General features: G+C 34.1%; 10 protein-coding genes, 1 long non-coding RNA gene and 2 pseudogenes across 23 annotated transcripts in view; 5 read left to right on the top strand and 8 right to left on the bottom strand.

Moving 5' to 3' along the window:
* The first annotated feature begins 5,599 nt into the window (after positions 1–5,599).
* On the top strand, positions 5,600–8,413 carry LOC146925167 (uncharacterized). Its single transcript, XM_085710145.1, has 5 exons — positions 5,600–5,692; positions 5,963–6,018; positions 6,133–6,332; positions 6,449–6,783; positions 8,151–8,413. The coding sequence occupies exons 2-5, from the start codon at positions 5,973–5,975 to the stop codon at positions 8,182–8,184; spliced, it is 615 nt and encodes a 204-aa protein (XP_085566271.1). The 5' UTR covers positions 5,600–5,692; positions 5,963–5,972; the 3' UTR covers positions 8,185–8,413.
* A 1,081-nt stretch (positions 8,414–9,494) lies between these two features.
* LOC146925168 (uncharacterized) lies at positions 9,495–10,239 on the top strand. The gene is made up of 2 exons (XR_015011021.1): positions 9,495–9,630; positions 10,021–10,239. It is a non-coding gene; the product is annotated as an uncharacterized LOC146925168 (long non-coding RNA).
* A 2,511-nt stretch (positions 10,240–12,750) lies between these two features.
* On the bottom strand, positions 12,751–16,656 carry LOC146925169 (uncharacterized; annotated as a pseudogene). The gene is made up of 2 exons (XR_015010432.1): positions 15,120–16,656; positions 12,751–13,454 (listed from the first exon to the last, which is right to left on the bottom strand). The product of XR_015010432.1 is annotated as an uncharacterized LOC146925169 (transcript).
* Positions 16,657–17,361: 705 nt separating this feature from the next.
* Positions 17,362–22,426, bottom strand: LOC146925170 (uncharacterized). Of its 4 annotated transcripts, XM_085710142.1 has the most exons (4): positions 20,401–22,426; positions 19,419–19,490; positions 18,385–18,788; positions 17,362–17,815 (listed from the first exon to the last, which is right to left on the bottom strand). In XM_085710142.1, the coding sequence occupies exons 1-3, from the start codon at positions 22,010–22,012 to the stop codon at positions 18,421–18,423; spliced, it is 2,052 nt and encodes a 683-aa protein (XP_085566268.1). In that variant the 5' UTR covers positions 22,013–22,426; the 3' UTR covers positions 17,362–17,815; positions 18,385–18,420. The 4 variants fall into 4 exon arrangements, with proteins under 4 accessions (XP_085566268.1, XP_085566269.1, XP_085566267.1 ...); XM_085710143.1 differs by lacking the exon at positions 17,362–17,815 and having other exon boundaries at positions 18,174–18,788; positions 19,419–19,487; XM_085710141.1 differs by lacking the exon at positions 17,362–17,815 and having other exon boundaries at positions 18,174–18,788.
* Positions 22,427–23,662: 1,236 nt separating this feature from the next.
* Positions 23,663–30,318, bottom strand: LOC146925171 (uncharacterized). Its single transcript, XM_085710148.1, has 2 exons — positions 25,909–30,318; positions 23,663–24,289 (listed from the first exon to the last, which is right to left on the bottom strand). Exons 1-2 carry the CDS (start codon positions 26,945–26,947, stop codon positions 23,958–23,960), a joined length of 1,371 nt encoding a protein of 456 aa, XP_085566274.1. The 5' UTR covers positions 26,948–30,318; the 3' UTR covers positions 23,663–23,957.
* Positions 27,552–30,317, bottom strand: LOC146925172 (uncharacterized; annotated as a pseudogene). Its single transcript, XR_015010434.1, has 2 exons — positions 29,129–30,317; positions 27,552–27,685 (listed from the first exon to the last, which is right to left on the bottom strand). The product of XR_015010434.1 is annotated as an uncharacterized LOC146925172 (transcript).
* Positions 30,319–32,854: 2,536 nt separating the features above from the next.
* Positions 32,855–36,386, bottom strand: LOC146925173 (uncharacterized). Its single transcript, XM_085710147.1, has 2 exons — positions 35,033–36,386; positions 32,855–33,424 (listed from the first exon to the last, which is right to left on the bottom strand). The coding sequence occupies exons 1-2, from the start codon at positions 36,081–36,083 to the stop codon at positions 33,072–33,074; spliced, it is 1,404 nt and encodes a 467-aa protein (XP_085566273.1). The 5' UTR covers positions 36,084–36,386; the 3' UTR covers positions 32,855–33,071.
* A 3,808-nt stretch (positions 36,387–40,194) lies between these two features.
* On the bottom strand, positions 40,195–41,309 carry LOC146925174 (uncharacterized). The gene is made up of 3 exons (XM_085711936.1): positions 41,306–41,309; positions 40,583–41,088; positions 40,195–40,500 (listed from the first exon to the last, which is right to left on the bottom strand). Exons 1-3 carry the CDS (start codon positions 41,307–41,309, stop codon positions 40,195–40,197), a joined length of 816 nt encoding a protein of 271 aa, XP_085568062.1.
* A 2,264-nt stretch (positions 41,310–43,573) lies between these two features.
* On the top strand, positions 43,574–49,836 carry LOC146925175 (uncharacterized). 7 transcript variants are annotated; one of them, XM_085710152.1, is made up of 6 exons: positions 43,574–43,932; positions 45,578–45,702; positions 47,922–48,096; positions 48,214–48,336; positions 48,760–48,978; positions 49,196–49,836. In XM_085710152.1, exons 3-6 carry the CDS (start codon positions 47,947–47,949, stop codon positions 49,643–49,645), a joined length of 942 nt encoding a protein of 313 aa, XP_085566278.1. In that variant the 5' UTR covers positions 43,574–43,932; positions 45,578–45,702; positions 47,922–47,946; the 3' UTR covers positions 49,646–49,836. The 7 variants fall into 7 exon arrangements, with proteins under 7 accessions (XP_085566278.1, XP_085566276.1, XP_085566277.1 ...); XM_085710150.1 differs by having other exon boundaries at positions 47,927–48,096; XM_085710151.1 differs by having other exon boundaries at positions 43,574–43,928.
* Positions 49,837–51,386: 1,550 nt separating this feature from the next.
* On the bottom strand, positions 51,387–52,977 carry LOC146925176 (uncharacterized). The gene is made up of 4 exons (XM_085711937.1): positions 52,638–52,977; positions 51,989–52,516; positions 51,774–51,923; positions 51,387–51,655 (listed from the first exon to the last, which is right to left on the bottom strand). Exons 1-4 carry the CDS (start codon positions 52,975–52,977, stop codon positions 51,387–51,389), a joined length of 1,287 nt encoding a protein of 428 aa, XP_085568063.1.
* A 6,323-nt stretch (positions 52,978–59,300) lies between these two features.
* On the top strand, positions 59,301–61,762 carry LOC146925177 (2-alkenal reductase (NADP(+)-dependent)-like). The gene is made up of 5 exons (XM_085710160.1): positions 59,301–59,617; positions 60,270–60,447; positions 60,537–60,703; positions 60,804–60,886; positions 61,240–61,762. The coding sequence occupies exons 1-5, from the start codon at positions 59,387–59,389 to the stop codon at positions 61,616–61,618; spliced, it is 1,038 nt and encodes a 345-aa protein (XP_085566286.1). The 5' UTR covers positions 59,301–59,386; the 3' UTR covers positions 61,619–61,762.
* A 586-nt stretch (positions 61,763–62,348) lies between these two features.
* LOC146925178 (meiotic recombination protein SPO11-1-like) lies at positions 62,349–66,207 on the top strand. The gene is made up of 15 exons (XM_085710163.1): positions 62,349–62,561; positions 62,646–62,745; positions 62,839–62,912; positions 63,017–63,118; positions 63,733–63,806; positions 63,990–64,006; positions 64,520–64,589; positions 64,670–64,706; positions 64,831–64,878; positions 64,985–65,043; positions 65,116–65,147; positions 65,274–65,379; positions 65,549–65,669; positions 65,760–65,823; positions 65,914–66,207. Exons 1-15 carry the CDS (start codon positions 62,447–62,449, stop codon positions 66,038–66,040), a joined length of 1,146 nt encoding a protein of 381 aa, XP_085566289.1. The 5' UTR covers positions 62,349–62,446; the 3' UTR covers positions 66,041–66,207.
* A 670-nt stretch (positions 66,208–66,877) lies between these two features.
* LOC146925179 (uncharacterized) overlaps positions 66,878–68,214 on the bottom strand; it is a 2,903-nt gene continuing 1,566 nt past the window's right edge. Inside the window, exons 1-4 of one of the 2 annotated variants that reach the window (XM_085710157.1) lie at positions 68,152–68,214; positions 67,552–67,658; positions 67,415–67,473; positions 66,878–67,375 (exon numbers count right to left, since the gene is read on the bottom strand). The exon at positions 68,152–68,214 is cut by the window's right edge and continues 1,519 nt beyond it. In XM_085710157.1, coding sequence (XP_085566283.1) covers positions 67,243–67,375; positions 67,415–67,473; positions 67,552–67,658; positions 68,152–68,214 — 362 coding nt within the window. In that variant the 3' untranslated portion in view covers positions 66,878–67,242. Of the gene's footprint in view, positions 67,474–67,551; positions 67,659–68,151 lie in introns of both variants that reach the window. The other variant, XM_085710156.1, reaches the window with a different exon arrangement.

A 68,214-nucleotide genomic window follows, 5' to 3' on the forward strand; every position in this document is an offset into this window, starting at 1 on the left:
CACCTTCTGATCAGCCAGTTCAGAAAAATTGATTTTATAGACATTGTCAACTCTCTTTCCCTTGAACACAATGGATTTGTCTTTCTTGTTGATTACTGTACAGTTGGGTTTTTCAAAAAGCACATCATAACCATTATCACAAAATTGACTAATGCTCAAAAGGTTATGTTCAAGACCATCTACCAACCATACATTATTAATTGAGGTAGAGGAATTACCAATAGTTCCTGTACCTATGATCTTGCCTGACTGGTTGCCCCCAAATTTCACATTTCCTCCCTCTTTCATTGTTAGGCTGAGAAACATGGACTTGTCTCCTGTCATGTGTCTTGAGCAACCGCTGTCTAGGTACCATGATCTTTGCTTTGGCACTGCTCTTAGACATACCTGCATCATTGACATTTTTAGATTTAGGTACCCATTGTTTTATGGGTCCTGGAAGGTTAGTACTTAAGGCTTTACTCTTCACTTCTTGTACCTTGTGCTGTGAGTTGGGTTGCTTCTGATTAACCATCACCTTAGGTTTTGGTACTTCAGAAGCAGTAACTATCTTCTTCTGAAACTTAGACTTCAGAACCCCAGATTTTGGTTTCACCAGACTCTGAGGAATAGGTTCTGATCTTTTCAGGATCCTGACCTTTGAAGTCTTGGAATCAGATTTGATCATAGCCTTTGACATAGAGTTCTTTGGCGTTGAAGTAATCTTAGCCTTAGGACTAGAAGCTTCAGGTTCTGATTGAACAACAGTTTCCAACTCAGCCCCTTCTGGTACAAAGAATGTTTTCAGACCTTCCTTGATGCATTCACAACAAGATTTTAGATTGGTTTTCTCAAGTTTCACTTCTGGAAAACCAATTCCTCTGCCATTGTTCTTGTAAATGCTATAAATCATAGAAGCTACTCTGCTTCTGTCAATGCCAGATATAATAAAATCTTCAAGAGCAATTTCATGGTTACTTAAAGGTTTTTCATTACACTTTTCTTGTAGCTTCTGACATAAGAACCTGAGCTGATCTTCATATGTTTTACACATGAAGTCAAAGCCCCTAAGTCCTTGTTCAGAAGCTTTCAGATCCAATAGAGTTGATTTTTGCTGTTGTACCAAATCAGCATATTTTTCTTTTAAATCCTTCAACTCATTGGTTCTTACTTCAAAATGTGTAAGAAGTTCTTTAAGTGACTCAACAAGTTCATCTCTGGGAATTTTGGAATATACCTCGTTTTCATCTTCTGAGTCTGAATCTGATCCAGCTTCTGAAGTTGCTGTTGCTATCAACCCAACAGCTACCTTTGCATCTTCATCAGCTTCCTCTTTATCAGATCCAGATTCACTACCCAAATCATCCCAGATTGCCATTAAACTCTGCTTAATCTGCTTCTTGAGTTTGCTTGGTTTAAATGTAGACCTCTTTGACTTGTCCTTTGACTTTTCTCTTTGAAGATCAGGGCATTCAGCAATGAAGTGTCCAGGCTTCTTACAGTTGAAGCATCCCTTCTGATCTTCTTTCTTTGAGCTTCTGGAGTTACCCCTTCTGGAGAGAAACTTTCTGTTCTTCTTGGCCAGATATTGAAGTCTGTTTGAGAGCATGGCCATTTCAGCAGCATCTGGTTCAGAATCTGAACTTGACTGTTCTTCCTCTTCAGATTCAACTACTTTGAGAGCTTTTGATGACTTGCCTTTGGATGGAAGAGCTATTGATTTACTCTTCTTAGTAGACTCATGTTCATTAAGACTTAACTCATGAACTTTGAGAGAACTAACAAGATCTTCGACACTTAAAGTGTTTAAATCTTTAGCTTCCTCAATGGCAGTCACTTTTGGTCTCCATCTGGCAGGTAAGCTTCTGAGTATCTTGCTTACATGATCAGAAGCAACATAGCTCTTCTTTAGAATCTGTAGCCCAGAAACTAAGGTTTGAAACCTTGAGTACATCTCCTCAATAGTTTCATCATCCTTCATCTTGAATAACTCATACTGATGTACAAGCAGGAGAGCCTTTGCTTCTTTGACCTTCTTGCTCCCTTCATAATTTGAACAGAGAGAAGCAAACATAGCTTTAGCAGTGGATTTGTCACTCATCTTCATATACTCTGCTTTGGGTATGGCAGTGACAAGGGCTCCTCTGATAATATGATGCTTCTTGTAAAGTTTCCTCAGTTCTGGAGTATGTTTCTTTCTATCCACAGCAGCTCCTTCTTCATCAAGGACTAAATCACCAACACCATCTTCCAGAATATCCCATAATTCTTCATCCAGGCTCATGATGTAACTGTAAAAGTTGGTCTTCCACCAAGAGAACTCTTCAGCATCTCCATTGAACTTTGGAACTTTTCCAACACTGGTTTTCTTACTATCACTATAATCATGTGAGACATGTTTATAGCTAGTATCACTAGAACCAGTAGGAGGAGGAGTAGACATGTTTTTCTCAGATCTTTGACTGTTGCACGGTTAAGTGTTACACAACAGACCAAGGCTCTAGATACCAATTGAAGGTGAGAAAAACACAAGAAGGGGGGTTGAATTGTGTTTTGAAAAATTCTTCGTTTCTCCTAAAAACTGAACACACTGATCAGAAGCTAGGTGAGACAGCTTCTGAAGTGATAATCAGAATCTAAATGCAGCGGAATAAAACAGAGAGAGAGAGAAGAAGAACGACACAAAGCAATTATACTGGTTCCTTCCACAATCCGGAAGTAGTCCAGTCCCCCTTGCACTTCCAAGGAGATTTCACTATGAGTAATATCTGATTACAAATGCTCAAGCACACAAGCAAGAGACTTCCTTTGCTCAAGCACACAAGCTAGAGACTTCCTTTGCTCAAGAACACAATCAAGAGACTTCCTGCTCAAGCACAACTGCAAGAGACTTCCTAACTAAACAAAATTACACAGAAAATTGTTTAAGGTTGAACACTTGATATACAATCAGAGGTGCTCACAATACAAATCAGATACAGACTCAATGAACTTAAGAATTTCTAAGATATGACTTTGAGACACAGAAATTCTAAGTGAATGCAGAACAATTTCAGCAGAGGTTTGGTACTTGTGAAAATCTTGTGAGTCTATCGTTTAGCGTTCTTGCATTACCAATTCTCTAGGTCTTCACTCCTTTATATAGAGGTGTGAAAGAGACGTTATGAAATTGCCAGCACTCCAAAGAGTCGTTGTTGAAGCTTGATCTTTCACCAATGATCTTTTGCCTGATTTGGTTGTTGTCCTATGAAGAACCAATTTGAAATCCATTCCTTATCCAAAGGAACATCTATGCAGGCGAAGCTGTATTCTGGAGCTGTTTTCTTGTCTTGTAGCGTGGACACAAAACAGAGTAGTGGAGAACGTGGTTGTACAATTCGTACAAAGTACAATGTCAACGCTTTCGTCCAAAATGCAAGCACAAGCCTTCAAACACCTTTGAAATGACCGTTGCAAAATTCCACTAATCCTTTGTTTGTGTTTTCGAATCCAATGGACAGCTTTTGCATTGATAATTCTTCAATTCTTGAATCTTTTGCAAATCCAGTTGAGATTCAGCTTCTGGTGAAATAGCTTCTGATGATGCAGCTTCTGATGATATGACTTCTGCAGCTTCTGATGACGCAGCTTCTGATGATGTGGCTTCTGGACCTCTTGTCTTCAGAAGCACTATTCTTCAGGAGTGGCTTACTTCAGGAGCGCTATTTCTTCAGGAGCAGCTTGACTTCAGGAGCGCTTTGCCTTCAGAATCATCTAAGCTTCATTTTCTTTTGCTCTTTATTTGCTCATTCAGAACCAATGATGATGTGACTTTATAATTATGGTCCTGTACACTTGAACAAATATTAGCTAGTCCAATTTACAATTTTTAATACCTTGTTATCATCAAAACTTTTTAAGGTTCATTGTTAAGCACATTTTGTTCCAACATAGATGACCTAGATAGAGCAACTTACGGTACCCCCTTACCACTAAAGCAACTAAATTCAGGTTGATAAGATACTACTAATATAGTATATAAGGAAAATATAGTATATAAGGAAACTTTGGGGGATGCCATGGCACCTGCCTACCCCCCCCCCCCCCCCCCCCCCCCCCCCCCCCAAAGAGATCCGCCATTGCCTCCAAACTCGCAAACAAAACCTAAGGAGAAAAAAGAAAGATATGTTTTCAATCAAACTACAATTTTGCCCTGATACAAAAAAAAAAGTACACTATGATAGAAATTCGTTAAATTATTATCATGGGTTTGGCGCAAATGGTTGGTATATAGTACTTCTTCAGTCATATTTATAAAAAAACAAGTGAGTCAACAAAAGTTAATGTATCAGATCTAAATTTTATACCATGTACATCAACTTTTGTTGACTCATTTTTCTCTTATAAACATAATCGAAGGAAGTATATATGCATTTAAATGTATTAAATCAAATTTGTATTCATCAAAACAAAAACAAAGGATTTAAACGATGAGATGTAATTCCATAACGGAGTTAAACAAATTCACAAAGAGGACACCAAAATCAAAATATATTATGAATTGTTCCCGGTTGTTACACCTTAGCAATTTAGTTGTGATGATCTTTAACGTGGAATCTTAGGTTCGAATCCGGATCATCTTGTTTTTTCACCTCTCTGTGTGTGTTTATTTGAACATGTGTTGGTCACTAGATTAACAAACTAATAATAATATTAAAAAAAAACTATATTAAATATTGTATAAATAACTCATAAAAAAAATTAAAGAACGAAGAAAAGTTGCTCTACTTCGTAAAAAAAATTAGTTGCTCTACAATATTTTTAATAATCCTCTCTAAATTTAAAATTGGTGTGTGAACTGTGTTTTATATATAAAATCATTCTTTTTTTAAGGTAAAAACATTGTTATTGTGAAAGAAAAAAATAGTTAAAAACAGACTCTTCGTTAAAAGTAAAACATGAAATCCACACAAAAGAAAGAATATAATTTTTAATCAACCAAGCTGAACTTGATCATTCTCATCATCGTGTTCTTATGGAGTATTTGGTGCTCCCGAATGTTTGATTTAGAGAATTTCATATCAAGCATTTTGTGTTAAAAATTGGTGTCCAAATTCCTTCCCATGTCAACCAACCATGTTCACTCGGTCTTCAATGATCCATGCAACAATTCAAACTTTGGTACTATTCCTAATTCTATACAAAATTTAGTAATCAAATGGAATCCTTTAATTTGTATATTTAGCATATATTTCAAACTATATAAAGTAACATCATTGTGTGACTACACTATTTATCAATATCAAAGTCTCATTTTACTTCGTAAATAAAATATCGATTACGTTACGAAGAGCTTGAAATACACGATTGAGATATATTGTTAAACTTAAGGTACATTTGTTTTAAATTATGAATTTCTTTATTATTCATCAGGGCATAAATTCAAGTTAAACCCAAATGAGACACAATTTTTGAGATTAAAACGTGATATTTTCCCTTATGCATTTCCTCATCATCTTATGAAACAACAATTTTAAATACAACCTCAAGGGTAAAATGGTAAAATGGCATACCCTAGATCCAACGGGACTATTTAAATACAACCTCATCGCGTTTTGTTTTGTTTTGTTTTGTTTTCAGAGTTGATTTTCTCCCTCGTTCTCTATCCCTCTGCTCCCTCGTTCGTTGTTCACCGTCCCGCGGTTTGGTTCCTGTCGTCTTGATTTGCTCAAAGGTATTTATTTTCATTCACTCTTTTTTCCATTCATAATTCTCTTGCCTGTTCTGTGAATTGGGGCTTAGGGTTTGTAACCTTTTTGAGTCTTGTCATGTAATTGAACAAACCTTCAATCACACTAAATATTGTTATCGTTAAATTTGTCTAATTTCTTTCTATTTATCGGCTTTTAAGAACTTTGTTTGTTGTTCTTTCATATATATTAGTTGTGATGTGTAACTAACTAACTATTTAACCTAAGTTACAATTGGTTTTTCTTATTCTCAGACGTCACAAAATGCCACGTGATCCTTCGTCTTCTGCTGCTGCTGATACTCTCGCTGGTGATCCTTATTCCTTTAACATATGTTCCATAATATTATTATATATAATTTATTTAGTTTAAGAGTACAAATTTATTAATTATACTAAATATTCTTTCTCTACTTTTCTATCAGATACCAGTCCAAACAGAAAGAGGGGATGCAAAATGCCCATGGTGACCTATTTTAAGGATCTCCCTTGTAAGCCTCTTTCCCATCTTTCCGAGGAGGAGAAAACTTACATTGAGGAATCGCTTGTTTGTGCTGCTGATCTTGAAGAAGAGTTGCCGCCTGCTAGAAAAGGGAATCTTAAACCTCCTCTACATGTAATAGATGTACGTACTTGAAATTTCATATCCCTCGACTAACTTTTTCCTTTTATGATCGATGTTCGTTCATTTTGCAATCGTAAACCTTTTTTCTTCTTTTTTGGTTTGGTAACCCTCAACAGGTTTTTGATGCCAAACGTTTGATCGACGATCCTCCTGAACATTATTGCGGACTTACACCTGTTCGGAATTTAAAAAAGGATCCTTCCATGTTTCGCAACCTAACCAAATCTGCCACTTTGGCAATAGCGAATTTCAATTCAATGAAAAAGACAAACTACCGATTTGTCAAGATTGAGATGGCTGTTTGGGAACTAGTTAATGGAGTCCTTTACCATATCACCTTTCTAGCTAGGAATGCTGATGAGAAGAAAAATGAAACTTTTGAAGCCACAGTGTTTACTAATAGATGGATGAGGAAGGTTCGGAAAGTCGGAATCAAAAGTAGCGATGTTTGGTAATTCTCTCTTCTCTTTTTTTTTTTTTTTTCTTTCCTTTCAGTCTTTCTTATTTTGCAATTTATTTTAATCTTAATCTCTATATTGTTTGTCATTTTTCCAATATGCTTCTCTGCATCTGAAATTATTTGATACATAGCAATGTAGCAATGGTTTCCGCACCCCCTATGTTTGTCAATTTACCGTGTTTACCGTTTTGGATGCAATTAAGATATTTCATAACAGCATGCCAGTGTGATGCCCCCCCCCCCCCCCCCCCCCCCCCCCCCCCTTCTTCTCTAATTTGCCTACCTTGCAATTTTAGCTTTGCTTTTTGCTCAATTGTTTCCTTTCCGTTCCCATTATTTTATGATCTTTTCATTTGTTCCTATCCAATTTGGGTTTTATTTAAAAACAATGTCAGCACATTCTTGTTCTTTTCGTAAACCAGTTCTTGAATTTCCTTTGTAGCGTGTTTGTATATATTAAAAACGGGAAAAGTTAACATCTCTCCTTTCATGGGGCTGTTAGCCGTATTCCCTTTTTTTCTCTCTTGAAAAACTAGATCCTTGTCTATATATAAAGAAATAAACTTAACAGAGTACATATTAGTCGTTTTGATCAAAGTAATTATTTTACGGCCACATAATTTATGCATTTAACAATTCAACCCTCGTTTTATTCTTTCTTCAACCTGTGCTCCACCTTCCTCACCGGCCACTGAACATTTTGGCGGCAATATTAGAGTCGCCGGAATCTTCTATCGACTCATAACACCCAATCCTTCCATGTTTCAACTCTTAGCCTCGTCTCCATTCCACTCGGTGGTGGTAGTAGAATTGCCCTGCCTGTGTCCTTCCCCCATCCGCAAACAGGGGACCGTTGAATTGTTGTAGTTAAGCTGTTGGGAAATGAATGGTGATCTGCGTGAACAGGGCTGGAGGAACCTTTGTCCGGATAGGGGTTGTGGGGTGTGGTAGACCTGCTGGACAATGACTTTTGTCTCTTACTAATCTTGTCAGCAATGGGTGATGGGCTCTGGATGCTTAGGTTGTGGATATATAATTCTTTGTTCTAGAAGGAATAATATGTAGTTTATCATTTAGCCCTGAACTACTATACATTTCATGTTAATAGCAATTGAATTTTTTGTCCAACGAAAAAGGGGATAAGGCTAACCTCCCATGCAGTGGGGGTGTTAGCTAACCCCTAACAAAAATATTATTTGCTTTTCTTCTATTGCATTTTTTTTTCCTTCCAGTTATGTAAATTCAGTCTATATAACCTTTACCTTGATTCTTGAGAGCCTTCTATATGATTTAGCGTACATGCTCATTTGGTTCTTGTTTACATAATTACGGGTCTTTTGTTTGCTTGTTTTGTTCAGGTACGTTGGCACTCACTGCGAGCTGCTAGATTAGGTTTTGGATCTCATGCAATCTGATCCTCTTATCTTTTATCTTATCCGTTATTATGCTATGGCAAGCCACACCTACGTTCGTTTGTTAAATCATTTAAGGAAGTTCTGCTAGCTGCCCATATTGGACATCCTATGCCTTTGTAATGTTTTTGTTGTGCCAAGTAATTTGTGATAACTTTGGTTGATTTCTTAATGCTTGTAATTTAAATGTTCACCGGAGAATAGTATGTGTGTCTATACATAGACGTACTGCTATAGACGTACCAATATGTTTTGGGTGTTTTTATGAGGAAGTCCCCAACATATTTTGATTCCTTCGTGTAGGAAAACTTCATATCAACTAGGGAAATTGAATTTCCAAAATAATCTTTTATCAATGAGGTTCTTTTAGACAGCCCTTTTCATACAATTATTAGATGACCAAATCTGTAATTCAATATTACCTATGTTGATACCTTGTTAAAAAAATAAATATAGCTTTGTAGTATTATTTGCAATTATAGTATTTAACTTTTTTCGCTACATGGGGTGCTAAAAACGATTGAGAAAAATACTTCTTCAAGGACAACATTATGTAGTTGTTGTTGTCGGGGTTTTGGAATTTCCGCTTCTCCACATAACCACTAGATTAATTGACCTGATTTTTTTTAGAACGATCAAACCAATTTTGTTACTGTCCCTTGTTAGCCAAGATTCTATTTTCCAAGCTGATGCAGGTTTCGTGCTATCATGACATGTTAAATGCAGGTTTCGTGTTCATTCTTCTATTCTGCATTGTATTCACACTAAAACCTGTATGATATTGGTAGTGGTTCTAGAAAGAAGTTATGGTGTATAATAATACATTTACGCCAGTTTCAAAAGTAAAGAAAATAGTTAAATATGAAAAACAATGTTTCGTGTACATCATTTTAACACCATTCCATAGACATTATGTTGAAATGTATTGGCATGAATTGAAACGATGGCTTACTATTTGCATTGAAATGAAACTTTTTCTATCATTTCTTTTATCAACCAAAGAAGTAGTGTGATAATTATGTAATTAAAATACTACACAAATAACATTGATATTGGAATTAATGAAACCGGTCAAACTAGCCGACTCAATAACTTCAAATGCTTACACCTAAAATCTATGCATGTGTAAAATGTTGCGAAAGCAATAATTTAAGTTGCATATGATACAGAAGTAAAGCATCGCCTAAACTCTCAACTGGTATACATACCTGACAATAGCGAATTTCAATTCAATGAAAAAGACAAACTACCGATTTGTCAAGATTGAGATGGCTGTTTGGGAACTAGTTAATGGAGTCCTTTACCATATCACCTTTCTAGCTAGGAATGCTGATGAGAAGAAAAATGAAACTTTTGAAGCCACAGTGTTTACTAATAGATGGATGAGGAAGGTTCGGAGAGTCGGAATCAAAAGTAGCGATGTTTGGTAATTCTCTTCTCTCTTTTTTTTTTTTTTTTTTCCTTTCAGTCTTTCTTATTTTGCAATTTATTTTAATCTTAATCTCTATATTGTTTGTCATTTTTCCAATATGTTTCTCTGCATCTGAAATTATTTCATGTTAACAGCAATTGGGTTTTTTGTCCAACGAAAAAGGGGATAAGGCTAACCTCCCATGCAGTGGGGGTGTTAGCTAACCCCTAACAAAAATATTATTTGCTTTTCTTCTATTGCATTTTTTTTTCCTTCCAGTTATGTAAATTCAGTCTATATAACCTTTACCTTGATTCTTGAGAGCCTTCTATATGATTTAGAGTACATGCTCATTTGGTTCTTGTTTACATAATTACGGGTCTTTTGTTTGCTTGTTTTGTTCAGGTACGTTGGCACTCACTGCGAGCTGCTAGATTAGGTTTTGGATCTCATGCAATCCGATCCTCTTATCTTCCATCTTATCCGTTATTATGCTATGGCAAGCTGCACCTGCGTTCGTTTGTTAAATCATTTAGGAAGTTCTGCTAGCTGCCCATATTGGACATATTATGCCTTTGTAATGTTTTTGTTGTGCCAAGTAATTTGTGATAATTTGGTTGATTTATAAAATAATCTTTTATTTATGAGGTTCTTTTAGACAACCCTTTTCATACAATTATTAATTGACCAAATCTATAATTCAATATTTTATATATATATATATATATATATATATGTGTGTGTGTGTGTGTGTTGTAGCCTCTTAATTTTTCATGAATATCCGTATGCATTTGATACCTTATTAAAAAAAGTTAATAAATACTCCAATAGCTTGTAGTATTACTTGCAATTATAGTATTTAACTTTTTTCGCTACATGGGGTGCTAAAAAAACGATTGAGAAAAATACTGATACGGAGGGAGAGCCTATATAATATTATTCCTTCAAGGAGGAATCCTGGAAACTCTTTCCTGAACTTCTTCAAGGACAACCTTATGTAGTTGTCGGGGTTTTGGACTTTCCACTTCTCCACATAACCACTAGATTAATTGACCTAATTTTTTTTAGAAAGATCAAACCAATTTTGTTATTGTCCCTTGTTAGCCAAGATTCTATTTTCCAAGCTGATGCAGGTTTTGTGCTATCATGACATGTTAAATGCAGGTTTCGTGTTCATTCTTCTATTCTGCATTGTATTCACACTAAAACCTGTATGATATTGGTAGTGGTTCTAGATAGAAGTTATGGTGTATAATAATACATTTACGCCAGTATCAAAAGTAAAGAAAATAGTTAAATATGAAAAACAATGTTTCGTGTACATCATTTTAACACCATTCCATAGACATTATGTTGAAATGTATTGGCATGAATTGAAACGATGGCTTACTATTTGCATTGAAATGAAACTTTTTCTATCATTTCTTTTATCAACCAAAGAAGTAGTGTGATAATTATGTAATTAAAATACTGCACAAATAACATTGATATTGGAATTAATGAAACCGGTCAAACTAGCCGACTCAATAACATCAAATGCTTACACCTAAAATCTATGCATGTGTAAAATGTTGCGAAAGCTATAATTGAAGTTTCATGTGTAAAAAATTGTTGTTAGCCCGTGCGTTGCACAGGTGGAAATACTAGTATGATACAGAAGTAAAGCATCACCTAAACTCTAAACTGGTATACATACCTACCTGACACTATTACATTAAGATGACATGCCACTAACAATCAATGAAATGTCATACCGTATGACTCATAAATGGAAGTCCCCAGATCAATTGGATCGCTGTTAGGGGAGAATTTCCTGTGAATATTGTTGTAATCAAGGTTATGAGTAACCGGAGGGGTAACCTTGGCGCAACTGGTAAAGTTGTAGTCATGTGACTGGAAGGTCACAGGTTCAAGTTCTGGAAACAACCTTTGTGTAAAAACAGGGTAAGGCTGCGTACAATACACCAAATGGTAGGACCCCTTACCAGACCCTGCGTATGCGGGAGCTTTAGTGCACCGGGTTGCCCAAGGTTTTTGAGTAACCCTGATATACCAACTGTCAGCTGAAGTTGAATATTGTGATATTTACTTCTGCCAGCCTTTGCAATTGCTTCCAATACACTGAAACATGTGATTGTTATACCAGATCTTTCTCTACTATCAATTATACTGCTTAGAGAGTTATGAAATATCCCTACATCAGCTAGCTTTAGAACTTTTGAAGTACGATTAGTCATCAACCTTTGTTGTTCAATGAATGCAACCACATCACCTTTGTCTTGCAAACACTGCAACATGAGAAGCTTGTCTTTAAGACTGAAACTTCCCATCACAATGGCTTTATCCACTTTAACTAATCTACCTTTGTCATTCAAATCTTGAAGTTCTTTTCCTTCAACATGTCCGTGTACCGGCACTTCTATTCCCAGTTCACAAGCTGTTTTTTTTCACAGCCATGATGTCATCCTCCGACTGTCCGACACCAATTTGATCTGTATTCCTATATTATGCAGATTTTTCAAAGCTAATTTTGTCGATTCTTGACACTTGTATTTGAGACCTACCAGTGCTAACAAGGTCAATTCTTCTTGCTCGACTTCTTGCACTTGTGTTTGTCTATAAGCAAATGCAATTGGCTTAAGGTCACTATCCTCCATCTCTTGAATCATCTGCCCAAATTTGTTTTTCTTATATTCTTTATTCACCTTTGAAATTCTTTGTTTAAAGATATTTTACCCTACCTTCCCACAAAACCATCATTAATAGTGTCAAATGCTTAATTAATAAAAGTTTGAACAATATATGTCTCAAGTTGAGAAGCTTCAGAAAGCTAGTTATCCTTAACATAAAAACAGTTTGTACTAATAAGTGGGAAACAATCCCAATAGCCATATAATGGCTAGTTCAACATAGGAACACTATTTAAGCACTAAAGTGAAGCTGCAAAACTTTTTTTTTTTTTTGGGGGGGGCGGGGGGACTACATGGTCCCAAAATAGATTCCTGAAAAAGAGAAATATAATGAAGAAACATCATAGTTTCTATAAGTGATACCACATAAATTTTATCAATTAACCATAGAACATAAACCACAGTTAAGTAATGAACAATCGAACATAAACTTATAAGACATAGAAACAGAGTGATTCATCACTTAACATGTTAACTATTGATTTTATAAACTAGTACAATTCTATAAATCAACACAAAAGCATGAAAACCATTCTCATGAGACTGGATTAGTTGTTACAGAATATTCATCAATTGCGTCAGAGCGAACCAATTATCATTTCTACTCAATCATGCTTTATAGAATAAACTCGATTTTTCAATGCTAGATTACGGTCTCGGCTCAACAAGAGCAATGATATCATCAACCCACATTTCCATCAAACCCAAAACTTTTGGTCCTAATTCACCATTCAATTTTTTCCTAGCACATTAAATTCATTGATGATACCGCGGACCTCTTGTAAGATTATCAATTGAAATATAGCGGTTTAATTAATCCTGGACTGTTCGACTATAATTTTTTCTTTTTTGCAAGTGATACTGCGGACCTTCTTGTACGATTATCAAGAAACGATGAATCATCAGAGGAAGAAGTGGAGGTTTCACTGTCGCTGAAAGAAAAATTTCTTTTGACCGTGTCAACCGCATTTGCAAACTTGGTTTTTTGTTGAACTACTAGTGATGAACTTGGACTTGGATCCTCATTCTTCACGACAAGCCCATAAATAACCTTCTTTTCATGTACTCTTTCAGACATACACCAATCATCATCATCATCGTCAAGGTGCATGATCTCAATATCCTTTTTCACTTTCATTGTTACCATACCTAGCATAAAAGATAAATGTTTAAGCTACATAACATAACATTTACCAACCATGACAATATTCAAGCATAAACTTAGAAAATAAGGAATGGTAGATTCTTTATTCAAATGAAAATATAACTAGCTGTCTCAGCATTTCAAGGAAAATCCAACCACGGGCTCTTCAACTAATTGATTATATATGATTTCATCAGATTAAATAAAACATGTGATCATGTTTGCCTAATAAAAACTATGATGAGTTTTCTTACCTGCTTTTGTTCATTTTTCATATTTTTTCCTGGAAAGAAAACTTGGTCAAGGGACGAGGAAGAAATAGTAGAAAAGATGATATGATGTTTTTGAAGAGAAGAAATCAAAAGAAAACCTACAAATTGACACTTTATGATATTTCTTAAAAATATCAATATATTTTAAAATATAGACTAAGCCCTCCAAAAAAAAAGCTCCCAGAACATTCCTTGACTCTTTAAGTCCCCTTTTCGCTAAGGCTCTTGTTGGTTTAGCTTCATCAAGCGAGAACATTCCCAATGAAAATCGTTTAAGGCAATGTGAAGTAAAAAACAGTACTAAATATATTCTATGTAAGAATTAAGATTCAAAGCATAGACCTATAAATGGTTGCTAAAGAACAAAAAGAACAGAAATAAAAAAAAGAGCTACCATGTACTAACATATCCTGGAGAAAAGGTCCAAAAGAGTGCATATTTCTTTTATCAACAAGTGAAAAATCATTCACACCCTTTATTCTCTAATTTTTCTCCCTTAAATAACTATTCTAATTCCACTATGCTTTCAGGAGGCTACTGAATAACTAACCTCCAATAGACCCTGCAATCACAACCGTTTTCCTGGGCTTTCTTGTGTATACCATCCAACATTTTTCACATGTCTACTATATAGTAAATACTAATACTTTCACAGAAATAAACTCCTAAAGAGAAAAAAAGGATAATCATCCACAACATCTGTTTCTAAGTTCTAAGTAACCTCCCCTGCATAACCACTCTCGTTCAGTACTCTTTCTCGACACTACTAAATAACTAACTCCCTCCCACTAGACCCTGCCATAACAACCACTTTCTTCGGCCTTCTTGCTCAAACCATCCAGCCCTTGAACCATACTGTCGACACAATTGGTCTCCAATCTATTCTTTAGCATCATCTCTCCTATTCTAGTTACTAAAATTTCAGGTTCCTGAAGCACAGACCCTATCCTCGAGGCCGAAATTAGGGTTACAACTCATGAATATATCTTCCCAAGTAGCTTCGTCAACAGGTCTGTTCTAAGAATGAGCCAATACATGTCAAATCAATTCATTATGGCAGAAAAACTCAGATTCTGTCTTGAGATAACCATAATATCCCAGTGCTATTTGAATTTTTGTTAGTTATGGCGTACTCTAACCGCGCAAATTATGATGACTAATTATAGGTATTTCAATGTGGTCCAGTTCAATCACTAGTAGCCTCACCAGCTCAAAGAAACTATAACACATTTCCTACTCTTTGGCTTTAATAAAACAGGAAAATCACGGTTCCATGTCTTTATAAAGTAGCAATCTGACACATATTAAACTCAATATTTCTAAAGTAGCATTCAAAAATTGCATATCTTTATTATAATAAGAGAGATGCATGCATAATTTCCATATCAGATGACGCACCTTGAGCGTCCTTGCTCCCTTCGCTCTGTGGCTGAGTACTGCCAGAAACTCCAAGAGTTTGATGAACATCTTCATTTGTTTGCAAAGGAGCAGCCTCCTCAACAATGTCAGTTCTGAACTCATCGTCGCAAACATCCTCATTCTCTTCAAAATTAGTATCATCCTCCAACCTTGAAACTCTTCCGGTCTGTCCTCTGAAATTTTTGTGAAAAGATCCAAGTAATATCTCAACCGTCCGCTTATCGTTTTCTTTCCTCAGCACTTATAGTTTCCAAATTCTTCTTCATTGTTTCCTTCAATTCACCAGTTTTAAACTTAAGGTCAGCCAAATCATTTTTATCACCCTCCAGAACATGAACCTTGCTTCGAAGCTTATCATGAGCACTGCTATTATCTAACAATTTTTTCTTCAACTTCAAAATGTCATGCTCTAATTTACCAATCATCTCTCTTAGCACAACAAGCTCATTATTATCCTCCACCGTCTTTTCATTTAATTTCCTCAACTCCAAAACTTCAGACTCTAGTTCACCATTCTTTCTTCTTAACACATCAATTTCATTGTTACCATCAGCCAATTTTCTGTTTTCTTTCCTCAACTCACTTATAGATGCCAAATACTTTGTCACAGATTCCTTCAATTCACTGTTTTCACTCTTAATTTGAGCCAAATAATTGTTTTCATCCACTAATACAACAACCTTCCTTTGAAGCTCATCAAGAGCATTTCTATCATCGAACCATTTTTTCTTCAACTCCAAAATTTCATGTTTTAACACATCAAGTTCATTCCTACCATCAACACATTTCTCCTTTAAAGTTTCAACTTCTAGCTTCAATTCACTGTTCTTCTTTTGTAACTCTTCAATTGTTTTTGGATCAGCTAATCCAACTTCCTTGATTTCCTTTAACAAAGCTTCATAACTTTCATGTATTATCTTTTCTTTCTCAACAATTTCCTCTCTTTTCCTAAACTCAGACTCAGAATGTAACCTTAAGAGTCTCTCCGTGTGAAACTTCTCTCTGAGTCTCATATCCCTCCTCTCCAAAACAGCTTCAACGATATCAAAAGTGTCCCATTGACATGTTCCACGCAATACCATAACAAGATCATGAATAGATTTATCTTCAAGATTGTTGTTAGAGTTGGTCGGTGATGACCCAAGTTCGATTTTGGGTTGAATGTTCATGATATGGTGGAAAAAGTGCAAACTTTAGAAGTAAAAAATGAGTTAAAGTGCTTCTTCAAAAAAAAAAAAAAAATAGAGTAAAAGTGAAAAAATGAAAATGGGTTTCTGATAAAGTAAGTGGCTTTTCTTTCTTTGGGAATGTAGTAATTGTGAAGTGAGTGAGGGAGATGGAGCTTAAAAGCAGAAGAAAAAAAAACGGTTATAATAGAGTACTTGTTCAGTGAAGTACAATTATTATCAATCTAAAAAGCATGTTTCTTGTCATGCAACATGTATTTCTTCCTTTCTGTTTCCTGAACCTTTTAGAATGACAGTAGAAAGCAAAACAGATTTTGATTTAGTTCCCAATTCTTATATTCCCGTACCATTTTAATAAGACCATAAATTTGAGTCACTATGACTGGTTGTAGAATAGCCAAACTTACCTCAATGGTTTTATTAAATTTCAGTATGTTTACTTACATTTTATCAAAATCAAGTTTCATCTCAAAAGCAAATTTGATTAAAAGTATTAATAAACTATAGACTGTGTAGAGTGAGTTAAAAGAACATAACAGTAAATTCTTATGTGTGATAACCAATTATCATTACCAGTCAAGCTTTCTTATGAGAATAAACTCAATTATGATTTATACAAAGTAAACATTTTCATTTTACTTTAAATCAATTTGACCTAGTTCACATCCACTTTTTAAGTACTCAACCATTTTTCAGTACATTTAGTATTGAAGTTATCAATTTCTAATGCTATACACCTTCATGACTGTGATGAATATGAAGTAAACAGAGATATACATAAAACAGAACCAGCCCAAAAAAAACAACAGAAAGTTAATCCTTATAAGCTATAACTGCAGCAAAAACAGATAAAAAAAAAGACTCTAATGCTCAAAAGTAGACACCACAAAGCCGCAGGAAGTGCAGACCAACTGCAGCAAAAGACCAGAACCGCAGAGCCGCAAAAACAGTCGGGTACAAACAAAGAAATGCTTCCAAACCAGAAGAAAAACCGGTCTCGAAACAGTTTCAAGTTTCACACCTTAAATAAAGCATTTTCAAGTTTCAACCCTAATCACTTTTATCTATTGAGTCCCTGTATGATTATAGTACAATTACTACAGTATACAAGCTTCTAAATATGTATGCATTCATGAAATTTACACTGTAGACATAATGCCATAATCAAACAAACATAATGCTAGATAACAATGAATTCTATATATTGTTTTGGGGAGATAATATCAAACGTTGGATTCATCAAACGGTGGAGTTTGGTTGACTGCAGGTTGTTTTTGACAGCCGTGAATCTAAATCCAAAACATTGTAGGTGTGGCGTGTTGCATGAATGCAATGTAAGCCAAATAAGGTAAGTAACTTAACTAACTACTAGATGAAATAATTAGTGCTGACCAATTGTGCTATTTGGAATAAATTTTCAACACATGTGGAATGAGGACTATCAGAGGTAATCAAAGTTCATTTCTGGAACTGATACATCAGCTACATCTGCAAATTGGGTATTATCAGAAATGCTGAAAAATCTAAGAGTGATAATGAGTAGAATCATAGCTTAACAAATTTATGGTAGCAAAAGATATACTAGGCAAACAATTCTCGAAGAAACTCTAAAATTGCACCCTCTAAATCAGTCTTCAGATGTCCAATTTGACATTTTTTTCTTTGCAAGGGAAATGCAAATTAGATTAGAAATAATAAGCTAGAGATTTTGTAGCGAGCTAAAATGCTTAACTATAAACTTATTTTTAAATTAGAAAAATAAAAATATACATGACACTTCACACTTGAAACTCAATTTTAACGAAAGTTACTTTTGCCAAATCAAAAACAACTTTACAAACACTCGTCCAAAACAACCATCAATTGATTTTGAGTCATCTAGATACCATTTCTAGTGTAGCATGTTTTTGAGAATAAACTCAATTTTATTCACATCTCTATTTAAAATACTGAAGTTATCAATTTCAAATGCTAGACTTTCATCACTGTGATGAATATCAAGTAAACATAGATACTAAGCATAATCAAACAAACATTAGATAAAGTAACCTAGATACCTTGGCTAACAGTTTAATTAATCCTGGACCGTCTAACTACATTTTCTTCTTTTTTGCAAGTAATTTTGTGGACCTTGTTGTAAGATTATCAAGAAACGACAAATCATCAGAGGAAGAAGAAGAAGAAGAAGAAGAAGAAGAAGAAGAAGAAGAAGAAGAAGAAGTGGAGGTTTCACTGTCGCTGAAAGAAAATTTTCTTTTGACCATGTCAACTGCATTTGCAAACTTGGTTTTTTGTTGGACTACTAGTGATGAACTTGGACTTGGATACTCATTCTTCACGCCAAGTCCGTAAATAGCCTTCTTTTCATGTACTCCTTGAGACATACGCCAATCTTCATCGTCGTCGTCATCATCAAGGTGAATGATCTCAATATCCTTTTTCCCTTTCATTGTTCCCATACCTAGCATAAAAGAGATATGTTTAAGCTACATAACATAACATTTAACAAACATGACACAATACTCGAGCAAAAACTTCGAAAATAAGGAATGGTAGATTCTTTATTCAAATGAAAATATAGCTAGTTGTCTCTTCTCCGCATTTCAAGGAAAATCCAACCACCGGCTCTTCAACTAATTAACTATATATGATTTCATCAAATTAAAAAAAAAAAAGAACATGTGATCCTGTTTACCTGATAAAAACTAAAATGAGTTTTCTTAACTGGTTTTTTTCATATTTCATTTTTTTTCATGGAAAGAAAACTTGGTCAAAGGATGAGGAAAAAATAACAGAAAAGATGATTTGATGTTTTTGAATAGAAGAAATGGAAAGAAAACCTAAAAAATTTACACTTTAGGCTATTTTTTAAAAATATCAAATACATTTTAAAAGCATAGACATATAAAAAGAACAGAAACGAAAAAAGAGCTACCATGTACTAGCATTTCCTAGAGAGAAGCTCCAAAAGAGTACATATTTCTTTTATCAACAGGTGAAAAATCATTCACATGCTTTATTCTCTAATTATTCTCCCTTAAACAACTATGCTAATTCCACTATGCTTTCCGGATGCTACTAAATAACTAACCTCCACTAGATCCTGCAATCACAACCGTTTTCCTGGGATTTCTTGTGTACACCATCAAAGACTTTTCACCTGCTGAGATCGAAAAGAGCTACTATAGAGTACAAACTAATAGTTTCACAGAAATAAGCTCCTAAAGAGGAAAAAAGGATAATCATCCACAACATCTGTTTCTAAATTCTAAGTAACCTCCCCTGCATCACCACTTTCATTCAGTACTCTTTCTCGATGCTACTAAATAACTAACTCCCTCCCATTAGACCCTGCCATAACAACCACTTTCTTGAGCCTTCTTGCTCATACCATCCAACCCTTGAACCATAATCACGACACAATTGGTCTACAATCTAATCTTTAACATCATCTCTCATATTCTAGTTTCTAAAATATCAGGTTCCTGAAGCACAGACCCTGTCTTCGAGGCTGAAATTAGGGTTTCGGCTCTTCAAGTAATTGAATAAATATGATTTCATCAAATTCAGAATTTCAGATAAGATATACAGCAGGCATCCTGTAATCATGATTACCGAGGGAAATATAATGAGTTTCCTTACTTGATTTTATTCATTTATCATTTTTGTTTTCTGGAAAGAAAATTTCTTTGCACTATGACAGTAGTGTGATTTTAACATTAGAGCTACAACTAAGTCCCCATTTTGCTAATAGCCTTGTTGGTTTTGCTTCTTCACCAAGTGAGAGCATCCACGATGAAAATCGTTAAAGGAAAAAATGTGGAGTATAAAACAATAATATTCTATCAAATTCTAGATATGATTCAATGCATATACCTATAAATGGTTTCAGGAGAACAAAAAAAAAATATGAATATAAAAACTCGATAAGAGAACTAATGAATAGCTTACGTCAACTAGACCCTGCCATCCAACAAAACATTTATCCGATCACACATATCGAATTTAATGTTCCTAAGGTAGTATTCATAACATGATGTTCCAAACATTTATTGTAAGCATAATTTATATACCTGATGATGCACCTTTAACTTCAGACTCTAATGGTGCATCTTTGCTCCCTTTGTTCAGCGGCTGAGTACTGGCAACTACTCCATAAGAGTGATGACCATCTTCGTTTCTCTGCAAAGGAACAGACTTCTCCACAATGTCATTTCCAACCTCATTGCCACCAACATTCTCTCCATCCACGTCATCGTTTCCACCACCAGAGGCATCTACACTCATTGAAAGGTTGGAACCATCCTCCAACCTTGCAACTCTTTCATGCAATGTTCTGAACTTTGTGTTCAAAGACTCGAGTAAGATCTCACCCTTACATTTCTCATCCGCTAATTTTCTGTTTTCGTTCCTCAGCTCGCTTATAATTGCCAAATTCATGTTCACTGTTTCCTTCAATTCGCCATTTTTAATCTCAATTCCAGCCAAAGCATTCTTTTCGTCCTCCAATACACCAACCTTGTTTCGAAGGTCATCAAGAGCATTACTATCATCTAGCCACTTTTCCTTCAATTTCTCCAACTCCAAAACTTTGGATTCTAGCTCATGGTTCTTTCCTTTTAGCACATCAAATGCATTTCCATCTTCCACCATTTTCTTCTTCAATTTCTCAACCTCACACTCCAACTCACCACTCTTTGTTTTTAACATATCAATTGTATTGCCATCTTCCACTCTTTTTCCCTTCAGCTCCAAAACTTCATGCTTTAACTCCGCATTCTTTCTTCTCACCATATCAAGTGTATTTCCATCTTCAATCCTTTTTTCCTTCAATTTCTCCAACTTCTCCAAGACCTTATTCTTTAATTCAGATTTTACCACATCAATTGCATTCTCATCATCCACCCTTTTTCCCTTCAGCTCCAAAACCTCATGCTCTAACTCTGCATTCTTTCGTCTCTCCACATCAAGTGCATTTCCATCTTCCAGCATTTTCTCCTTCAATTTCTCAACCTCACACTCCAATTCACCACTCTTTGTTTTTAGCATATCAATTGCATTGCCATCTTCCACACTTTTTCCTTTCAACTCCAAAACTTCATTGTCCAATACACCATTCTTTTTTCTTAACATATCAAGTTCATTCCCATCCTCCATCCTTTTTTCTTTCAGCTTCTGAACCTCGCTCTCTAACTCATTATTCTTCTTTGTAAGCTCTCCAATAGTTATCTTACCTTCCTCAAACAATTCCCTCAACTCAATATTCCTCTTTCTTAGAACTACAACAGTATCTCTATCAGATAAATCGGTTTTCACTTTCTTCAACAAAGCTTCATAACGTTCTTGTACTTTCTTCCCTCTCTGACAAATTTCCTCTCTTTTCTTAAAATCTTCCTCAGCATGTATCCTTGCAAGTTTCTCCATTTCAAGCTCCTCTTGAAGCTTTAGTCTCTCCATTTCAACATTCTGCTGCAAGTGTTGAATTTGGTCTCTGAGTCCAAGATCTCTACTCACCAAAACACCTTCAACTCTGTCAAAAACTTCTGTGAGATAAGCTCCACGCAACACTTCAACAAGATCAGGGATAGTCTTATCTTGTAAGTTATCATTTTCCACACCTTCAACAAGAATCATGTGGTTGGTTGAAGATGATGACCCAGGTTCAATTTTGGGTTGAATGTTCATGATATAGGTGAAAGGTTCAAACTTTGGTAGAAAAAATGAGTTTAGGTGAAAATGGGTTTTGCTATATGTGAATGTTGTAGCTGAAAATGAGTGTGAGACAGAAAAAAGAGGAAGAAGATGAAAAGATGTTTCTTCTGCAAAAATTAATGATGTTTGTTTTCTTTCGTAGAGACTAAGGTAGAGGGTTTTAGGTTATGTTTTCTCCTTTTTACCCCCAAGAATTAAGAGGTGATTCCTTACTATATCCTATCATAGGGCTTCTAATTGGGTTTTGTGTTGGGCTATAAAGGTAATCTCAATTGAATTTCCTTTTTTGAAAGGAATTTATAGACATGGATGTATAAGCATAGAAACAAAACAAAAAATAACCATTTCAATCAATTTATTTCTCAAAGTACTTGACTTACTCCAATTGATAAGGTAATCACCAAAGTCGAATCATATCAATTATTAAACTATAATTCAAGAAAGAATTTTCAAAATTGAAAAAAAGGGCAATTTAACGAGTGAAAAGCAAGCACTTCACTAACATAGTAACATATAAATTATAGGGTTAATTAAGTTTTTAGTCCCTATAAATATTCACAGTTTTGTTTTTAGTCCCTACAAAATAAAATCGCACTTTTTAGTCCCTATAAAATTTTCCGTCAGCATTTTTCGTCCCTAGAAAAAAATTTCATCATAATTTTAGTCCCTGTCAAAAATTTCCATCAAGATTTTTGGTCCTTAAAATGCTTAAGAAAAATGTGGGACTAAAAAGTGTGATTTTATTTTGTAGGCACTATAAACAAAACTGTGAATATTTATAGGGACTGAAAACTTAATTAACCCTAAATTATATTTGGAGGCACTCAAATTAACAATTGGACATGAAGCACAAGAGGCAAAAGAACAGGTTTTGGGACACTCAAATCCCAAGAAGCATTTTTGTGGTCAAGTTTGGAACTCTAATCTCAGAGAAAGGAGCAAGTTATGGACTTAAAACTCTGTGAATGAATGGGGGAATGAGCTTAGAATATAAAGATTTGGAAATGGTTACTCTCAAGTTTTTTGTTTGCATGTCTTTGTGTTATCAATCTCAACATAACTAATAAATTGTGATTCATTGTTGTTATTACAAAATCTACACTCCTAAGTTTTAACAAAATCAGGCTGTCATCATAGTTTTCTTAAACTTATAGCAAATCAAAACTTACACCAAGTAAAAGATCATAAGTATGATAGAAATATACTATGGTAGAAATAAACTAAGGAAAACAAAGATATGTTTACAATCAAACTACAATTTTGCCCTTATACAAAAATAAATACTCTATGATAGAAATTAGTTAAATTATTATCATGGGCTCAGCGCAAACGGTTAGTATATAGGACTCCCTTTGGTCATATTTATAAAAAAACAAATTAGGAATGGTATAATGTAGTTGCAGTAAATTAGGATATGATTATGTGTTATCGTGATTATACATATTACTCTAGGAATGGTATAATGTAGTTGCAGTAAAAGAACAAAGGTGGTCGTTTAGCAAGTTTTCAACAACTTCCTGTACGTAACCACATGAAAACAATAAATCAATCAGAATAATTAGGAATGTGGCATAGTAAAATTTTAGCCAATTCTATTATTGGAAGGTGAGCAATCAATAGGCGTTGAAAAACGTAAAATCTATAGAAAATCTATTTTTATGAAAATATTTGTAATGGGATCACACATTCAACTGAAGAATTTTAAATCTAGAGAATAATAAATGTACCATGGCTCTGATGAGTTAATTGTTCAATAAAACCTAACAAAGACCAAACAATGTTATATATTTTAAAAACTAAGACCTAACAAAAGGTTATGTGGCTAACAAGGATATATATATATATATATATATATATATATATATATCATGTTATAGCCCAATTACTTTGGCTAATAGTTCAGTCCTGCTCCGTCTGCCTACTTTTTTTTTCTTCTTTCAAGTGATACCACAGACCTTATTGGAAGATCATCGAGAAATGACGAATCGTCGGAGGATGAAGAACTGGCACTGGAGATTTCAATGTCGCTCAAAGAAAATTTTCTTTTAAAGGTGTCAACTGCATTGAGAAATTTGCTTTTTTGTTGTGTTGCCACGGATGGACTTGGAACCTCATTCTTCACAGCAATTCCAAAAACAGCTTTCTTTTCATGTACTCCTGGAGACATAGGCCCAACATCATCATCGTCGTCGTCATCATCATCAAGGTATATGACCTCAATATTCTTATCCAGTTTCACTCTTCCACTAGCTGATACAAAAAGAGATATCTTTAAGCTTAGTAGCTTACACAACATAACATTTGCCAAACATGATAATACTCGAGCAGAAACTTGGAAAATAAGGATAATTTGCAATTTTTGAAGAGAACAAAAATATAAAAGAGAAGAAATCAAAAGAAAACCTCAGATGAGACACTCTAGGTTCGGCTAAAAGAATCAATAACAACTTCTTAAAACATTTTATCCATGGCCTACCAAACCTCGACCCATAATCCAACAAGATTTTCACTATATTTCTTTGTATTAAACTCAGTTTCTTTTCGTGGAAGGTGTTTTCTCTTCCAATTTCTAATAGGAGGCTCATCTGAATGTTCATCTTTGGTTGATTTCATTGCTGACTTTGACACAGAGACCATTTAACCATGACTACCACTATTGTTTCTTTCTTATGTTTTCTTAGCAAAGTGCTTTTTAGAATCTGAATCACACCTTCCTGACTTCCTTTTCAACAACACTTATGACAGCAGTGATTTTCACATTGGAGCTACAACAATTAAGTCCCCTTTTCGCTAATGCCCTTGCTGGTTTTGCTACTTCACCAAGTGAGAGCATCTTGGTTGAAAATCGTTTTAGGAAACGTGGAGTGTAAAATAATAATAATGACTTTCTAGGTAATTAAGAAGCGAGACTCAACGTAAGCTTCAAAGTATAAACAATAAATGGTTTCAGAAGGATGAAAAAACAACATAAATAGAAAAGAGCGAGTATAGAATATATATTTAATACTTTCCACGAGATAAGTTCCTAAAGAGGTCAAAAGAATGAGCATTCACGCCATCTCTTTCTAGATTCGAAGTAACCTCCCCTACATTACTACTCTCATTCACTACTCTTTCACGACACTACTGAATAACTAGCTCCCACTAGACCCTGGCATCTCAACCACTTTCTCGAGCCTTCTAGCCTTAACCAACAATCATGACACAATTGGTCTACAATCAGTTCTCTAGGATCATCTCTCCTATTCTAGTTAAGTCACTAATGTTTTTGGGCTCCTGAAGCACAGCCCTGTCTCAAGGCTGAAATTAGGGCTTCGCCTCATTAATTTATCTTCTAAAGTAGCTTTCTCAGCATGTTTTTTCTTCAACTGAGTCAATACATGTCTTGTCAATTGCATATGGCGAAGAAAAACCTCCCTAGAACCAAAATTTATTTGAGGTTCCACAGTTCATGTCAATGCTACTTCTATTTCCAAAGGAAAATCAGATTCAGCTAAAATGAGAGAGTCAATAGCTTGCTTAGGTTGAGTAACATGGAATAAAGATGAATGAGCCTTAGAGAGGAAGAAACAAGCATCAAAAGTCGCAATTCATTTTCCATCAAGAGACCCAGATTACCATAATATCCCGGTTTTAATTGAGTTTATCTTAGTTATGTCATACTCATACTCTAATTTCAAATTATAATGACTAGTTAATGGTGTTTCAATAGTCAATTTATAAAACAAGAAAATCATTTACCAGGCCAATCTACCTAGCAATCTGATCTAACATTTATCCGATCATACATAAATTCAATATTTATCAAGTAACATTAAAAAATGCATATCTTTATAGGAATAAGAGATGCATTCATAGTTTCCATATACCTGATGATGAACCTTGCACGTCCTTGTTCCCTTTGCTCTGCGGTTGAGTACTAGCAGCAACTCCAAGAGTGTGATTAGCATCTTCATTTGTCTGTAAAGGAGCAGCCTCCTCAACAGTGTCATTTCCGAACTCATCGTCACGAAAATCCTCTTCATCACTGTCTTCAATATTAGCAGCCATAGGATCAACTGGTGACTTCCCCTCATTATTACCACCACCAGAGGCACCTACACTCTTCAAAAGTTTGGTATCATCCTCCAACCCCGAAAGTCTTCCAAGCAGTCCTTTAAACTTTTTGTACATAGACCCAAGCAATATCTCAATCTTATGTTTCTCATTAGCCAACTTACTCTTTTCTTTCCCCAACCTACTTATAGTTTCCAAATTCTTCTTCACCGTATCCTTCAACTTGCCATTTGTAACCTCAACCCCAGCCAAAGCATTTTTATCGCCCTCCAATACACGAACCTTATTCCTCAGCTCCGAAACTTCATGCTCCAATTTACCAATCATTTTCCTCAATACACCAAGTTCATTATTATCCCCCATCCTCTTTTCATTCAACTTCCTCAACTCCAAAATTTCAGACTCTAATTCACCATTCTTTCTTCTTAACACATAAATTTCATTGCTACCATCAAAACATTTCTCCTTCAACTTTTCAACTTCTACCTCCAAATCAATTTTCTTCCTACTTAGCTCTTCAATAGCATCGCTATCAGCTAATCCATTCACCTTCACTTCGTTCAAAAGTGCTTCATAACTTTCTTGAACTTTCTTCCCTTTTTCACAAATCTCCTCTCTTTTCTTAAACTCAGACTCAGCGTACAACGTTGAGAGTTTCTCCAGGTGAAGCTCTTCTCTGAGTGTCATATACCTATTCTCCAAAACAGCTTCAACACGATCAAAAGTTTCCCATTGACAAGTTCCACGTAGTACCATAACAAGATCATGAATACTCATTTTTTCAAAGTCGTTAGGGTTTGTGGAATGGAAACCTGGTGGTGACCCAGGTTCAGCTTTGGGTTGAATGTTCATGATAAAGCAGAAAGGTGAAAGCTTTAGATGAAAAAAATGGGTTTTGGTGAAAACGTGAAAATGGGTTTTGCTAAAGGAAGTTGCTTTTCTTTGTGAATGGTGTAGTGTAGCTATATGTGAGTGTGAGTAAGTGAAGGATGAAGAAAGAAAGAGGGTTGGTGTGGAATGAAATGGGTGAGGAAGATGAAGATGCTGCTTAAAAACCAGAAGAAACTGGGGGAAAAAGCGATTATAAAGGTGGTGCTTAAAACCAAAGGAAATGGGTGGAAAAAAAGTGATTATAGAGTGTGAACAAAACTATAACCACTATCAATTCCTACAAAAAAGTGTTTTTTTTTTGTATGTAGTGAAGTTGGTAAAAAACAATTTCCTCATTTCTCTTTGGTTTTTCACATGTTCCTTCGCATAAGATAATTAAATTAACTTAAATTAAATTAAATGTGACCACCTATTCAAACATTGATTTTTAGAAGACTTTTTCTAGTTACACCCTTAGAATATCCGGTTACAATCAAAATTTTATTAACATTTCTTAATAATATCAAAATAACCCTAACATAACATCTACCAACCATGACAATACTCAGGCATAAACTTGGAAAATAAAGAATGGTAGATTAGATTCTTTATTCAAATGAAAATATAACTAGCTGTCTCAGCATTTCAAGGAAAATCCAACCACTGCAATAACAACCGTTTTCCTGGGCTTTCTTGTGTATACCATCCAACATTTTTCACCTGTTAAAATCAAAAGAAGCTACTATATAGTAAATACTAATACTTTCACAGAAATAAACTCCTAAAGAGAAAAAAAGGATAATCATCCACAACATCTGTTTCTAAGTTCTAACTTCTAAGTAACATCCCCTGCATAACCACTCTCATTCAGTACTATTTCTCGACACAATTGGTCTCCAATCTATTCTTTAACATCATCTCTCCTATTCTATTTACTAAAATTTCAGGTTCCTGAAGCATGGACCCTGTCCTCGAGGCCGAAATTAGGGTTACAGCTCATGAATATATCTTCCCAAGTAGCTTAGTCAACAGGTTTGTTCTAAGAATGAGCCAATACATGTCAAATCAATTCATTATGGCAGAAAAACTCAGATTCCGTCTGGAGATAACCATAATATCCCAGTGCTATTTGAATTTTTGTTAGTTAGGCATACTATAACCGCGCAAATTATGATGACCAATTATAGGTATTTCAATGTGGTCCAGTTTAATCACCAGTAGCCTCACCAACTCAAAAAAACTATAACACATTTCCTACTCTTTGGTTTTAATAAAACAGGAAAATCACAGTTCCATATCTTCGTTGTCAATGTCTATGATCCCGGTATTTTTTTCCATTTTCAATCTTCCCCTGGCTGGTACAAACAGTTATATTTTTTTAGCTTACATAACACAACATTTGCCATTATGATAATACTAATGCAAGAACTTGGAAAATAAGGAATGGTAGATTCTTTATTCCAAAGAAAAAGTGCTATTAGCCTCAGCAGTTCAACAAAAATCCAGCCACTAGCTCTTCAAGTAATTGAATAAATATGATTTCATCAAATTCAGAATTACAGATAAGATATACAGCAGGCGTCCTCTGATCATGTTTACCGAGGGAAATATTATGAGTTTCCTTACCTGATTTTATTCATTTATCATTTTTGTTTTCTGGAAAGAAAATTTCTTTGCACTATGACAGTAGTGTGATTTTCGCATTAGAGCTACAACTAAATCCCCTTTTTACAAATGGCCTTGTTGGTTTTGCTTCTTCACCAAGTGAGAGCATCCACGATGAAAATCATTTAAGGAAAAAATGTGGAGTATAAAACAAGATTATTCTATCAAATTCTAGATAAGATTAAATGCATAGAACTATAAATGGTTTCAGAAGAACAAAAAAAAAACATGAATATAAAAGCTCGATAAGAGTACATGTTTACGGCCAAACAAGGGAAAAATCATTCACACGGTATCTACTCTGACTAACCTTCTCTTAATAACTATGCTAATTTTACTATGCCTTTTGGTTTCTAATGAATAACTTAGGTCAACTAGACCCTGCCATCCAACCAAACATTTATCCGATCACCCATATTGAATTCAATGTTCCTAAAGTAGTATTCAGACCTTGCATATCTTTATAGGAATTAAGAAATGTAAGTATAATTTATATACCTGATGATGCACCTTTAACTTCAGACTCTGAAGACGCATCTTTGCTCCCTTTGTTCAGCGGCTGAGTACTAGCAACTACTCCATGAGAGTGATGAACATCTTCGTTTCTTTGCAAAGGAGCAGACTTCTCCACAATGTCATTTCCGGCCTCCTTGTCACCAACATCCTCTCCATCCCCCTCATTGTTTCCACCGCCAGAGGCATCTACACTTATTGAAAGGTTGGAATCATCCTCCAACCTTGTAACTCTTTCATGTAATGCTCTGAACTTTGTGTTCAAGGACTTGAGTAAAATATCACCCTTACATTTCTTATCCGCTAATTTTCTGTTTTCACTCCTCAGCCTGCTTATAATTGCCAAATTCGTGTTCACAGTTTCCTTCAATTCGCCATTTTTAATCTCAATTCCAGCCAAAGCATTCTTTTCATCCTCCAATACACCAACCTTGCTTCGAAGCTCATCAAGAGCATTGCTATCTTCTAGCCACTTTTGCTTCAACTTTTTCAACTCCAAAACCTTAGATTCTAACTCACAGTTCTTTCTTTTTAGCACATCAATTGCATTGCCATCTTCCACCCTTTTTTCCTTCAACTGCCAAACCGCATTGTCTAATTCACCATTCTTTTTTCTTAACATATCAAGTTCACTCCCATCCTCCACCCTTTTCTCTTTCAACTTCTGAACCTCGAACTCCAACTCATTATTCTTCTTTGTTAGCTCTCCAATACTTATCTTACCTTCTTCAAACAGTTCCCTCAACTCAATATTCCTTTTTCAAAGAACTACAACAGTATCTCTATCAGATAAATCAGTTTTCACTTTCTTCAACAAAGCTTCGTAAAGTTCCTGTACTTTCTTCCCTCTCTAACAAATTTCCTCTCTTTTCTTAAACTCTTCCTAAGCATGTACCCTTGCAAGTTTCTCCATTTCAAGCTCATCTTGAAGCTTTTGTCTCTCCATTTCAACATTATGCTGCAAGTGTTGAATCTGGTCTCTGAGTCCAACATCTCTACTAACCAAAACACCTTCAAATCTGTCAAAAACTTCTGTGAGATAAGCTCCACGCAACACTTCAACAAGATCAGGGATATTCTTATCTTCTAAGTTATCATTTTCCACACTTTCAACTAGAATCATGTGGTTGGTTGAAGATGATGACCCAGGTTCGATTTTGGGTTGAATGTTCATGATAAAGGTGAAAGGTTCAAACTTTGGTAGAAAATATGAGTTTAGGTGAAAATGGGTTTTGCTATATGTGAATGTTGTAGCTGAAAATGAGTGTGAGACAGAAAAAAGAGGAAGAAGATGAAAAGATGTTTCTTCTGCAAAAATTAATGATGTTTGGTTTCTTTCGTAGAGACTAAGGTAGAGGGTTTTAGGTTATGTTTTCTCCTTTTTACCCCCAAGAATTAAGAGGTGATTCCCTACCATATCCTATCCTAGTCCTAGGGCTTCTAATTGAGTTTTGTGTTGGGCTATAAAGATAATCTCAATTGAATTTCCTTTTTTGAAAGGAATTTATAGATATTATAAGCATAAAAACAAAACAAAAAAATAATCATTTCAGTCAATTTATTTTTCAAATTACTCCCTCCGTCTCACAATAATAGTCTCCTTACCCAATTTTCTTTTTCTCAAAATAATTGTCACTTTAGAATACCAATGCAACATTTGTTATTTTTTTCATTATTATACCCTTATTTATTGAATTTCATCCAACTTAACTAATCCACTAACTACAATTAATAGGGTTGTTTTAGTAAATAATACTAATTTTACCATCAAAATCAACACAATTAATCATTTTCTTAATAACCGTGCATAAATCTTAGACTATTATTTAGAGACGGAGGAAGTACTTGACTTAATCAAATTGATAAGAATTAAGAACTATAGATGCAACTTGGTAATCACCAAACGAATCATATCAATTACTATTATACTCCCACCTTCTCACAATATTAGTCATTTAAGGTTTGTGCACGATTATTAAGGAAATGATTAATTGTGTTGATTTCAATGGTAAAATTAATAGCATTTACTAAAACACCCTTATTAATTGTAGTTAGTGAAGTAGTTAAGTTGGATGAAATTCAATAAATAAAGGTATAATAGTGAAAAAATAATACTAATAAATGTTTCATTGGTATTGTAAAGTGACAATTATTTTAAGAAAAAGAAAAAATGTTAAAAAAACAATAATTGTGAGACGAATAGAGTACTTCAAGAAAGAATTTTCAAGTTTGGGACACTCAAATCCCAAGAAGCATTTTTGTAGTCAAATTTGGAACACTAATCTCAGAGAAAGGAAGGAGCAAGTAATGGACTTAAAACAGTGAATGAATGGGGGAATGAGCTTAGAATATAAAGATTTGGAAATGGTTACTCTCAAGTTTTTTGTTTGCATGTCTGGGTTATCAATCTCAACATAACTAATAAATTGTGATTCATTGTTTTTATTACAAAATCTACACTCTTTTAACCAAATCACGCTGTCATCATAGTTTTATTAAACTTATAGCAAATCAAAACTTACACCAAGTAAAAGATCATAAGTATGATAGAAATATACTGTGGTAGAAATACACTAAGGAAAAAAAGATATGTTTTCAATCAAAGTACAATTTTTCCCTGATACAAAAAAAATACACTATGATAGAAATTCGTTAAATTATTATCATGGGTTTGGCCCAAATGGTTGGTATATAGTACTTCTTCGGTCATATTTATAAAAAAACAAGTGAGTCAACAAAAGTTAATGTATCTGATCTAAACTTTATACCATGTACATCAATTTTTATTGACTCATTTTGCTCTTATAAACATGATCGAAGGAAGTATATATGCATTTAAATGTATTGAATCAGATTTGTATTCATCAAAACAAAAACAAAGCATTTAAACGATGAGATGTAATTCCATAACGGAATTAAACAAATCCACAAAGAGAACACCAGAATCAAAAGAGAACACCAAAATCAAAATATATTATGAATTGTTCCCGGTTTGTTACACCTTAGCGATTTAGTTGTGATGATCATTAACGTGGAATCCTAGGTTCGAACCCGAATCATCTTGTTTTTTCACCTCTGTGTTTATTTGAACATGTGTTGGTCACTAGATTAACAAACTAATAATAATATAAAAGAAACTATTAAATATTGTATAAATAACTCATAATATATATATATATATATATATATATTAAAGAAAGAAGAAAAGTTGCTCTACTTCGTCAAAAAAAACTAGTTGCTCTAAAATATTTTTAATAATCCTCTCTAAATTTAAAATTGGTGTGTGAACTGTGGTCTATATATAAGGAAAGGAAAAAAAAAACATTATTTCCCATGTCAACCATGTTCACTCGGGCCTTCAATGATCCATGCAACAATTCAAACTTTACTATTATTCCTAATTCGTATATTTAGTCATCTTTAATGACTAAATTAGGATATGATTATGTGTTATCGTGATTATACATATTACTCTAGGAATGGTATAATGTAGTTGCTGTAAAACAACAAAGGTGGTCGTTTAGCAAGTTTTCAACAACTTCCTGTACGTAACCACATGAAAACAATAAATCAGTCAGAATAATTAGGAATGTGGCATAGTAAAATTTTAGCCAATTCTATTATTGGAAGGTGAGCAATCAATAGGCGTTGAAAAACGTAAAATCTATAGAAAATCTATTTTTATGAAAATATTTGTAATGGGATCACACATTCAACTGAAGAATTTTAACTCTAGAGAATAATAAATGTACCATGGCTCTGATCAGTTGATTAATGTTCAATAAAACCTAACAAAGACCAAACAATGTTATATATTTTAAAAACTAAGACCCAACAAAAGGTCACGTGGCTTGTTTAAAAAAAAAAGGTCATGTGGCTAACAAGGATATAAATATCATGTTATAGCCTAATTACTTTGGCTAATAGTTCAGTCCTGCCCCGTCTGCCTACATTTTTTTCTTCTTTCAAGTGATACCACAGACCTTATTGGAAGATCATCGAGAAATGACGAATCGTCGGAGGATGAAGAACTGGCACTGGAGATTTCAATGTCGCTCAAAGAAAATTTTCTTTTAACAGTGTCAGCTGCATTGGGAAATTTGCTTTTTTGTTGTGTTGCCACGGATGGACTTGGAACCTCATTCTTCACAGCAATTCCAAAAACAGCTTTCTTTTCATGACCTCCTTGAGACATAGACCCACCATCCTCGTCGTCGTCGTCGTCGTCATCATCAAGGTATATGATCTCAATATTCTTATCCAGTTTCACTCTTCCACTAGCTGATACAAAAAGAGATATCTTTAAGCTTAGTAGCTTACACAACATAACAATTGCCAAACATGATAATACTCCAGCAGAAACTTGGAAAATAAGGATAATTTGCAATTTTTGAAGAGAACAACAATATAAAAGAGAGGAAATCAAAAGAGAACCTCAGACGAGACACTCTAGGTTCGGCTAAAAGGATCAATAACAACTTCTTAAAACATTTTATCCATGACCTTCCAAACTTCAACCCATAATCCAACAAGATTTTCACTTTATTTCTTTATATTAAACTTATTTTCTTTTGGTGGAAGGTGTTTTAATAGGAGTCTCATCTGAATGTTCATCTTTGGTTGATTTCATCGCTGACTTTGACACAGAGACCATTTAACCATGACTACCACTCTTGTTTCTTTCTTATGTTTTCTTAGCAGAGTGCTTTTTAGAATCTGAATCACACCTTCCTGACTTCCTTTTCAACAGCACTTATGACAGTAGTGATTTTCACATTAGAGCCACAACAATTAAGTCCCTTTTTCGCTAATGCCCTTGCTGGTTTTGCTACTTCACCAAGTGAGAGCATCTTGGTTGAAAATCGTTTTAGGAAACATGGAGTGTAAAATAATAACTTTCTAGGTAAGAAGCAAGGCTCAAAGAGTCAAAGTAAGCTTCAAAGTATAAACAATAAATGGTTTCAGAAGGATGAAAAAATAACAAATAGAAAAGAGCAAAAGAATGATAAACAATATATAGTTAATACTTTCAACGAGATATGTTCCTAAAGAGGTCAAAAGAATGATCATTCACACCATCTCTTTCTAGGTTAGAAGTAACCTCCCCTACATTACCACTCTCATTCACTACTCTTTCACGACACTACTGAATAACTAGCTCCCACTAGACCCTGGCATCTCAACCACTTTCTTGAGCCTTGACCAACAATCATGACACAATTGGTCTACAGTCAGTTCTCTAGGATCATCTCTCCTATTCTAGAAAAGTTACTAATATTTTTGGGCTCCTGAAGCACAGCCCTGTCTCAACTCTCAAGCCTGAAATTAGGGCTCCGTCTCATTAATTTATCTTCCAAAGTAGCTTTCTCAGCATGTTTGTTCTGCAACTGAGTCAATACATGTCTTGTCAATTGCATATGGCGAAGAAAAACCTCCCTGGAACCAAAATTTATTTGAGGTTCCACAGTTCACGTCAATGCTACTTCCATTTCCATTGGAAAATCAGATTCAGCTAAAATGAGAGAGTCAATAGCTTGCTTAGGTTGAGTAACATGGAATAAAGATGAATGAGCCTTAGAGAGGAAGAAACCAGCATCAAAAGTCACAATTCATTTTCCATCTAGAGACCCATATTACCATAATATCCCGGTTTTAATTGAGTTTATCTTAGTTATGACTTATGTCATACTCTAATTTCAAATTATGATGGGTAGTTAATGGTGTTTCAATAGTCAATTTATAAAACAAGAAAATCATGTACAAGGCCAATCCACCTAGCAATCTGATCTAACATTTATCCGATCACACGTAAATTCAATATTTATCAAGTAACATTAAAAAATGCATATCTTTATACGAATAAGATATGCATGCATAATTTCCATATACCTGATGATGAACCTTGCACATCCTTGTTCCCTTGGCTCTGCGGTTGAGTACTAGCAGCAACTCCAAGAGTGTGATTAGCAGGGACAGCCTCCTCAACAGTGTCATTTCCGAACTCATCGTCAAGAAGATCCTCTTCATCTCTGTCTTCAATATTAGTAGCCATAGGATCAACAGGTGACTTCCCCTCATTACTACCACCACCAGAGACACCTACACTCTTCAAAAGATTGGTATCATCCTCCAACCTCGAAAGTCTTCCAACCAGTCCTCTAAATTTCTTGTACATGGACCCAAGTAATATCTCAATCTTACGTTTCTCATCAGCCAACTTACTCTTTTCTTTCCCCAACCTACTTATAGTTTCCTTCAACTCGCCATTTCTAACCTCAAGTCCAGCCAAAGCATTTTTATCACCCTCCAATACACGAACCTTATTCCTAAGCGCATCAAAAGCATTGCTATCATCTAACCATTTCTTCTTCGATTTCCTCAGCTCCGAAACTTCATGCTCCAATTTACCAATCATTTTCCTCAACACACCAAGTTCATTATTATCCTCCACCCTCTTTTCATTCAACTTCCTCAACTCCAAAATCTTAGCCTCTAGCTCACCATTCTTTCTTCTTAACACATCAATTTCATTGCCATCATCAACACATTTTTTCTTCAACTTCTCAACTTCCCCCTCTAATTCATTCTTCTTCTTACTTAGCTCTTCAATACTAACACTATTAGCTAATCTATTTACCTTAACTTCTTTCAAAAGTGCTTCATAACTTTCTTGAACTTTCTTCCCTTTTTCACAAATCTCTTCTCTTTTCTTAAACTCGGACTCAGCGTATAACCTTGAGAGTTTCTCCAGGTGAAGCTCTTCTCTGAGTCTCATATACCTATTCTCCAAAACAGTTTCAACACTGTCAAAAGTTTCCCATTGACACGTTCGACGCAACACCATAACAAGCTCATGAATACTCATTTTTTCAAAGTAGTTAGGGTTTGTGGAATGGAAACCTGGTGGTGACCCAGGTTCAGTTTTGGGTTGAATGTTCATGATAAAGTAGAAAGGTGGAAACTTTTGATGAAAAAATGGGTTTTGGTGAAAAAGTGAAAATGGGTTTTGCTAAAGGAAGTGGATTTTCTTTGTAAATGGTGTTGGTGTAGCTATATGTGAGTGTGAGTAAGTGAAGGATGAAGAAAGAAAGAAAGAGGGTTGGTGTGGAATGAAATGGGTGAGGAAGATGAAGATGGTGCTTAAAAACCAGAAGAAATGGGGAAAAAGCGATTATGAAGGTTGTGCTTAAAACCAAAGGAAATGAGGGAAAAAAAAAAAAAGTGATTATAGAAGAGTGTGAACAAAACTACAAGCACTATCAAATTCCTACAAAAAGTGTTTTTTTTTTTTGGTAAAAAACAATTTCCTCATTTCTCTCTTTGGTTTTTCACATGTTCCTTCGTATAAGATAATTAAAGTGGTTTGCTAGGATACACCCACTAGTTTTTTTTTTTTTTGAAAGAATGCACCCACTAGTTTTTATTAAGGTGTGTTTTAGCAAAGATATAACTAAAAAGTTGTTAAATACACCTTAAGGTGAATGTTGCTAAAACACTCATTCTAAAAAATAAGTGGGTGTACGTTAGCAACTCCTATAGGCATTTGCTATAATACACCCACTTATTTTTTAGAAGGTGTGTTTTAGCAAGTTATAACTAAAAAGTAGTTAAATACACCCTAAGGTGTAGCTTGCTAAAACACTCCCACATAAAAATTAGTGGGTGTGTTATAGCAAATCCCATAATTAAATTAACTTAAATTAAATTAAATGTGACCACCTAGTCAAACATTGATTTTTAGAATACTTTTTCTAGTTACACCCTTAAAATACCCAGTTACAATCAAAATTTTATTAACATTTCTTAATAATACCAAAATAACTATGACACCATATGTGAACTCATTTAAAGTTGTCTTTAAATATGAATTTTACCTGTGACGTAGATGTGAACCCAATTTTTGAATGTGCAGGTAAATTGAATTAACGTTTGTTTATTCAATTTGTTGGATTGAATTCAATTTTAGTGATACTTCAATCAATATACTTAGCCGTTGGGAACCATTCAAAAAATGATCAGTTGTTTGGTTCATGTTTTGGATTGAATTTGTACTTAACAATTATCCTTGGTTTCCTTGTGTTTTTTGTCTCATGTTTGGTTCTTTTTATTTCTCGTGTATTCACTTTATGGTGTCCTTTAATTTTAGGTCTTTGGAAAGAATAGATCTACAATTAATGTAAACCGATCTTTAAAACAAAAATTTACAATTCATGTTTATCTCTAACATGTCAAAAAAAAAAAATGAACCCCACAAATTGGACGGGAGAGAGATAGAAAAAATATGAAAGGAAGAGAACAAAAAAGAAAAATGAGTGAAAATTTGATAATAGGTTAGGGGTACTTTTATTAAATTGGGGTGTAAAAAATACTTAAGTGTAATTAGAAGAAAAAAACTTTTTAGAATAATAAAATTACAACGATTTGTTGTTATTTTGACAAAAGGTATACTTTACAGTCTCAACGAAATCATAATAATTTTTTAAACTCGCCGTAAAATCAAAAAATGTTCTAATAAAATTACATATGTATCGAATCAAACTACATTGTTATCCTATAAAATTACTCTGGCAGGAATTTGTTACTCTCTCTATCATCATTTTTGAGATTTTGTTTGTTTATAATATAAACCACTCTATACCCAATCAATGATTTTGATGTTCAAGTTTTTAAGTCAATCTTGTGTGTCCTTCAAGTTTTCAGTTTCATTTGCCTCTGTTTAGATTATACAATCTAAAATATTTTTTGGATTTTTTAAATTATAGAAGCCGAAAGCTATCAAATTGAAATATTTGTGGTTTTTAATAATATACCACAAATTTCTCCAATCTTATTCGATTTTTATATGTTGAATTGGTAAAACACGTGGATTTTTATATCACAAGATGAACTCTCCCTCAAATTGAAACAAGGGAACCTTTCAAGCAAAATTTTAGTTTTTATCAACAATGAGTTGGAGGTGTATTATCTTGGGTTCCCCTTTGAAGATGGGAACACCTAAGTATATGAAAGGTAATGTGCCAATATTAAAGATAAGCCTCTGAACAATTTTGATCAGTCTATGTAGGGAATACAACCTCAGAAGATAATAGAGTTTTAAGGGTTCAATGTTAGAAGCTTTCCCTTTATAAGTTATTATAGCATCATTTTACACTTTACAGTGTTAGAAACCTTCCTTCAAAATGAAATTGGAACAAATAATGTAATCGTTTGTGTTGCGCTGTGATCAGCTAACCATTGTTCAGTTGTAATAATGTTTGTTTAACCTTCCATCGACCGAGAAGAAACTCATACATCCTTAAATCATTTATGTGTTAATTTTAGTTAACATGATAATTATTTTTAGGGGTAAAAATTTTTAATACACTCTCAAGTGTTTCAATATCCCTTTATTTTATAAATATATGCTAACTTGTACTTTATGTGGTCTTGTATGTAAGCATAATTTTTTTTACATGTTTTAAGAAATTTAATTTAAGAGTAAAATTGAAATAATGACATTAAACATAATAATTGAAGTAGACTTTTGATTATATTTCAGATTTTCAATTTTATTTTTACTTATATTTGAGATCAGATGAAGATGAAGTACATTTAAAGCACAAGTTAAAAAAGTTAAGATAAAAGTATTTTATTAAAAATTGTATTTTTTTAATATTTTAAAAGTTTAAAATATTTATCTTTTCAATATATAACTTATTTCTTAATTCTTTTTTTCACTCCTTAACTTGTATTGTAGGAACACAAGTTAACATGACTCATTTATATATAAAAAGTGGAGTTAGTGGTCATTTGTATCACATAGAGGGAAATTGAATGATAGTAGAAAAAACTATTGTACCAAAAAATAGTATGGAAAACTCATTAACAAACGTAGCTAAATTACTTGCTAGCTTATATATAAAAAGTGGAGTTAGTGATCATTTGTATCACATATAGGCAAATTGAATGATAGTAGAGAAAACTATTGAACCAAAAAATAGTAAGGAAAACTCATTAACAAACATAGCTAAATTACTTGCTAGCGCAAATCCAAGAATCCCATTCATTTGTATCTTAAAATAAGTAAAGATCCTTAAAAATAAAGTTTAAAAAATAAAGTAACACTTGATCACAATGGTTATTGTCATGTCTGATCAGCACATCTTTGTGAACAATCGCCATGTAAGTAACCAACTATGCAACTACTTCCAAAGGGAAAAAACGTGTGTAGAAACTACCTCCTCCTCATGCCTACTATTATGTTACCATTGGAATCTTTTGGCTATAAATTGAAAGCAAAACATTTTATTCATCAATCATCACATACACAACAAAATCATAATTTGTCATAACTAATATCTTTAGTGTTTTTCCTTCTCACTATCATACACATCAACATCTTGCATACAGTTGGTGGCCATTGTATTTGTCGCTGAATTTTGAACATTTTAGTGGTCACTTCTATGTCCATCAAAAGACTCTAATAATTGTCGCTAAAAGTAGTTTAAGTTCTAGTGTTACAATGGCCCCTGCAATATGCAAGATGGCAATGTGGATGGCCACCACATCATTTTATTGATCATAGCCCTTTGGTTCCATTCATAGTTATATGGATTACAAGGCTTCCTTTTAACTTTTTAATGTATGCTATATACTAACGACAACAACTTAACCTTATCGCATAAAGTAGAGTCGTCATTCGTCAAATATATATATGTAGAGAGAGTATGGATGTGTTTGGTAACACAAATAAGTTAGTTTATAGCTTGTTGGACTAACTTTTTTTTTTTTTGAATGGCAAAATATATATATATATATATATATATATATATATATATATATATATATTAATTAAAAAAGGAAAAAGCTCCCAATATTACAATATTACACTAGAAGGGAATTTAAAGCACCCAAGAAACCCCTAAGAAAATGTATGCACCCTGAATCCAGCAACACCTATATAGAACAAAGAAAACAAGAGAGATAACCAGAAGGCCACCCCGGGAAGGACGGGGATATACAACCACTCCCAACCCGATGGCAACCCCAGGTAACTCCACCACCACACCACCCTACTGAATCATACACAGGACGGGCTGCACCTCCCACTCATAGAGGGAACAGGAACTCGCAGGGCACTTAGCCCTAAACCACTTCCAAGCCAGAAGCTTAACTCTATCAACCACTGGGTTCTCATGGAGTAAGCCACCAGCAAAGATATGATCATTCCGGGAAGCCCAGATGGTCCAAATAACTGCATGCCAAACAAGTAGCAACCCTAACCTCACTCTCTTCCCCCCACCTAAACCTGTAAAAGCCTGGAACTGCTGGGCTAACCCCAGTGGCATCACAAACTCCCAACCCAACCACTTAGATACCTGATACCAGACCGGAAAGGAAGAAGGGCAAGATAAGAATAGGTGGACAGCAGGCTCAGATGGCCTTTCACAAAAAACACACCCAACCCCCATCCAAAGGGAGCGACACACCCCGCCTTAGAAGATTGCTCCGAGTAGGGATCCTATCAAGGAGCAACTGCCACGAAAAGACTATCACTTTGGAAGGTGCCCAAGACTTCCAGACCCTAGACACCGCCTGCAGGACCGCCCCTTCAGGGCTACCCGGATCTGGCATACCTCTTAAAAGAAATGAATAGGCCGACTTGACAGAAAACTGACTATCAGGACTATGAGTCCAGGACCATACATCTTTCCTGACAACCCGCGTTGCTCGATAGGCGACCACTAGGAGATCCGCCAGCAGATCCAATTCCAGAACAAAAAGAGGTCTTCTCCAGGTAAGATCCCAAACCCAATCGGTCCCCTCCCAGTGACCAAGATCCCCCACCTTCCCATCCACTTGTAGGGAGAGTTGAAAGAGGCGCCTGAACCTAACACTAAGGATAGCATTGCCACACCACGGATCATGCCAAAATTGGGTAGTACGACCATCACCAACCACCCTCACTACATTATAAGCTTATTTTGACATAATAAGATGTGTTTGGTAAAAAACTTTTTCCACTAGCTTATAGCGCTTTTTGAAAAACTATTTCAAGTAGTTTTTGAGCTTTTAGCTTGTAGCTTTTTATATTTTCTTTCAACTTTGACCTTTTTATTAATTTTATTTATTTTTTATAATAAAAAAACACCCACATTCTTGTGCTAAACTACCCACGTTTACCCATGTTGTCATGTACTAGTATGGAAACCCGTGCGGACGCACGGGTGGACGTTGTCTTTGATTAACAAAAAAACGATTAATTTGCACCAAACAATTAACGACAATCACATCTCAATGTTCGTATAACACATATCTCAACAACAAACCCACCTCGATGATTATACTTGTCGACACACTGATGTTCATGTCATGTCTGATGTTGGTATCGATGAATACATATCACAGTTCATAAACATAACTTTGGCGGTTGATGGCAACATTGACACCAGAGATTTTTTAACAAAATGATACTCCTAAAAAATCAATGCAAGTTTCAAAGTAATACAAATTACAATTTGTTTAGCTGATCCAGATCATTTACATGATCATTTTGTTCGTTTTGTTTATTTGTCAGGTGGTTTTTGAGCCCGTCGCTCCTTTATGCAGCTTATTTTGCTTGTTGTGTTTGGGTTATATGGATTGAGCGCAATAGTGTGTTATTCAAGAATATGGTCAACTCTGCTCACCCGTTGTTAGATAAAGTTAAACTACATTCTTTTTGGTGGGTTAAGGCATATAATGCAAATATAGGCTTAATTTTTCATATGTGGTGGTCGACTTCTTTGTTTGTTTGGGCATCAACTAACTGTTTTTGGTTTCAACTGGTTTGTTTATACACTTTTGAAGTCCTTGTTGGCACACCTTATGCTTATAAGGACTCTCCGTCTCTGTTAATATATTTCATTTTTTCTTGTTCAATTTTTAAAAAATAAGTATACAATACATCAAACACGACTTACATGGGAAATAAATGTTACAATACTTGATAAGAAATTAAGTAGTAAAGGAATCATAGTTTTAATTATAGAAACCAAGTAAAGTAGAAGAATATACCACATGTTTATTTACAAAGATACTGATAATCACATTGTGATTTTAAGGTGGTTATACCACAAGAGTGAAAACTTCATGGTCGCATATATTAATCATATTTGTCAATAAGAAAAACATAAACTCTCTCAAAAAGAATATACTACATGAGAAACTTCATTTACCAATGACATGCATAACTTTTACATATTTTTATATTGTGATATACTTGACATTAATAAGTAGAATAAAGTAAAACAATTTAGAAAGAAAGTGAGGTAAATGTAAATTTGATTTTGCAAATTTATTGTGAAACAGTGGGTTTTTTAAAAAATATTTGGTGTTCTAATTTTGTTGAAAATAAATGATAGTTTTTTATTTAAAAGTAAGTTGAATTTTTTTTAATTAGTATCAAATCTTATTTTTATAAATTATTATATTGTTGGTGATGATAGTGACAAAATGATTTTTTTTGTGGTGGTCGGGGTTTAAACTTCGAACCTTGCATCATACCAACTGAGATATGTTCATGAGGACATAGACAAAACAATCTACTTCCAACATGAGTGGCCCTTTTTATAATAAAAATTCACCCATTTTACGATTATTTATTTTTTTTAACCAAAAAGACATTCGTTTCTCACCTTTCGTTGCATTTATTTTAACTCTACTCAAAAAGAAAAACATAAACTCTATCTCCTTTGCTGTTTCAAAAAAAAAAAAAAACTATCTCCTTTAAACCAACACTCCTTCAACGCCATCATTATTACCGTTTGTGATTTTTATTAGCCCTATTATTAATTATTTTTTTTTGTCAAAAGCCTTATTCTTATTTTTATAAATGGTTAAATAAGTAAATAGTTCATCTAAATATACCTACATTTGATTTTAGTCCCTTAAAATACTCTTTAGGCTTTTGGTTCCTCTAATATTTTTCATTTATGAAATTAGTGAATGCTCTAGCGTATACTCAATGTAGAGCAGAGACTAATTTCATAAATGAAATTTTTTAGATGGACCAAAAACCTAAAGAATATTTTAAAGAGACTACCACCAAAAACTTGACATATTTATGAGGATCATTTACTTATTTAACCGTTTTATAAATTATCATATTGATGATTTAAACCAAGCAATAATCAATACATATGATTCTTTGTAAAAAAAAAAAAAAAATCAATATATATGTTTCATCAATACACATGATTCTTTGTAAAAAAAAAAAAAAAATCAATATATATGTTTGTAGAGACTTCCAACGTGTCTCTCACCTATTTTAAATTTTAAAAATCCAACAAAGCAATAAAAAATAAAAATCCACCAGTTTTAGAATTAGTATTATTTTTTTTTTTTAAAGATTATCACCATTTGCTTAAAAAAAAATCACCTATTCAGCTATTCTACCGCTTCTTGCTCGCCATTCTTTCATCATATCTAAAAAAACACAAACTCTCTCTACTTCCTTCTAGAAATCCTAGCGGCCGGACTCCCTTTGTCGCTCTAGAGTTTCAGTTGGCTTGGCTGTGAAATAAGCATAATCTTCCTCCTCTCCTTATAATCTATATTTCTACTTGATTCTTGTTCCCAAACATAGCTGTTTTCCAATTTCTGCCTCCGATACTCCATTTTCGAGTCCTAACAACCTCCAATCGTCCATTGAGCACTGGATCTATGATCCTCATCACGAAAAATCGTCGATTAAGTTGATTATTTCGAGATCTGACAACATACCCATCAACCACCGCGCCGGAATTGATTGCTCGAAGGCGCCTCCGTGAGTATGAATTTTTTTATGAAATTCTTGTATTATTCTTTTTTTATTTCAATTTATTGAATTAATTTTAAATTTCTACTAACTGATATATGATTACTAACTGATTTTTTCTTGGTTGAGACTAAATTACTGACTACTTGTTAGATTTTTAGATGTTAGATTAGATTGTAATATACACTAATCTCACCACTTTGTTATTTTTTAAAAAATGAAATTTAATTTATTAATAAGGGAATTAGTCAAGGGAATTAGTAATCGAAAAAGAAAATACTAAACAAAACACATCCCAATTTTGTGCTTCTTGCCCATTACTTAATTATATGCATCATAACACATTGAGTTTCTTTGGCTCATTAAAAGAAAATGTTTATTTGATACCAAGTCAAAATACTTTTGTCATGTATTACGGTTTCTTTTTAAATTTTCTTGTTCACTTTTTTGTTTTTATGACCTTGTTCATAATTCATATAATAAATAATTTTATATAAAAGTTTTGTTAAATAAAACATATTGCTTGAATTCATATATACATTATCATTTTAAAGATGAAAATAATTTGAAATATATTTAAATCTTTAAAAAGAAATACGATAAGTAATAAAAAATTATATATATGATTTATATTAAAAATTAAACAAGCATGTCCTTTTACGTAATTTTATATTTATCAGATCAGTCACTTCAACAACTAATTTTACCAAACCCTTTTAATTTTAAGGCTGTGTTTGGTAACACAAATAAGCTAGTTTATAGCTTGTTGGACTAGCTTAAAAGCTTGTTTTGATAGAATGTGATGTGTTTGGTAAAAAGCTTTTCTCACTAGCTTATAGCGTTTTTTAAGAAGCTAATCCAAGTAGCTTTTGAGCTTATAGCTTGTAGCTTTTTATACTTTCTTCCCATTTTAACCTTTTCTTGATTTTATTTTATTTTTCTATAATAAAAAAAAACTACCCATGTTCCCATGGGCAACCCACGTTTACCATGCTGTTGTCACATATAACTTTTTTTGTTTTTTTTACCTTGCTCATAATTTATATAATATATAATTTTTAAAAAGTTTACAATAAATAGTGAAGAAAGTTTAGTTAGATTAAATTCATAAAAATAAAATAAAAATTGTTAAATAAAAAAGTCGATTGAATTCATAAATACATTTATCATTTTGGAGATGAAAATAATTTGAAATATATTAAATATTTAAAAATAAATGCGTTAAGTAATAAAAATTATATATATGATATTAAAAAAAATTAAACAAGCATGTCATTTTATATTTATCAGTCACGTTCCGTTTGGTTTGAGCTTATTTTTGAGCTTATGAAAAATAGCTTATGTAAATAAATAAGCTTTTATTTTAATTTATAAGCTCTCTCTAACGAAAATTGTATCTTTATAAACGGTTTTTTTCCTTCATAAAATACCTTAAAAACTTATAAATAATATATAAAAATTTATTTATTTACGTAAGCTGTTTTATATAAGCTATAAAATAAGTTAATCCAAACAGGATTCTTTATTTTTTGGTTCGGTTCGGTTCAGTAATTCGGTTCGGTTTTTTTCCACCCATGGATTTGACCAAAGAGCCCTTAACAAATTTCTTTTCTTCTTCTTCTTAATATTCTTTCTCTTTCTCTACGATCGATTTCTAGGTTTTCTCTTCCGCCATTGCCAAGCTCCTGCGCACTCCCCTCCATTCGATCCACTCTCACATCATCTCTATCAGTTCCTCGATTTCTCTCCTCTTTCGTTGAATCCGTTTTTGTCGCTGTTCAAGGTAATTTTCTTCTATTTTTGCGTCATCTTTTCATATGCCACATTCTTTTGAGCATTATCCTTTTTTTTTTTATTCAAAATTTAATTTTGCAATATTGAATCAATTAGTTTGAACTTGTTTAGTTCATCATCAGTTTGAATTCTATATATTGATTTTGGTCTCTCTCTGTTAGTTATTTGATTTCTTTACATACTAATCACATGCGCACATCGCAAAGACTCTTTTTGGATAAACAGCTTAACCTGCAGCTGCTTAATTTACATTATACAAATTTGTGTAACCAAAAATAATATAAAGCTAAATTGTTTCATGTAAGCTATAAGTTGTTTTCATAAGCTATTTTTGAGACTTAATGAAATAATCTGAAAACAGCTTATGAACAATGTCATAAGCTGTTTTCACTAGTTATCCCAAACAATCTCACAAAATTTATGTCAGTAGATTAGCTCAAATAAGTCAATCCAAACAAACAAACACTTAGGGACTGTTTGGATTGGCTTATTTTTCGGATTATGCAAATAAATAAGCTTTTATGTGTTATTCATAAGCTTGTCAAGGTAGTTTATGAAAAAACAACTTATGAAGATACAATTTTCGTTAGTGAGAACATATGAATTAACATAAAAACTTATTTGCGTAAACTATTTTTCATAAGCTCAAAAATAAGCCAATCCAAATGGACCCTTAGTCATTTGGTATCACAATGTCTTGTGCATATGTGTTTATTGAACTTGAGTTCCCTAAGGTTTCAAAGCTCTGTTGCCTATACTACCAACTTTAGGAATTTTATCTGTTGCACAATAATGGAATATTTTTTTCCATTGTGTTTATATTTGTTTCACTGTTCCAGCTAGTTGAAAATTTAGGCCACATACTATGGGCCTGTTTGAATTGGCTTTTTTGAGCTCATCTACTGCCATAAGCACTTGTAACACTGTTTGGGTTAACTTGTGAAAAGAGCTTATGACTTGTTCAAAAGTTTTTTTAGCTTATTTATATAAGCTCTGAAGGATAGCTTATGAAAATAGCCTATACATTATACGAAAGAAGTTTGAATTTATATTACCTTCTGTTATAGAAGTAACTTATTCAACACTTGTATGACAAACACTTATGCTATAAGCTGCAAAATAAGATGTTTATCTAAACAGGGTCTAGGTTGCTACTTTTAATCTGATGCTTGAATGCACATCTACTTTTAGTTGATGGCTTCTTGTTGGTATTTTATTCTGAATATATTTCATTACGTTTAATTGTTTTCGTATAAGCTTATGAATATAAGCGGAAAACAGCGTACGAACAATGTCATAAGTTGTTTTCATAAGTTCTCCCAACCTTTTTCACAAAACTGATATAAGTAGATAAGCTTAAATAAGCCAATCCGAACAGGCCAATAGTCATTTGGTCTTTCACATGCTAGTCATATGTGCACACCACAAAGTCTTATGCATTTGTGTTATATTTTTTTTTATTTTTAATTTTCTTGTATTCCTCAAGGGTTCAAAGCTGTTGCCTATAGTAATGTAGTCAGGGTCGAGTTCCTACGTAGGTTCGATCGGCTGGTGAAGGGACGTAAAGTCGGGGAATGTAACACGGTTCTTAAGTAGGGATCGGTAGGTTTTTAATAGTTGAGAGAAATAGATAGAGAAAATAGAGGTAAAACAGAGGAACCAAGCATCAAAACAGAGATAATTGAGGAAAAACAAAGGAACCAAGCAACAAAATAGAGAAAAACAGAGGAAAAACGGCAAAAAACAGAGATAATAGAGGAAAAACAAAGGAACCAAGCAACAAAATAGAGAAAAACAGAGGAAAAACAGCAAAAAACAGAGAAAACAGAGGAAACAGAGCATAACTGAACCAGAGTAAAGTCGAAGCACGGTTGAGGTGCTGTGGCACGTAAGATCGTGCGATCCTACATGCTGGGAATCGTTTTTGACTACATTGCTATACCATCAGCTTTAGGAATTTTATTTATTACACACTGATGGAGTATTTTTTTTACTATTGTTTGCATATTTGTTATGTGGTTCAGGCTACTTGAAAATTTTGGCCACATACTAAGTAGCTACTTATAATCTGATGTTTGAATGCACATCTACTGCTTGTTGCTGGCGTCTTGTTTTTTAGTGTAAATATACTTCTTCAATGATTAAAGCTAGCTGCTTTCTTACAAATATAATTGGAAACAAGCAATGAATTTTTCACTGTGTTCAAAGTGCAGCAAAAAAGAAGCCGCTTCAAATGAACAAGTATGGCTTGAACCTTAGGCCTGCGAAGCCGAAGAAGCAACCACCGAGGCCGTCCATTGCCCTCGGCTTTAATGAAGATGATGATAATGATGTTGAAAAAGAAATTGCTATCCAGGCTAGCAAGAGTAAAAGTCTCAAGGAAGTATGTAAACCTTACATTTTAATCTGGTGGCTGTTATTATGTTGTATTTGTTTGTATAGATTATGATCTAACTTTCCATTTGGTTTTTTTTTTTCTTTTTTCTTTCCCTTATTTAAGGTTGAGGAGCAGCAAAGAAAAGCCTTGGAAGAAGATCCGACCATATTTGATTATGACGGAGTCTATGATAAAATGAAAGAGAAAGTTGCTCGTCCATTGATACAAGATCGCGAAGAGAGAAAGGTATGGTTGCTGCAGTTTTTACAATTTTCTTAAAATTTCAATCAAACAACACTGCATTTTGTTTAGCTCAGTAGAGAATCATAACGGAAAATCTATGCCAAATTTCATCATAATTATGAGTTACGACCTTTGCAATATGAAAGTGCATATTCACATACTTACATGATGGATCCTAGGAAAATTGACTGTATCTTTTTTTGTTTTGCTGTTTTGTTTTCTTTTAATTTAAAATAGTGTTTTCATTGGTTTAGAGAAGGTTGAAACTTGAAAGTAGTGAAAATAGTCACGTGTCTATTCCTTTCCAATAATTTTGTTTAATTTGTTTTTTATTTTACTTTCTTGGGGGCTAATGCTGAAATGTGTTCATTTTGGTTAATTTGGCAAATAACATTGTTACTCATTGACTTTTAATCATTGATGCAGCCAAAATATATCCAAAACCTGATTCAGAAAGCAAAAGAGCGAGAGCAGTATCGCGAGATTATATATGAGAAAAAGATTGCCAAGGAGAGAAGCAAAGATGATCACCTCTTTGCCGACAAAGACAAATATGTTACAGAAGCATATAGAAGAAAGCTTGCTGAACGAGAGAAACAGATGGAACTAGAACGTATACGCGAACTTCAAGAGGAAAGAGAGGATGTATGCTCCTGTTTTTTTCAGTAATTCATTAATCATTATGTTCTTTTCATATATCTTCTTGTTGTCAACCTGATTTTCATGTATTTTAAAATGGTCTATTGTTTTCCTTTCTTTCTCCCTCAACTTTTTCAGTTAATTTGGTATGCTTGTTTATGGTTTAATTCCTATACCTATATTTTGAATTACTGACATAATTTGTTTTTAATTATTTGCATAGGTTACGAAGAAGAAGGACTTTTTGCTTGATTTTTATACAAACCTTGATAAAAATGTTGCTTTTGGTGCAAAAGATGCTCAGGGGAGAAAACGTGACAATCGGGCCGAGAATAGAGTTCCAGAGAAACGTGAGGGAGTGAGCCCTGATGCATCAAATCAGCAGCAGGATGGTAATACAGATGAAGAGCAACATTCGTTGGCTAAAACAAGTTCACCAGAAGAGTCTCCAGGGAAAAAGATTGGTGATCAGGGTGAAACTTCAAATCTTTCTAATAGAAGTGCCAGTCCCTTGGCTATGAAGCCAAATCCCGATGCTTCTGCAGAGGAAAAGAGTCCAGTTGAGAAGCCACCAGCTTCACAACCAAATCCTGAGCATCACAAAAGAAGTCAAGATGCTGTGGCTGCAGCAAAAGAACGTTTTCTGGCACGTAAGCGAGCAAAGCAACAGTGAATGATTTCCAGCTTTTGCTTAGAGATGTCTAGTGACACATACTGGTCTTTTTAGTATTTGGTGTTTGATTTAATACCCATAATGTTGTGTCACCTTTAATGCTAAAGAATTTAGGAGTCATAGAATGAACTGGTTCCTCGGTGGCAGTGTACAATATTTTGCCAATTACATGGAATCTATGTTTGGTGCTATATATACCCCTTTTTTTATTTAACCCCTAAGATTTTTTTTTAGGAATCCTTTGTTATTTTAACATTAACATCATTGTTTTAGCACTCACTGTTATACTTATGATCCGCTATCTCCTCACCATGAAATTCCTATGATGCATCTCTTGCATTTGACTTTCTTTGTGGCTCTCAGTTCTTAGTTGACTTTTGTTTCTTCTCTGGTGTAATTTTTCTTATTGGATCAAACCCAAAATCTTCAAGTGAGAAACCTAAGTTTGCATAGTTGTAGGTGCTGCTTATGTCTATTTTGCGTTGTGAATAAATCTTCGGCTTAGAATATTGGGTGCTCTATTGTTGTTGACCGGAGGAACTATGCTCCTTATATAACACTGAAATACAGAGATGTCCCTGTCATGTTATGTTTGAACTCCCTAAACTCTAAATGACACTCTAACCACCTCTAGTTTTCAAAAAGCACCCACCTCCCCTCTTCATTAGCGGCGTTTAGTCTCTGTTAACTTGAATAAAAAAAATTCACAGCCCGTTACCTCTACTCGTCACTTTAATTCTTAGATTCATTCGCCTAACCACTTTGTATAGTACATTTCGTTCCTCCCTCTCCGTCATTGTTCTCAGTTTCATTTACTGAGACATGTTGTAATTGTTTCATTTGACAACAACAATGACATTCGAATTCTACCATATAAGGGGAGATCTTTATTTCTGGTATTGAATTTGGCCGTGAGTATCATTTTTGCATTAATTATCAAAAAAGTGTTTTGGTTAAAATTACATTTCTATTGCGATAAATTTTGAATATTTCAAGTTTGCTATATTGCACATATGCCACGGATTAACATGACGATCCAATTTGGTAAAAATATGCAGCCTAAATAAAAAATTCCTTTCAATTGGTTTCGTAATTATTTTGAAACCTTTTACTAGGCAAAAACTCCTTTCGATCGGCTATGAATAATCTATGTTAGATTACTCGGAGCAGGAGACAATTTCTTTTGTGAACTACAAATATTACGACGTTGTCATATTGTGGGTGAAAATATATTCTTAATCTCGTTATCAAACCACTTCTTCACTCATTCATTCACCTCATCGAACTTAATTAACACCTTAGTTTTTGCGACCTCCCAACTTAGGTACTACCTTCGTCCCAAAAAGTTTTATCTTTGCTCATATAAAGATGATAATGGAAATAGAATAACATCTTTACTAAATTATCCTTACTAAATATGAGATGTTCACTAAAAATATAATAATTTGAGGGTGTTGAACATGAGAAACTCATACGAGGTCACAATACTTTGGACACACAATTTTGGCACGCTTACTAAAATGAAAAAAGATAGCAAAAAAATAAAAAAAAATAAAAAATAATGTATTTTTTAAATAATTAAATAGTATGTTTTTTTTTTGAAGAGGCTAAAATGGAATATATTACTCAAAACAAAGCGTTCTTTCTAGCACAAGGTGTGCCCGATTAAGAACTAAGTCACAATCATATGTACGAAGGAAGGAAAAACAAACAAAAATAAATTACAGAGAAAGAAAAAACATTAACCAATGCCCAACATATTGAACGGACTAAGCCACCAAGCATGGTAGTTAAAAGAGAGATTTGGAATTTTCGCCTTCAACCACACATAAGTAAGAGACTTAATCTTGTCTACAATCTGATATGTTGAACATTCTTTTCCGTTAAAAATCCTGTTATTTCTTTCCTTCCAAATTTCCCACACCGTCGCATACCAAATCAACTGCATAATAGACAGTCGCCTCTTGGAGCAAAAGCCACCAACAAAGCCAAACTGGTTGAGGTAATCCGCTGGCATATTAGGGATGACCGAACAGACACCCAACCAAAGATGAATAAAGTGCCAGACTTTTCCAAAGAATTGACAATGTAAAAAGTAAAAACAAATGAGAGGAATCTTCCATCTTACCACAACCACCCACACACCAGCCATCATCTGGACCTATAATTCCACGACGAAACAAGTTATCTTTAGTCGGCAACCTGTCACGAATCAGACGCCAGGCAAAAAGAACGACCTTTAGAGGAATATCCTTGTGCCAAAGATCCTTATGAGAAACTGTAGTGAACATGTTATGCTGATTAACCAGAAGTTTATAAGCGCTCCTAACAGTAAAACAGTACTCGATTCCAAACGCCACTGCCACCTGTCCTCTTTATCAACCTGCAAATTCACATTATGAAGTAATAAACAGAGTTCCCCCAACAACTCCTCCTCCCACACAAACAACCTCCACCTCCACATCCAAGCCTCACCACCCTCCTCCCAACCCAACTGACTCATAACAAACACAGACGCCTCTTTAAACAACGACAAATCAAACAGTCTACTAAACTTGTCCCTAAAAGTCACTCCACCAATCCAAACATCTGACCAAAACAACGTTGATCTACCATCTCCCACCACCCGACTGACATGATTACTAAACCACTCCTCCCTACGTAGTGCAGCGATAACTCGCCACCAATAGGAAGCACCACGCCCTCCATCTGACACGCGGCCTCCCTCCACTCCATACCGGGCCGACAACACCCTACACCATAAACTATCTCTATCTATCAACAATCTCCAACACCACTTTCCTAACAACGCATTATTAAACTCCCTAATTCTCCTTACCCCCAAACCACCAACCTCCTTACCCGAACAAACTGAATTCCAGTCAACCCAGCATATTTTCCTGTGGTCCTCACTCCCCCCCCCCCCCCCCCCCCCCCCCCCCCCCCCCCAAAAAAAAGCAATTTAAAATAGATTCAATAGAGGATATGATACCTGTCGGAGCCTTGAAAAAAGAAAGGGCGTAAACAGGCAGCGATGACAGGACAGACTTTAACAGAACCAGGCGACCACCCAAAGATAAATGTTTAGATTTCCAACCCGACAGTCTAGAGTTAATACGAAGAACCACCGGTTTCCAAAAATCCAAACGACGCGCATTTCCACCAATGGGCAACCCCAAATACACAAAGGGGAGACAACCAACCCTACATCTCAACATCAGCGCCGCCTCAGACAGCCAAGAATCAGATACATTCACACCAACCAATTGACTCTTAGAAAAGTTTACTTTCAGGCCAGACAATGCTTCAAACAAAATAAGGATTGCACGCATCGTACGAACATTAGCCCAAGACTTCTCGCCTAAGATAAGTGTATCATCTGCAAATTGCAAATGAGACACAACCACCGGATCACTGTTGCCCACACTATAACCCTTGAAGAGCTAATTCGCGGACATGGCCTTCATCAAAACATTGAAGCCCTCTGCTGCCAGAAGAAACAGAAAAGGTGAAAGGGGATCACCTTGCCTTAATCCCCTCTCCAAAGGAAACTCGTCCGCTGGGGAGCCATTAACCAAGACCGAAGCTGTGGCAGTTCCAAAACACTCTTTCATCCATTTCCGCCAAAGAAATGGAAAACCCATCTTACACATCACCTCATCCAAGTAACCCCAATCAATAGAATCATAGGCTTTCTCAAAATCAACTTTAAAAAGAAGCATCTCTTTTTTCCGTTTACGAGCTTCATCTACAATCTCATTCGCAACCAGAATGCCATCAAGAATCTGCCGACCTTTTATGAAAGCAGATTGAGTATCAGAGACAACTGACCCTATTACCAATCTCAGTCTATTAGCAAAGACCTTCGCCAAAATCTTATACAAACTTCCCACCAAAGAAATAGGCCGAAATTCATTCAACCGCTGAGGACTATCAACCTTAGGAATAAGAGCAATAAACGTACTATTTATTCCTTTAGTCAAACGCCCATTTCTATGAAACTCCACAAGGTAACGCATACCATCATCACACAAAATATTCCAAAAATCCTTAATGAAGCCAAATGTAACACCATCAGGACCCGGGCATTTAAAATTATCACAATCCCACACCGCAGCCTTAACCTCCTCCATAGAAAACGGTTTCACCAAACTAATACCCTCTCTGTAAGACAAAGAAGGAAAATGAAGAGCATCCATGTTGGGGCGCCCCTCCCTCTGAGATTTGTAATGAGAAGAAAAATGAGAGAAAACAGCACTACGAACATTATCAACTCCCTCAACATGCAACCCATCGACAACAAAAGATGACACTGCATTACCTCTCCGTCTGCCAGACATAATTGCATGAAAAAATTTAGAATTAGCATCACCTTCAAGCAACCATTGGGCCCTCGATTGCTGCCAACAAATGCTGTTATTAGTCCTCGACACTGAGAATAATTCCTCTGTTAACTCATGTAACTCCTCAACCTCCCCATCAAGAAGCACCGCTGATTCCCCTTTAAAATCCAAAGCAGATATTTTTTCCTTCAGTGACACAATTTTTGCCGGTAAATTCTTAGAATGACGTTGATGCCAATCTTTTAAGGCCAGTTTAATCAATTTGAGTTTTTCTTTCAATACATAACCACCCCATCCATCCACATTGAACGACCTCCACTTATTTTCAACAAAATCACGATAGCCAGGAAAGGAATCCCAACATTTCAACATACGCAGTGGCCTAGGCCCCCAATTTTCCTCATCCACAAAAAGCACTAGCGGACAATGATCTGACAAGCCACACGTCGAAACCAATTGAGTACAGCTCGGCCAAGTCAAACACCAACTATCTGATAACAAAAAGCGATCAATGCGGCTCATGGATTTACCATCACCTCGAAACCATGTGAAATTACGACCTTGAAGAGGAAGATCAATCAACAAATTACTATCAATGAACTAGTTGAAGGCCGCAGACCCAACTTGAGATCCAGTAAAACCAACACTTTTCCTCTCTGACCCACACCTAACTACATTGAAATCACCACAGACACAAACATTTTGACCAGCAAACGACAACAATCTGTGAGATATGGTTTCCCAAAGAATCTGCTGACTAGAGGCATCACACGACGCATAAACATTAAACACAACAAACAATTCGTTTGATGTATGTATTTTTATGTATGTGTCTAAATCTTGTGTCCAAAGTTATCGTGAGCTTAGCTCAGTTGGTAAGGACAATGCATAATATATGCAAGGTCTAGGGTTCGAATCCCAGCCACCAAAAAAAAACTTGTGTCCAAAGTTTTCTATCCATTCAAATATTTTTCACTGAACATACTATTAATTAGAGTATAATTTTATAAATAAAAAATAGAGAGTACATTGAAAAAAGGCAATTCATATTGTATTGACGTTTTTTATAAAGAACAATTCATATTATATTAAAGTTGAATGTGAGTTCATTCAAAGTAAGGTACATAATATTAATTCGAGAATACATTTAAAAATAAAAAGTAATTAATATTGTAAAAAATTTAATAAATTGAAACTTGTTTTGTCCACTTCATAGGGTAGATATGCTTATCTTACCACTAGTTGGTGATGATATGTTAGTTTATGATTATCATACACTTAGTTGTTGAGGCTATGTTAGTTTCTAGTTTCTACATGATTATTTCTTGTCAAGTAATAAACCCTATGCCCAGGTGTGAGCTATGTTGTACTCTGTAGCGCCTATAGTGCGTGTAATTTGCTAGCTGATTTAGAAGTTCTTGATATATACTCCCTCCTATCTTAAATGAGCTAGTTGTTTCTGACACACGTACCAATACATATGTTTTATCTTTGATATCTTCAATTCTCTACTAAAAAAATTATGAAAATTTAATATTTTAAAAATATTCATCGAGACGAATCCAACATCTTACATGATATTATTTATCTTTGTGAATTAGTAGAAAAATATGGTCAAAATATGTTAAGTCAATAATGTATATTGTCAAATAGGTCATCTATTGTCCTCGTGAGCTTAGCTCAGTTGGTATGGACAATGCATAAAATATGCAAGGTCCGAGGTTCAAACCCCGGCCACCACCAACAAAAAAAAAAGTTCATCTATTGAGGGACGGAGGGAGTATATTTTTTGTTTTGTTTTGATGGGACGGAGGGAGTATATTTTTTGTTTTGTTTTGATTATTAGTGAAGTGTGACGCATGTGTGCAACAAGTATATTTTTTGTTTTGTTTTGATTATTAGTGAAGTGTGACGCATGTGTGCAACAAGTATATTTTTTGTTGTTTTGATTATTAGTGAAGTGTGACGCATGTGTGCAACAACCATATGACAAATCTATCTAATCTAATCTAAATTAAACAAATTCTAATCTAACTAGACCATCGACCCGTGCTCCGCACGGGTCCTACCAGCTTTACACCTGCGCATTTAAAGTTACGATTATTCCCTTCCTATATTAATAAGGGAGTTGGTTATAATTGAATCAATGTAAGTAATATTTTATAAATTTCCAATTACGATAAATATTAGTTGTATAATGTTTATGATCAACGATTTTCGCTACCATTGGAATGCAATAAATCAAAATAGCGTACAAAAATCGTTGATTTTTAGCACAACTTATCTTACATTATGAAATACTTCTTGGTATACTACATTTGAGGTCACATTGGTATCTTGATCATTTCCATCCGTTGTAAGCATCTTCAATCCATCTCTTGAGGTAACCCTTGATATTGCAACATATAACTGACCATGTGAAAACACAGAACTTGGCAAATATATCCCAACTTTCTTCAGAGACTGTCCTTGACTTTTGTTGATAGTCATTGCGAAAGAAACGGCTATCGAAATCTGTCTCCGTTTAAATTTGCTAAGGTATCTTGACATCAGAAGGAGTAAGAGATAATCTTGGTATAAAAATGTTCTCGCCTATATTGCTTCCATATATGACCTTTCCTTCAAGCACAAATTTACCCATTCTGGTTATGATTAGTCTTGTGTCATTGCATAATCCTGATCTTTGATCTATATTCCTTAACAACATCATTGGAACACCAACCTCTAATCTGAGTTTGTGATTTGGAAGACTTAATGTATTAATTGTGTTGAAAAATTCAGGAGTGTGGACATCATCAATTGCATCACCATTCGTGTTTCGTGATAATGGCAAATCATAACTCAAAGATAGGATGAATTAATAGTAGAATGACAACTTCTTGTCTAATACCTTTGGGAATTACCGGCAAAATCTGTCTGAAGTCTCCACCAAAAACCACTACTTTACCACCAAACAAAATGTCTTTATTTTCACCATTCGTGTTTCGTGATAATGGCAAATCATAACTCAAAGATAGGATGAATTAATAGTAGAATGACAACTTCTTGTCTAATACCTTTGGGAATTACCGGCAAAATCTGTTTGAAGTCTCCACCAAAAACCACTACTTTACCACCAAACAAAATGTCTTTATTTCGCTTGTCAATTGTCTAAGGTATAAATTTACATCAATATGCTTGGAAGATGATCTAAAATATGATCACCCAAACAATAGTTGACATACAACACAAAAAAAAAAAGTGAAGAGTTACTATTGTTTTCTTTGTCGTGACAGTAAAACTCTAGTATTATCTAAATGCAAGTTTAAGTGCTTGTATGTGTTCCAGAACCTATATCCAAACTGCGTTTTAAGCTTATTTTCGAATTGAACACTTGTATTAACAAAAGAATGGTGTCTATCCGCGTTCTATTTTCTGCTTAACAATTCTTTTTTTATCTACATAAATCATTATTCTTGCTAATGTTGGCCATATGCTTTTTTTACAATTGATAAGACATATGAAATATTTCCTATTAATATATTAACTTTATATAAAAATGAACTTGCCGTGTTAAAAAAAATAAAAAATGAACTTGTGGAAGTTAACAGTAGCATTGGAATAAAAAGTATAACCTTAATACAAAACATAGTACTAAAGAGCATAATATGAATTAGGAAAGAGTATTATACATAGAAATCAAAATATCAGCAAAAGATCAACGTTATGCCCATTCCTAATGGATTGCGGAACTCATTTGTCCAACGCGACGTAAAGCACATAAGTACGACCTCTGGCTTTTGCTCCAAGCTTTATGCCTTGTCCTTTGTACAGCTTACGCGCATTATAGAACAAAAACTTCTCTAAATTGTGGCAAAAAAAGACACAGGTAGTTAATAATAAGTATCTTTAATTTTATCATGAAAACTTGAAAGCAACCTAATAATCTAGAAGACATAAAAATAGAGATGCAATGGAGAAGGGAGAATTCATTTCATCATCAACTTAGTAACTTAACAGAAAAACTTATCAACAACTAATGAAAAACTTTGCAAAATTGATACATGCATAGTTTATGTGAATGAGTATAGCCTACTTTAACCCTTATAAAACGCAACAGAGATACACACAACATGTATATGCCTTTATCAGTTTTGCAAAAAATCAACCAAAAACACCATAAACAACCGTATATTCCCAAAGCCCCAAAGAAACATTCACAGTACTGAATAGTTAAGTTACAATTTGAGTAAATGATTATTTGTAAATCAACATATGCATTATCATAACTTTATATTTGTTGATTCAATAAAAAATCACAGGGAAGAGCAAAATACATCAATAGAACATTATACACAGGAAAAACTTGATAAGTGTCATTATTATGCTTTTTTTATAACAAAAGTGTCATTCTTATGATGCTAGTACCATGTTATAAGCCAAACATATCTGCATGTGTATATATAAATTATCTAAAGTAAAAAAAATTGGTAGTTTTTTTTTAGATGCTATGTATGAAGCACAAAATTTCTAATGAAAATCAAAGTGCTTATTTGTTTTCATCTTTTACATAAATCAGTTGAAGTTGAACAAACACGCAAAGACTAACAACAACTACATAATAAAACAGGAAGATGCATGTGAGTGTCTCGGTCACGAATTCCCTATGCATACTCTAAATAAAAGGAACTCAAGATAAATGATCAACACTTGGCTAATTCAGGGAACTGCCGTTCCAAGCATCAATCTAAAAACATCAATAGGTTAAGCAACATTGTAAAATATAAGATCAGAACAATATAAGTATATACCTTTTAATCAATATAATCATTCAAGGGTTTGACTATAAAGAAGAGTGAAACATAAGATCGGCACAATATAAGGGTCTAAGATCAAACAACAGACCAAACAACATAAACAGAAGTGAAATACTATATCAGAGCAATTCAATCAATCAACAAACTAATAACCACTCAACGGTTTAACCATAAACAATGGTGAAATATGAGATCTGATCTGAACATACCTTCTCAAATCAATTCAAGTTGATTAATATCCTGCAAAAACAAATTACCCCCAAATATGTACCAAACTGATTTTCTCCGTAAAAATCCTCCAAAATCATTAAAAAAAACATAAAAGGAAATATCAAATATGAATAAAAAAATCAAAAATCAAAACAACAAATCCTTAAACAGTGACAAAAGTCTACAAGGGTTGCATCAAAAACTTGCATGTGAAATGGTAAACTAAAAATTGAAGACTAGCTTTTTTAGACCTCTTATAGATAATTATCATGCTATAAATACGTAGGGAAATAAGCAACCTCAAACATCTACACAACAATTAGGAACATATACACTATATTTTCTGCAAAGGGAAATTAAGATCATTTGACAAAGAGGAAAAATAAGCAAAAATGGGAGAACAAGTGATCAACAAACAGGTTCTAGCTTCAGACTACATAACTGGTAATCCAAAACAAACAGACATGTATTTGAAAACCTCTACCATTAGTTTACAACTTCCTAAAGATGCTTCAGAAGAAGCTGTGTTGGTTAAGAACTTAGTTTTATCTTGTGATCCTTACATGAGAGGAACCAAAAGAACAGGCAAAAATAACCTCTTTTATTCCTTTTCTCCAGATTCAGTAAGTACACAATGACACATATTTTTTTATTTTATATTTAATCGTGTTGTTTAACTTTTTGTTTGTACTTGTATACCCCCATCCGTTCCAAATTAGCCGTGGTTTTATCATATCCAAAATAAGTGTTGCGAAGTTCGTTACTTTTTCCAAGTATACATTTAAATTAAAGAGGAGTGTTATTTGAACAACCAATTTGGTGACAACTTATTTGACAACCATATTTTACAAAGAAAAAAGTGGTATTGGCACGGAAACCATAGCAATAGAGAGATAAAGTAAAAAAGTAATGTGAGTATGAGAGAGAAAATTGCTGCAAAAGTTGTCACTAAATAGATGTTCAAATATCATTTCTCTAAATTAAAATTGTCTACATGACTTTCATTACTTTGTCTACATGACTAACACCATTTTTACAACCGATTTGAATTTTATCGCTCAAGGTTACAAAGTTAAACTGTAACACCTCGTGGACACAACATTCTTAAATTTACTTATGACTTTTCATCTGTGCGAAAAGCTTAGGACGACGAATTATGTTGGAACTAAGGGAGTCATATAATACTCATGATATGATTAAGTCTATTATAAGGATTAGATATGTGATTATCTCTTCTAGAGGTTTACTTTTGTGATGTTAAAATGTTTCTCTCAGCCAATTGTTGGATATGGAGTATGCAAAGTGTTGGATTCTAAACATCCAAATTTCAAAAAAGGAGACTTGGTTTGGGGAGTCACCAAATGGGAAGAGTACAGCATCATCACCAAGACTGATAGCCTCATCAAAATTGAGCATGCTGATGTACCTCTTTCCTATTATACTGGATTACTTGGTAAATAATTTGATACTTTCATTCTTAGTGAGTTGCATTATTAATATGCATAAGAAGCATATTATAATAATGAGTTATTATATATGTAGGTATGCCTGGTATGACTGCTTATGCAGGTTTCTATGAAGTTGGTGTCCCTAAGAAAGGAGATTATGTCTTTATCTCTTCAGCATTTGGTGCAGTTGGTCAACTTGTTGGTCAACTAGCAAAATTGATGGGATGTTATGTTGTTGGAAGTGCTGGAAGTAAATATAAGGTTGAGATCACAGTTTTACTTGATAAGTAATTGCATTTATTTATCTTGTATGAAGAGTAAGCCTAATTGATATTGTTTTGTTTTCATGTCAATAAATAAGGTTGATATTTTGAAGACCAAGTTTGGGTTTGATGAGGCCTTTAATTACAAGGAGGAACAAGACCTAGATGGAACATTGAAGAAGTAAGTGCACAATTGACATTTAGCTTATCTTGAACTATATTAACTTGTATACAAAAATTAACAGGGCAATCCAAAGGGACCGATTAGTAAAGCTTTTCGCTTAGGTTTCTGAACTTGTTATCGTAGTCGATAATCAACTTTTTATATCTCATAGAATACAATACTTACTTTAGGCCTCACTTTTTGCTGGGCTGATGTTAATTATCCGATGTTAATCATCAAGAACCTAAGGAAATCCATTTTTCTCAGCTAAGATTAGATGTTCTGTTTTTTGTGACAGTACTCTTTTAACCTCTTTTGTAATGAATACTAAACATGTATACAATCTTTTGTTCTGTTTCAATTGTTGATAGGTACTTTCCTGAAGGAATAGACATATACTTTGACAATGTTGGTGGAGACATGCTTGAAGCAGCCCTTCTTAACATGAGACGCCGCGGTCGAATTGTGGTGGCTGGAATGATCTCACAATATGAACTTGATGAACCTCAAGGCATAAAAAACTTAATCAACATCATATACAAGCAGATTCAAGTAGATGCATTCACAGTATATGATTACTATCACTTATATCCAAAGTTTTTGGACACAATTTTGCCTTATGTTAGGGAAGGGAAGATGACATATGTTGAAGATATAGCTAAAGGGATTGAGAGTGGGCCAGCTGCATTAGAAGCAATGTTCACAGGCAAAAGTGCTGGCAAACAAGTTGTTTTAGTTGCTGATGAATAAACTTAGTGTAGCCTTAATTACATTTCATTTTGATTTTAGATTTGTCATTGTAACTACAATTTCAAGGGATTGTGTTGTGTGTAATAAACAGATTGTTGTCTAGTGTTAAACATCAGAAATTTACTAATAAACGTATGTTTTTCATTTTAGCTTTAACTAAAAATAAATAAATAAATAAATAAATAAATACAAGATGGAGCATATAGTCTATAGTCATTCAGTTGATTATTAACTAAACTAGAAGTGATGTTTTTTCAATAAAAAAGGCCTAAATCAACTTCTGATTGAGATAATCTCTCAATCACGACAGATTTCACTTTTTTTTTATGACAGAAACAAGTTTCACTTTATGAGTTATTTTTGAGCACCTTCTCCATAAAATCATTTTTTATAACTAACATTTTCCTTTTTATAATAGTAATTTTTATCATGGTAAACAAACAAAAATAGTTTCTTATTATAAAAATCTTTAAAAAATTAACTTTTTTTATTACTCGTAACAAACATACCTAAAATTTATAACTTTTAATTTTAGAATTGACTTTTAAACTCAAACTTATTGTTCATTCACACTTATATGAAATTTTTTGGACAGAAATTATTTTCATTCAACATACTTTTAATCAAAACAAATTTCAAAATCAATTCATTTAAAATAAGTTTTCAGAATTTGTCAATTTATTAATTTCCACTACATATTTTAGAGGTCTAGTCACCCAATTTCATAGTCAAATGCTTAAAGATTCAAATCCATTTCCTTTCGGAACAATCTAACAAGTAACGGTAATTTTGCGCGCGTTTGCATAACGTTCAAATTCATAAATCCACATGAAATTGAAATTGAAACTTGAAGAAGAAGATTCTGGAAAAATGGCGGGAAAGAGAATGAAATTGGAATCGCAAAAAGCAGGGAACGCGATTCTTTTACTCACCAAAATCAAAGGTTCTTCTTCTTCCTTTTCCTCTTCACATATCCAATCCAATTTCCTTAAACCTAATAATTCAATTCATTCGTTTTTTAGTTCAGAATTCACTCGAAATTTGCTCGTTAACCTAGCCAACGGAAAATCACCGATCATCCTCATCGATCGATTCAAAAATCACTGTACTCTTTCAGATTCCAACTGGTTCGTTCTCTTCTAATCTCAAATCTCACATTCATCATTTATCGTATTCATCATTTTTTATTAATTTCTATGTTCTTCAATGCAATTATGCAGCTTCTGCGGTTCCGATTTTCCGTGTGGAAAGGAAGTTCTAACACTTTGCAAGGAAACACATGTTCACAGATTAGGTCTTTTACTTTCATCAATTTGTGCTTGCTTGTTCTTCAATTATGTTATTACTGTTCAGATTAGGTTTTGAGTTTCTTTTTGTTTTGTTTTGTTTTGGTTTTAGATGTGATGTTGAGAGTTTTGCTGATTGTTCAGAAGCTTTTACAAGAGAACAAACATAGTTCAAAAAGAGACATTTATTACATGCATCCATCTGTCTTTTTAGGTGAGTAGTCAGAATTTCGCAACATGATGGATCATATGGATAGCAATACTCTTTTAATAGCTAATTAATGATTGTCAACAATTATCTCTGTATCACGGACATTTCTGATCTATGAAGCACACTAACACTTCTGATCTCTGTATCACCGACACATTCGATTACATAAAATTATGTGTTTTCTCAAATTATTATCGGCGTCAATCATAACTGGTGTCCGTGTCTGTGTTTGTGCTTCATAACTTCAGATTGAAGCCATGTCTGGTGTCTGGCACATCTCGGTGTTGGACACCGACGTGTGATTACATTCAATCATTCATTTTTTTCCTTCAAATTTTACCGTGTTGACATGTCTGTGTCAATGTCGAGTCTGTATCTGTCTTGGGGCTTAATAGAGAATTATTCAGAAGCCTTTGGTCAGAATCTTGCTAAGATTCTTCATTGTACTCTGGTTTAGTTTGTCACAATCTTATAGATGTGAGACTGTTTAAAAGCTGGTGCCCTGATCTGATATTTACTAATTCTTGAAAGATTTGTTTGTAGGGTAATGGTTTAAGGTCCCCTTGACATAAACTAACATTCTTTTCATGTTTTCTATATTTATTTAAACAATGCAGACCAGTCAGTTGTGGACCATGCTATTAATGATATATGTGTCCTGATGCAGTGCAGTCGCCATAACCTCAATGTGGTAGATTTTCTGCACTTCATCGATTTATTTCTATTTTTAGTTTTAGTTTGGATCTCTTAATCCGGTGGATTTTGGTGAATAAAACCATTATCTGATTTTTATAGTATGTTTCTCTTGCTGAATATTCATTTCAAATAGGAAGTTAACCATGTTTCGTCGTTATTTTCATTTTATTTTTTGTAGGTTTCTGCCGGGAATGGGTACTTGATGAGATCACACTCAATCATGGAATATGCACTTTTCTGCCGGAATTAATTTTATATGAAAAATCTGGATAGTTTTGTTTTCACATGTGATACTATTTTATGATGTGTACATTTGTATAAAACAAATTATCGCCAGTGATGCTGCGAATCCCTGGCCCTGATGCATCTTATCACCAGTGATGCTGCGAATCCCTGGCCCTGATGCATCTAAGAGTTCTGAACTTCTGAGACCTTCTGTTGTTTTCACAAACTTCATTGATATCATAATGATGTCAGTGATAAAATATGATTCCATTATGATTCTTCCTATTCTTTGCTTGGAACATTGGTTGGGCTGCCACATGTGCCATTCAGTCATTTAATTTTCTATCTCTGCTGCATTATCAATTATCAAACACTTTTTTCAAGGCTGATGTTGTTTGGTTGCTATATATTCTTCATATTCCATTCTGTGTTCAAATGTGTTCAATTAATAAGACCGATGGATCAAATTTGTTTCTACTATAGGTTAGTTATGGGCTGGATAAGATTTGTTGAAGGAAAAAAGATATTTGACTGCATCAATTCTCCCAACACTGTAAGAACTAAGAACTAACCTTAATGTACTAATTAATTTTTAACATTTAAATTACATACTGACATTTAGCTTTTCTGCAGGCCCACCCTATTCCTATTTATGTTGAAGAAATTAAAGGTATCGTATTTTCTGTGTGAATGCACTGCATTGTTTTAGTTTCCTTCTAATACCACTGTCTACTAAATATTAAATAAAAAGTGACAAGAGCCGAGGACTAACATTGCTTAACTTTTGCCGATAGATATCGTAAGCATGGCTCATTACATATTAGTTGTCGAGAAAGAATCAGGTAAGCAAATGCTGTATTTTCAGGGGTAAAACAAGGAGAAACATAAATTTTTTTCTTTCTTTCTTGAGACTTCCTATTGAAAAGAGAGTCGATGTTGAACTTGCAGTTTTCCAGAGATTAGCAAATGACCAGTTCTGCAATGCAAACCATTGCATTGTCATCTCCGTAAGCAATTTTATGAAGACCATAGCTTCTTTTGATTCAATACTTCTTTGTATTAATTCTATCTTTTCACAGGGAAGAGGCTACCCAGATATTCCTACAAGAAGGTGCAAAAAATCTCGTCCACTTTCCTTAGATATAATGCTGCCAAGCCATATGCCAGCTTTCCTTTTGTTCTGCACCATACGAATGTGGTAGTTATATTTGATTTTATGCATTTTGTATCCTAACAGGTTTTTACGGCTTCTGGTTGACAATTTGCACATACCTGCTTATTGCTTGGTAGATTGTGATCCCTATGGCTTTGATATTTTAACCACTTACAGATTTGGCTCAATGGTTAGTATTTGTAAGTTTATCAATTCGGAAGTACTTTGACATGAATATCATTAGTTACAGGGTTCTCAACATGAAAGATACTGGATTTTTAAGTGGATTGAATCTGTCTAAAGACCGAGTTTCTTTTTCGTAGTCTGTTTGACTAATCCATTTTCCGCTGTTCTTCTAGCAAATGGCTTATGACAGGAAACATCTCCGTGTCCCAGAGATACACTGGCTTGGAGCTTTTCCTTCAGATTCTGATAGATACTTTGTTCCAAAGCAGTGCCTCCTTCCTTTGACTGTTGAAGGTACCTGCTGATATTAGTTGTCCGGCTTCAGATTTGCATAGTTGCATATTTGTTCTAATGAATTTGGTGACTTCAATATTTTCTTATCAGACAAGAGAAAAATTAAAGCCATGTTGCTTAGGTGCTACCTGCAAAGGGAGGTCCCAGAATGGAGGTAATATTATATATACATTCCATCTGTCTTTTTGTTCAACTGGTTTGAGATTTTATAGCATGTGTCTTATGTTAATGATTTGTTATGAAGGTTGGAGCTTAGAATGATGTTGCAGAAAGGAGTGAAGTTTGAAATCGAAGCACTATCTGTTCGTACACTTTCATTCTTGACAGAGTCTTATATACCATCCAAAATTCATGGTAAAGTTAAAATATAGCTTGTTGTACACTTGTGTTTTAAATCCCAAAACAAGCAATTGGGCTTGCGTTCATTTCATAATGTACCATTTGTTATCCTTTTGCAATGTAAGTTACTCGTCGGTTACAGAACGGTTTCATTGGTATTTTAGAGTAGCAGGAGGTAAGTATAGGATCTTTTGATCAATTTTTGTCTTACAATTAAAGATTCTATAAACCAATATTAGCAAGGATGTAACGAGAGAACCCGTAAGGCTGTAATTATGCTTTAAGCAGTAAGGAATGTTTAATTTTTTGGCAATGTGTTTTGTTTGCTGGTACTGTGTCTGTCTGTGCTTTGGCCGATGAGTGTAATGCCAGAAACTTCACGATTCTAGTGTAGGACAGAGTAGTATTAATTGGATTATATGTTCTTGTAAGAGTAAGTTTGTGCGTTACAAATGACTTAGTGATCATGGGCTAAGATTTTATCTATGATGAATGGTATGTATACAACTTGAAGTATAAATTCTGGCTCTTTAAAAAATTCTACATAATAAATTCATAAAATTGAGCCTAAAACTTCAAATTCTACTGTGGGCTGCAAATCTTAAAAAAGTTACAAGACATTTATACATTGTCTCATTCCCGAGTTGGTTCTTCTGGTCCACCAGTTACAGTTTTCTTTCTATTTATTTTTCTTTCAATCTTTTCTTTTATCTTAAAATATCCCTTCGTAGAGCTTTGGTAGATGCCTTTCTTGAATAGATAGATATCTATTTCTTATCATGATATTTTAATTGCTTTTAACTCATAACAGAATTAGTCATTAGGCTAACAAATTAAACTAATCCAAGGTAGAAAATAATTGGTGCATATTAAGATCAAAATGAACCATCAAATTTCCTTCATTAATCATACATACCACTAGTGTTTAGATCCAAAACAAAGTTACTAACAATTCATCAAAAGATACAGAGACCGCTCGAAGTGGTTCATAACACTTCTGTATTTACATCCAAAATAAAGTTACTAACAATACATAAAAAAGATAACAATACCACAATAGATGGTTCATAACACTTGTGTGTATTACATCCAAAATAAAGTTACTGATTACTTCAGAAAAAACAAGATAACAAGAAGACATCAATCATTGTGTGAGCCTCCTGCTAATGTCATATGAAGTCTTCAGTGTCCTAATTGCCTGCATGCATGGACCAATCTTTTGGTCTCTCTCTGGTTAATCATCAACACCATCACCTTCATCAATATCATCACCCTCATCACTGTCTTCAATTACCAATGGGCTGCTTGCATCTTTGCCTGGACCAGCAATCATCTTGGTTTTCAATTTTCTAAGTCTATCACTAGACCTGACTTTGGTTTTTGCGACATCCTTAACATGACTAGACCTGGCTTTGGCTTTCTTGACATCCTTAACATGTAATGATTTTGACTTCCTTTTATTTCCCTGTAAAATACATAACTTACACAATTAGTTACTTGCAACAATTCACTCACACACACAGGCAAATGCTTAAATACTTACATTTGTAGGATCAGGCACATAAGGTATTGCAACTGGTGCATTTGCAACAGGATCAACTTGACTTGCAGAAGGTGCTACAATTGGTGCCGGTACTTCGACATGACCAACTGGTGCAGAACAATGCAGTTTTTGAGATAACATTTCAAGCACATCATCTTCAAACATATCAGCTAAGATATTTGGGTCAATTAAATAACACCCTAGTCTAAAATAATGTATAAAAACAGTGTAAATACACACCTACATAATATGATACAACCCCTAATAGAAATACAATACCCACTAGAGATACAATAAAATATACATAATATATACAAAATACAAACATTATACATAAGGTGTGCTTAAAGTATACATACAATATCAATATAGTGTAAAGAAATTATAGGGACCACTTACTAATTTAACCTTCGAATATATATGATTTCATCAATGAGGTCTTGTTCCATTACTAGTAGCCTCACAAGTTCAAACAAGTTATAAAATACTGCCTACTACATGCTTCAATAAAACAGGAAAATCACGTTCCAGGCCAAGCTACCTACCTAGCAATCTAACCAAACATTTATTTGATCACACCTATTGAATTCAATTCCATACCTGATGATGCATCTTTAACTTTAGACTCTTTCTCTTTGTCTTTCTCTTCAGAATCAGCAGCCA

Source organism: Medicago sativa, chromosome 5, assembly GCF_051527215.1.
Source record: "Medicago sativa cultivar Bolivia chromosome 5, Bolivia_mono, whole genome shotgun sequence".
In the NCBI taxonomy this organism is placed as follows: Eukaryota; Viridiplantae; Streptophyta; class Magnoliopsida; order Fabales; family Fabaceae; genus Medicago; species Medicago sativa.

What these genes read in the sequence shown, in the direction of transcription:
- LOC146925167 (XM_085710145.1), top strand. Translation starts at nt 5,973, where the DNA reads ATGCCACGTGATCCTTCGTCTTCTGCTGCTGCTGATACTCTCGCTG. An exon ending in CTCCTCTACATGTAATAGAT is followed by an intron (nt 6,333 to 6,448) that starts GTACGTACTTGA and finishes AACCCTCAACAG; the next exon opens with GTTTTTGATGCCAAACGTTT. An exon ending in ATCAAAAGTAGCGATGTTTG is followed by an intron (nt 6,784 to 8,150) that starts GTAATTCTCTCT and finishes TGTTTTGTTCAG; the next exon opens with GTACGTTGGCACTCACTGCG.
- LOC146925170 (XM_085710142.1), bottom strand. Translation starts at nt 22,012, where the DNA reads ATGAACATTCAACCCAAAATTGAACCTGGGTCATCATCTTCAACCAAC. An exon ending in AGTTAAAGGTGCATCATCAG is followed by an intron (nt 19,491 to 20,400) that starts GTATATAAATTA and finishes TTTCGATCTCAG; the next exon opens with CAGGTGAAAAGTCTTTGATG. An exon ending in GATTGCAGGATCTAGTGGAG is followed by an intron (nt 18,789 to 19,418) that starts GTTAGTTATTTA and finishes CTTTTATGCTAG; the next exon opens with GTATGGGAACAATGAAAGGG.
- LOC146925171 (XM_085710148.1), bottom strand. Translation starts at nt 26,947, where the DNA reads ATGAACATTCAACCCAAAGCTGAACCTGGGTCACCACCAGGTTTCCAT. An exon ending in CGTGCAAGGTTCATCATCAG is followed by an intron (nt 24,290 to 25,908) that starts GTATATGGAAAC and finishes TTTTTGTATCAG; the next exon opens with CTAGTGGAAGAGTGAAACTG.
- LOC146925173 (XM_085710147.1), bottom strand. Translation starts at nt 36,083, where the DNA reads ATGAACATTCAACCCAAAACTGAACCTGGGTCACCACCAGGTTTCCAT. An exon ending in TGTGCAAGGTTCATCATCAG is followed by an intron (nt 33,425 to 35,032) that starts GTATATGGAAAT and finishes TTTTTGTATCAG; the next exon opens with CTAGTGGAAGAGTGAAACTG.
- LOC146925174 (XM_085711936.1), bottom strand. An exon ending in TCCCTTTGGATGGGGGTTGG is followed by an intron (nt 40,501 to 40,582) that starts GTGTGTTTTTTG and finishes GTCTGGTATCAG; the next exon opens with GTATCTAAGTGGTTGGGTTG.
- LOC146925175 (XM_085710152.1), top strand. Translation starts at nt 47,947, where the DNA reads ATGAACAAGTATGGCTTGAACCTTAGGCCTGCGAAGCCGAAGAAGCAA. An exon ending in AGAGTAAAAGTCTCAAGGAA is followed by an intron (nt 48,097 to 48,213) that starts GTATGTAAACCT and finishes CCCTTATTTAAG; the next exon opens with GTTGAGGAGCAGCAAAGAAA. An exon ending in AAGATCGCGAAGAGAGAAAG is followed by an intron (nt 48,337 to 48,759) that starts GTATGGTTGCTG and finishes TCATTGATGCAG; the next exon opens with CCAAAATATATCCAAAACCT.
- LOC146925176 (XM_085711937.1), bottom strand. Translation starts at nt 52,977, where the DNA reads ATGCGTGCAATCCTTATTTTGTTTGAAGCATTGTCTGGCCTGAAAGTA. An exon ending in GCAGTGGCGTTTGGAATCGA is followed by an intron (nt 51,924 to 51,988) that starts GTACTGTTTTAC and finishes TGTTCACTACAG; the next exon opens with TTTCTCATAAGGATCTTTGG. An exon ending in CTGGTGTGTGGGTGGTTGTG is followed by an intron (nt 51,656 to 51,773) that starts GTAAGATGGAAG and finishes CTAATATGCCAG; the next exon opens with CGGATTACCTCAACCAGTTT.
- LOC146925177 (XM_085710160.1), top strand. Translation starts at nt 59,387, where the DNA reads ATGGGAGAACAAGTGATCAACAAACAGGTTCTAGCTTCAGACTACATA. An exon ending in ATTCCTTTTCTCCAGATTCA is followed by an intron (nt 59,618 to 60,269) that starts GTAAGTACACAA and finishes TGTTTCTCTCAG; the next exon opens with CCAATTGTTGGATATGGAGT. An exon ending in GTGCTGGAAGTAAATATAAG is followed by an intron (nt 60,704 to 60,803) that starts GTTGAGATCACA and finishes TCAATAAATAAG; the next exon opens with GTTGATATTTTGAAGACCAA.
- LOC146925178 (XM_085710163.1), top strand. Translation starts at nt 62,447, where the DNA reads ATGAAATTGAAATTGAAACTTGAAGAAGAAGATTCTGGAAAAATGGCG. An exon ending in GCATCCATCTGTCTTTTTAG is followed by an intron (nt 63,119 to 63,732) that starts GTGAGTAGTCAG and finishes TAAACAATGCAG; the next exon opens with ACCAGTCAGTTGTGGACCAT. An exon ending in AGGGAGGTCCCAGAATGGAG is followed by an intron (nt 65,824 to 65,913) that starts GTAATATTATAT and finishes TTTGTTATGAAG; the next exon opens with GTTGGAGCTTAGAATGATGT.